The 69,663-nt window shown below is 36.3% G+C and overlaps 10 protein-coding genes, 1 long non-coding RNA gene and 1 other non-coding gene across 19 annotated transcripts; 5 read left to right on the top strand and 7 right to left on the bottom strand.

The window, feature by feature from the left end:
- Positions 1–13,845: 13,845 nt before the first annotated feature.
- On the bottom strand, positions 13,846–14,825 carry LOC142548047 (uncharacterized). 2 transcript variants are annotated; one of them, XR_012820849.1, is made up of 3 exons: positions 14,622–14,825; positions 14,255–14,572; positions 13,846–14,165 (listed from the first exon to the last, which is right to left on the bottom strand). It is a non-coding gene; the product is annotated as an uncharacterized LOC142548047 (long non-coding RNA). The 2 variants fall into 2 exon arrangements; XR_012820850.1 differs by having other exon boundaries at positions 13,847–14,165; positions 14,255–14,494.
- Positions 14,826–19,405: 4,580 nt separating this feature from the next.
- Positions 19,406–22,980, bottom strand: LOC142549064 (uncharacterized). Of its 2 annotated transcripts, XR_012821050.1 has the most exons (7): positions 22,466–22,980; positions 21,368–21,445; positions 20,598–20,632; positions 20,453–20,508; positions 20,145–20,243; positions 19,852–20,017; positions 19,406–19,650 (listed from the first exon to the last, which is right to left on the bottom strand). XR_012821050.1 is itself a non-coding variant. In XM_075657814.1 (6 exons), exons 1-6 carry the CDS (start codon positions 22,895–22,897, stop codon positions 19,959–19,961), a joined length of 759 nt encoding a protein of 252 aa, XP_075513929.1. In that variant the 5' UTR covers positions 22,898–22,979; the 3' UTR covers positions 19,406–19,958. The 2 variants fall into 2 exon arrangements, 1 of the variants encoding a protein (XP_075513929.1); XM_075657814.1 differs by having other exon boundaries at positions 19,406–20,017; positions 22,466–22,979.
- A 1,217-nt stretch (positions 22,981–24,197) lies between these two features.
- Positions 24,198–28,756, bottom strand: LOC142549063 (uncharacterized). 6 transcript variants are annotated; one of them, XR_012821047.1, is made up of 12 exons: positions 28,528–28,755; positions 28,319–28,432; positions 27,385–27,495; positions 27,242–27,304; positions 27,029–27,142; positions 26,787–26,936; positions 26,490–26,567; positions 26,163–26,384; positions 25,988–26,074; positions 25,431–25,597; positions 24,752–24,844; positions 24,198–24,624 (listed from the first exon to the last, which is right to left on the bottom strand). XR_012821047.1 is itself a non-coding variant. In XM_075657810.1 (12 exons), exons 1-12 carry the CDS (start codon positions 28,702–28,704, stop codon positions 24,565–24,567), a joined length of 1,389 nt encoding a protein of 462 aa, XP_075513925.1. In that variant the 5' UTR covers positions 28,705–28,754; the 3' UTR covers positions 24,198–24,564. The 6 variants fall into 6 exon arrangements, 3 of the variants coding, with proteins under 3 accessions (XP_075513925.1, XP_075513928.1, XP_075513927.1); XR_012821048.1 differs by having other exon boundaries at positions 25,431–25,550; positions 25,988–26,058; XR_012821049.1 differs by having other exon boundaries at positions 25,431–25,550; positions 25,988–26,043.
- A 733-nt stretch (positions 28,757–29,489) lies between these two features.
- On the bottom strand, positions 29,490–32,671 carry LOC142549062 (receptor-like protein kinase THESEUS 1). The gene has a single exon (XM_075657809.1). The coding sequence runs from the start codon at positions 32,149–32,151 to the stop codon at positions 29,614–29,616; it is 2,538 nt and encodes an 845-aa protein (XP_075513924.1). The 5' UTR covers positions 32,152–32,671; the 3' UTR covers positions 29,490–29,613.
- A 456-nt stretch (positions 32,672–33,127) lies between these two features.
- On the top strand, positions 33,128–33,199 carry TRNAQ-CUG (transfer RNA glutamine (anticodon CUG)). The gene has a single exon. It is a non-coding gene; the product is annotated as a tRNA-Gln (tRNA).
- Positions 33,200–35,013: 1,814 nt separating this feature from the next.
- On the bottom strand, positions 35,014–36,259 carry LOC142549061 (NAC domain-containing protein 72-like). The gene is given in 4 exon segments (XM_075657808.1): positions 35,014–35,497; positions 35,587–35,707; positions 35,709–35,850; positions 35,942–36,259. Coding segments are annotated over 4 exon segments (531 nt in total). The 5' UTR covers positions 36,123–36,259; the 3' UTR covers positions 35,014–35,410.
- A 126-nt stretch (positions 36,260–36,385) lies between these two features.
- On the top strand, positions 36,386–48,150 carry LOC142549060 (uncharacterized). Its single transcript, XM_075657805.1, has 12 exons — positions 36,386–36,578; positions 36,742–36,816; positions 36,979–37,029; positions 40,420–40,518; positions 45,485–45,629; positions 45,704–46,151; positions 46,291–46,415; positions 46,555–46,633; positions 47,339–47,471; positions 47,556–47,716; positions 47,789–47,909; positions 47,986–48,150. Exons 7-12 carry the CDS (start codon positions 46,388–46,390, stop codon positions 48,049–48,051), a joined length of 588 nt encoding a protein of 195 aa, XP_075513920.1. The 5' UTR covers positions 36,386–36,578; positions 36,742–36,816; positions 36,979–37,029; positions 40,420–40,518; positions 45,485–45,629; positions 45,704–46,151; positions 46,291–46,387; the 3' UTR covers positions 48,052–48,150.
- Positions 37,790–38,364, bottom strand: LOC142549982 (putative methyltransferase PMT14). Its single transcript, XM_075659227.1, has 2 exons — positions 37,988–38,364; positions 37,790–37,871 (listed from the first exon to the last, which is right to left on the bottom strand). Exons 1-2 carry the CDS (start codon positions 38,362–38,364, stop codon positions 37,790–37,792), a joined length of 459 nt encoding a protein of 152 aa, XP_075515342.1.
- On the top strand, positions 40,824–43,042 carry LOC142549981 (uncharacterized). The gene is made up of 2 exons (XM_075659226.1): positions 40,824–41,709; positions 41,922–43,042. The coding sequence occupies exons 1-2, from the start codon at positions 40,824–40,826 to the stop codon at positions 43,040–43,042; spliced, it is 2,007 nt and encodes a 668-aa protein (XP_075515341.1).
- Positions 43,184–46,033, top strand: LOC142549980 (ATP-dependent DNA helicase PIF1-like). The gene is made up of 4 exons (XM_075659225.1): positions 43,184–45,148; positions 45,250–45,320; positions 45,485–45,629; positions 45,704–46,033. Exons 1-4 carry the CDS (start codon positions 43,184–43,186, stop codon positions 46,031–46,033), a joined length of 2,511 nt encoding a protein of 836 aa, XP_075515340.1.
- Positions 48,151–58,684: 10,534 nt separating the features above from the next.
- On the top strand, positions 58,685–59,191 carry LOC142549979 (secreted RxLR effector protein 161-like). The gene has a single exon (XM_075659224.1). It carries the CDS (start codon positions 58,685–58,687, stop codon positions 59,189–59,191), a length of 507 nt encoding a protein of 168 aa, XP_075515339.1.
- A 4,867-nt stretch (positions 59,192–64,058) lies between these two features.
- LOC142548046 (ABC transporter G family member 9) lies at positions 64,059–67,709 on the bottom strand. The gene is made up of 6 exons (XM_075656411.1): positions 67,626–67,709; positions 67,272–67,425; positions 66,135–66,497; positions 65,495–65,921; positions 65,045–65,364; positions 64,059–64,949 (listed from the first exon to the last, which is right to left on the bottom strand). The coding sequence occupies exons 2-6, from the start codon at positions 67,362–67,364 to the stop codon at positions 64,293–64,295; spliced, it is 1,860 nt and encodes a 619-aa protein (XP_075512526.1). The 5' UTR covers positions 67,365–67,425; positions 67,626–67,709; the 3' UTR covers positions 64,059–64,292.
- Between the last annotated feature and the right edge of the window lie 1,954 nt (positions 67,710–69,663).

The raw sequence follows: 69,663 nt of genomic DNA, 5'->3' as shown, positions 1-69,663 counted from the left end.
TCTCACAGATAAAGATTCGTGAAACCGTTTCACAAAAGAGATACTCTTATTTTAAATCAATTTGATTATTTGGATGAATTTATGTAATGATGGATTTCAAATACTTTGTTAATTTAAGTGATTCACAGGGTAACTGCAATCAAATTTGTCTATTCAAATCAGTCCTTCGTCCAAGTACAATATTAGACGATTATTATTATTATTTACTAAAAATTTAGAAAGAAAATAAATAAAGAAATGGGTTGTTTTTAAACTTTCCGAGTAACAATCAGTTATTTGTTAAAATAGTTTACAATCATCAAAGTGAATGTTGCAATTGAGTTGAAGACGCCACCACATGATCAGGGTTGTTCGAATATGTCTTTTGTGAGACGATTTTATGAATTTTATTTCATGAGATGGTTGACCCGATCCATAGTTATCATGAAAAGCAATACTTTTTAGCATAAAAAATGATATATATTTTCATGATATTAGTAATTAATCCATGAGACAGTCTCACAAGAGTTTTTGTGTTTTTTTTAAAACATTATTTCATTTGATCATTCTTGTACTAATCGGATTGTTTGAGGTTATGGAATCTAATGTAGATTTTAACATTGACTTTTTGCTTCTAACAAAATTAAGGAGGCAAATTGTCAACAAAGCCTGACTATTTCATCTGTTAAGATATAAAAAAAATTCAGTATTCAAATATATTGAGAAAAAGTGAAGTAAGTCCAAATATATATGCATCATAATTCATATCATCAAATAGAGGAAATATAGGCTGTCATGTTATGTTCGTATTGCGGCAATTAATTGAGAGTGCTCCTGTTTGGACTGTGCTTGATTGCTTCGAATACACACACACACTAAAATTAATATGGGATAATCAAGTTTACATTCCGATTTACATCTAATGATTATTAGAATTAATTAATTAAAAATAGACAGTCATTAAATACAGGTTGTTCCCAGGACATGATAATAATTAGGCCCTAAGGTGTAGTTTGATACATGATAGGATAAACATGTGATATATAATATAAAAATAAGTTAAGGATAAATAAGATGTAGGATATTATATTTAATTTTTGGTATGATTTTAATAAGATTTATTAAATTTATATATTAGATTATAATGACAAAATTAACCTTATCACAATAAATTTTATAATTTCAAAGTTGTTGCTTGAGTTCATATTTTTTATCTGTTCATGCGCCGATAGTGCTTGCATGATTTATTTATTTTTATCTAATTTTATATATTATATAATGTGATAATTGAGCCCTTGATTATGTGAGTCAAGTCAAATATCAATTTTTAAGGTTAATCGAGTGATACTAATAATTTTATTGATATTTATAAAAATTATTTATATAATTATCTTGAATTCATTTATATAATTATCATATTATATAATATATAAAAATAAATAAAAATATTTATTTGTTTTTAATTTCTACCTACTAGCATATATTTATAAAAATCATTTATAAATTGAGGGTAATTAAGTTATTTGTAGTGTATTTTATCATTAAATTAAAATTATCATACATAATAGAAGGGACATTTTATCATTCTAAAAAATTATTTATCAAGGGCCCATGATATTATCATGAGCTTTTTAAAAAGGTACCAAACATGGGATAAGGAGGATTATTTATCAATCACTCCCTTATCCCGTGTACCAAACTATACCTAAATATTTTATAATATACTACAAATAATATGAACATATTAGAATTTTTTCATAACATTTTCACCAACAATCTGTGTACCACCAATGAAGATTTGTCACTTGTATTGATTATTGGAAGTTCAAAGAAATTATAATTTATTTAATTTGATATAACATATATATATATATATATAATTTATTTATATATAATTAGAAATGTTACACAAATGATAAAAGAATAGCGCAGAAGATTTGAACTCACACACAAGAAAATTAAGTGTCGCAGGGTACTCAGAATGTAGTGGCACATTCCAGCATACCCACGCAAAATTTGTGAACAATGTAATGTTGCAGAGTGCAAATCGTGCATCGAGCAGGGCAAAACACTTGGCAAAAATTCAGATTACAATAAAAATCTTAAACATAAATAAATGTATAAAAAATTAAAATATTTATATTGAAAAAATGAATGATTATACAATTCGGGACCTCATTAGTAGGGGTATCTAAATGCAACACGACCCGTCAACCCGACACGAAAAAATCAGGTTCGGATTGGTATTTTTCGGGTTCGGGTTGGGTGGGTTCGGGTTAATACCAGATTAAACGGGTTTCGAGTTGGGTCACGGGTTGACCCGAAAAGTTTGTTTTTTTGAAAATATTACCTATATTTTTATATATTGTATGTTTGAACAAAATTTATTGTATATTTATATGATAAATTTTCATCATTTAATATTTATTTTGTATATTTTTTTAATAATTGTTTATTTGATTTAGTAAATATACTTTAATTTTCTACGATTAAACTTTCAAATTTAAATCGGGAATTTTGTTATTATGTTTTTAAATTAAAATATTATTATTATTTTTTATTTTTTCGAATTTTTTTCATTAATTTTTTTAAAAAATAAATAAAAATTCGGGTTAGGTGGGTTAGACGGGTTCGTGTTCAAGTTGGGGATTTTCGGGTTACTTCGGGTTCGGGTTGAAAAAAAATAAAAAAATTTCGCAGGTTGACTCGAAACCCCGACCCGATTGACACCCCTACTCATTAGGGACATAAGAGTGAAATTTTAAATAGTATCATCAAGATTTTTTTTAAAAAAAATGGAAATCAAGAAAAACCCAAAAAACATGGTCCAATTTCAAGTAGTATTTACTATTTAGACATCCAATTTGACTTGCAATTTCAAATTTCTGATCATAAAATGAAATCGAAACCAAACAATATTATTAGAATTAAAAAAAAAAAAACTAGGCCATCAACTCTTTCCCACTACAATCCGTCGTTTATCTAAATAAAATAGAATATTCACATTCAACCCCTAAGGGCAAATAATCTTAAATGAAATGAGGGATTTAAATAATCTTAAATGAAATGAGGGATTTAAAGACAAATAAAATTTTCAATAAGCAACACTACACATGCAATGTTTTGCCTCTAAATTAGCGATGTGCACAGTGCGATGGATTCACTCTAATCGCTATTGAAGTATCCTGAGAATTGAGAAAATAAAAAGTATATGATATAACATCAAACTACTGTGTAGCTGATTATACAACAGGAAACACTCGGACTCTATACTGATTCTCACCAAAAAAAAAACACAGCAAAGTGCAATATATCGAAACCGAAGTATATGACTTGTTCTACATGAATCCAAATCAATTATAACACATACTGCAAATATAATATGGTTTAAACAAACAGGTAACCAGAGAGATGCCAATAAATAATGTTCAAGCTAATCGTATTTATTACTGGCATACACTACAAAGGAAATGCTCGAACTGCTCCCTACAGTATTGTACAATCTCCAAATGGATGAGAAAATTAATTCTCAGCACCATGTAGTTTGCTCGTGTAGTATAATATGACGAAATCAGATTTAACAAGGCCGTTCAAGGTTTTGAGAAATACCCTTGAAAAATCTCATGATTGTAGACGAATTTTGTGTGTGATACCCCGTAAGGATCCGGATCATCATTAACCCGGTTTGTTACTTGGATAGCCCAGATCATAGCCAATGTGCCAGTTACTTTCTTGAAGACCCGGGCAAATCTTCTCTTCCCGGGCACTACGGCTCTTCCCGCGCAAACATCTTAAGCCCGGGCTCTCCACCAACCACCCGGGTACCCTACTACCCGGGCCACCTCGAGAATTGCACCACACTCGAGTATGATTGATACATGCCGTCTAATATGTCAGAACTACTTGCACTTGGAGTGTCCTAGAAGTCATCAGAAGCTAGTATGGGCAACCGACTTACCATACTTAGTAGGTGGCACGAGAATCGAGGTACCAACCCCATTTTCTACTATAAATAGCATGTATTAATGTCATTTAATGATTCTGAAATCTTTGAACTCTAAAGTACTTACATATTTTCTCTCAAAATATTGCTTGTGTTCATCTGAAAACCTGCTGACTTTAGCATTTGAGTGGCCACGCCGGACACCCCTCCAGCGCCCATTCACGAGTTATTTTCATTGTTTGCAGGTGCTATCACAGCCATTATCTTCACTCAAAATTCCCAAACACTATAAATTGTTGATTTGATCCGTTGGAGCTCCTAACTCGGCTCACCCATTTCAGCGAGATTACATCATTGGCGCCGTCTGTGGGAAATCGAGATTAAGACGACGATATGGCTCGCACCAGAAAAACTAACCAGGATAATTTTCGGGCTCCTGAAGACGGGGGACAGACTTCGAGACAGGGTGGTGTTAATAACACCGGACCAAATCTCATTACCATGACCCCGGAAGAGCTAAAGAAAATTATATCCGATGCGGTAAAGCAAGCTATGACCAGGAAAGAAGTTTCTCAGCATGTTACACCACCCGGAGATAGACAAGAGCGTGAGCAGGAGTTGAGGGAGGAGGAGGAGGTAAGAGGAGAAGACGAGGAGTCCAGCGCCGGGTCCAAATCTCCTACTATGGCGGAAGAGTTGTTGGAGCTGAGGCAGAAGATGAAGGTCCTGGAAGGGCAGTTGGAGAGCCGAAGTACTTCCCGGGCAGTCACCAAAGGATGCCCGTTTGCTGAGATAATTGTTCGGGAACCTCTTCCCAGGAATTTCAAATCTGCCAAAGTAAAGGATTACGATGGCAACGCAGACCCTGAGGAACACCTGGTCAGATTTGAAAATATGGCCATGCTGCACTGTTACACTGATCGAATAAAGTGTAAGGTGTTCCTGACGACATTGGTAGATTCAGTCCAGAGATGGTTCGAGGGATTAGCCTCTCAAAGCATACATTCCTTCAAAGACTTTCAAAAGGTGTTCTCACACCATTTCAGCAGCAGCAAAAAGTACAAGAAGACTGCTTTTAGTCTTTTCGAGGTCAAGCAGAGCCCGGAGGAGAGTTTAAGGGCTTATATCAGAAGATTCAACAGAGTTGCTCTGGATGTCCCCAGTTGTGCCACTGAAACAAAGACTACTGCATTCACCCAAGGCTTGAGGGAGGGTGAATTTTTCAAATCATTAACTAAGAAGGTGCCTGGGGATTTCGAGGACTTATTGTCTCGGGCAGAGAAGTATATCAATATGGAAGAAGCTCAGAAGCAGAAGAGGGAGACTGTAAAGAAGGAGAGAGGGGACCGGGTGTCTAAGCCCGAGGAGAGAGGACATAAGAGGGGTAATCCAGGGTACTTTTCTCATCACGTGCCTCTGAAGATTGCCCGGGAAAGGAAAGTACAAGAGTGTAGTAGAAATCTGGCCCTGGACCATCAATTATCCCGACCAGAGAGGAGAGGATTTTGCACTTTCCACAAAGTGTGTTATCATAACACCGAGGACTGTAAAATATTGAAGGGAGATTATGTCTTACCTTTCGCCCCGGGACCAGTCACGACAACAAGAGACCGAGATTGCCACCTTGGACATCTCGACAGCCAGGATCCAGTGCCCGAGGAGGAGGTATGAGGAGTAGTCCGAGGAGTGAGCCCGGGAGAAGAAGAGAGCCCGAGCCCGAAAGAAAAAAGAATTCGCCCCCTGCTACGGGGTTGATTAAAATGATATCAGGAGGCTCCACTGATGGAGACTCCAATCGGGCGAGGAAATTGATAAGTAGGAGGGAGTGTATGGAGGTAGAGGGGACGAGGAGGATCGAGGCGGTCATCAGCTTTGGCCCGGAGGAATTGAAGGGGGTGAATCTGCCCCACAATGATGCCCTGGTTATCCAAGCCCGGGTGGCAAATTATGACATTTTGAGAGTCTTTATTGACTCAGGCAGCTCTGTAAATGTAATCTTTAAAGATGCTTTCGTGCAGATGAATTTGCAGGGTTACCATTTGGAAGCTGTGGAAATTGCACTCTTTGGCTTTGCTGGCCATGTGGTTTACCCTGAAGGGGAGATTGTCTTACCACTAACTCTGGGCTCCCAAGACCTCAAAAAGACGGTGATGACTTCTTTCACTGTGGTGGACTCCCCATCCTTATATAACATCATTCTTGGGAGGCCGAATATGAATGAGTTGAGGGCTATGGCATCTACTTACCATCAAAAGATAAAGTTTCCTGTGGGAGTCCGGGTAGGAGAAGTCTGGGGAGATCAACCTTCTTCCCGGAAATGCTATGTGGAGGCAGTCCGGGCTGATCAGAGCAAAACCAGGAGGGAGGGAAAGAAAGCAAAGGTTGAAGAGGTGTGAGGGAGAATAGTTGAGAAAGGAGAAGTACATTTTGTAGTGGAGGAGGAGCAGGAGGTGATAGAAGTCGGATCAGGCCAGCAAATCCGGGTGGCTCGAGACCTCAGTGCATCCACCCGGGTTAGTTTGAATAACTGTTTGAAAGCTAATATTCCTGTGTTTGCCTGGTCCCAACAGGAGTTGACAGGGATTTCTCCCCTGATATCGGAGCACCAACTGAACATTCTCCCGGGATCTCACCCGGTGAAGCAAAAGAAGAGACACTTTGGTCCTGAAAAGGACAAAGTTATTAATGAGCAAGTGAAAGAACTTTTGAAGGCCGGCCACATTCGGGAAATTCAATTTCCTACTTGGCTCTCGAATGTGGTGTTGGTGCCTAAATCCACCGGGAAGTGGCGGATGTGTGTAGATTTCCGCGATCTTAATAAAGCTTGTCCCAAGAATCATTATCCCCTGCCCAGGATTGATCAGCTGGTGGATTCTACCTCAGGTTTTGAACTGCTGAGTTTCATAGAGGCATACCAGGTATATCATCAAATCCCACTGGCCAAGAGTGATCAAGATAAAGCCAGCTTCATCACATCGGGAGGTACATTTTATTATATTATAATGCCTTTCGGGTTGAAGAATGCACGGGCTACTTACCAGCGTCTAATGAACAAAGTCTTTGAGAAGCAGCTGGGATGAAATGTGAAAGTTTATGTGGATGATATTCTGGGCAAGTCCAAGGAGGTTGCGGACTTTATTGTTGATCTAGAAGAAACTTTTGCCACTCTGATGCATTACGGGATCAAGCTTAACCCTGCCAAGTGTATTTTTGGCGTAAAGAGTGGCAAGTTCTTGGGATTCATAGTGACCGATCGTGGGATCGAGGTAAATCAGGAGAAAGTCAAATCTGTGCAGTGCATGCCATCTCCTCGATCTGTCAAAGAAATACAGAAGCTGACCGGGAGGACTGCTTCCCTTTCTCGATTTATCTCCCGGTTAGCACACATGAGTTATCCTTTCTTTCAATTCTTGAGGAAGGCCCAATAATTCGGATGGGATGAGAAATGTGAACATGCTTTCCAGGACTTGAAGATTCATCTTGCATAGCTCCTTGTATTGGTGAAGCCGGAGCCCGGGGAGAAGCTATTCGTTTATCTATCTACTACGGAGTATGATGTCAGCTCAGTTCTAATAAAAGAAGAAGGCTCTGATCAAAAGCCTGTCTACTATGTCAGTCATGCTCTAAGAGGCCCCGAGCTCCGTTACAGCGAAATAGAGAAGATTGCTTTGGCCTTGATCATGACCGCTCGGAAGCTACGACCTTACTTCCTGTCACATCAAATCATTGTTCTTACCAATAGTTCTCTTGGCAGGATCATGACTGATTCAGAAGTATCCGGGCGAATGATCAAGTGGACAGTAGAGTTGGGAGAATATGACATTGAATACAAGCCTCGGGTTGCCATCAAAGCGCAAGCCTTATCAGATTTCTTATCCGAAATGGTTCAACCCAAGGATGAAGAAGTATGGAGAGTGTTTGTGGATGGGGCATCTAGCCTTGTTGGATGTGGAGTAGGGGTTGTAATATTATCTCCCCCGGGAGAAAAGATTAAATTGGCACTAAGGATTGACTCCCGGGTAACCAATAATGAGGTCGAGTATGAGGCTGTTTTTGCTGGTATCCGAGCTGCCCGAGAAGTTGGAGCTTCCCGGATTATCCTATATTCTGATTCACAGCTCATCACTCAACAGATAAAAGGTGTTTATGAAGCTAAGGATGACAGGATGCTCAAATATTTACAGCTCATTCGAGCCCAAGCAGACATCTTTGCTGATTGGAGTATTGAACTAATACCCCGGGAGGAGAATGGCGAGGCAGATGCTCTGGCAAAAATGGCTGATTCTTTGTCAGAAGTTAGCACCCGGGAGGTCTTGCATGTTTCTCGGCTGATCCTCTCCACCGAGGAAGAAATATTACCAGTAACAGGAGATAATTCCAGGGACCTCTTTTGAAAGGCTTATCGGAGAAAGAGGTGGATTATGTCCTCCGAGAGATTCATGAAGGATGTTGTGCTGAGCATCTCGGAGGAATATCTTTGGCCCGGAAGACAATGATTGCCGGGTTCTGGTGGCCAAATCTTAGTCAAGATTCTGCTCGGGTGGTCCAGGCTTGTGAGGACTGTCAACATCATTCAAATTTTCGACACAGCCCGGCCACTCTCATGAAGCCTATTTGGGCATCTTGCCCCTTTGATCAGTGGGCATGGATATTGTAGGCCCTTTGCCAATTGCTCGGCTCAGAAGAAATTCTTGCTAGTAGCTGTTAATTATTTTTCCAAGTGGGTAGAAGCTGAGCCTTTGGCTAAAATCACTGAGCAGGAAGTTTTAAAATTTCTGTGGAAGAACATTGTGTGCCAGTTGGGAGTGCCCAGAAGACTGATCTCGGACAATGGAAGACAGTTTCAGGGCAAAAAAATTATGTCATGGTGCCTGGAAATGAAGATTACTCAATCTTTCACCTCTATTGCCTATCCTCAAGCTAATGGCCAAACAGAAGTTGTCAATAGAATTATTGTACAAGCACTGAAAACAAGGCTACAAGGCAAAGGAAAAGATTGGGTGGAAGAATTGCCCAGTATTCTCTGGGCTTACAGAACTACTCCCCGGGCACCTACTCAAGAAACTCCTTTCAACTTGGTATATGGTTCTGAAGCAGTCCTTCCAGTTGAGATCGGGCAAACTTTTCCCGGGTAGAATCTTACCCGGATAATAATGACCAAAGCCGAGCCATGGAATTGGACTTGATAGAAGAAAAGAGAGACCGGGCATTCATTCGAATGGAGGCATACAGGAGCCGGGTTATGAAATCATATAACAGAAAGGTTCGGATCCGACACTTCCAAGTAGGGGATCTAGTCATGAAAAAGTCAACCCTGCTGGGGATGTTGGGAAGCTGGAAGCACGGTGGGAAGGACCTTATAAAATCACCCGGAGAGTCAGCTCGGGATCCTTTTATTTAGAAGATGCTCAAGGACATTCTCTCAAAAGACCTTGGAATGTATTTAATTTAAAGAAGTATTATGCCTAACAGATGTAATTGTTTGGTTGAAGATATAATGAAAGATCTATTTTTCTTAGAGAGAAGTGTTAAATATTGTATCTTAACTCGGGAAGTACCAAGCTCCGTTTATTTAAAAAGCCCAGGGCACTATACCCTGGCTCGGGGAACCGCACCTCGGCCATTCCCAAGTCCCGGGACATGCTCCCCGGCCCAAGGCTCCGTACCTTGGTTCTTAAAAAGCCCAGGGCACTACACCCTGGCTCGGGGAACCACACCTCGACCATTCCCAAGTCTCGGGACATGCTCCCCGGCCCAAGGCTCCGTACCTTGGTTCTTAAAAAGCCCAGGGCACTACTACACCCTTGCTCGAGGAACCGCACCTCGACCATTCCCAAGTCCCGGGACATGCTCCCCGGCCCAAGGCTCTGTACCTTGGTTCTTAAAAAGCCCAGGGCACTACACCCTGGCTCGGGGAACCACACCTCGACCATTCCCAAGTCCCGAGACATGCTCCCCGACCCAAGGCTCCGTAAATTGGTTCTAAATAAGCCCGGGCCACTACAGCCTGGCTCGGGGCACTACACCTCGACCAATCTAAATCTTGAGATATGCTCTCTTGCCCGATTATCCCATGTTTGTTATACCCACTAGGGTTTTATATCCTGGTTTAAGGTTGCTTACATCTGGGTCAATTACTGAGTATAAGGCATTTTATTCATTATAAGGATCAAGATCCCGGGTACTTATTTGAAGTTACCGGTTAATTCGCAACACTTATAAAATTTTCTGGTTATTTGCATACAAGCAGTCGTATCATCCGAGTTTTCGAAGACTTATCAGGATATTATTATAAAGAAGAACAGTTGAAGAAATTGAGAATTTCATTAAAAAGCCCGAAGGCAGGGATTACATGAAAAAAGTAAAAAAGAAAAAGTACAGAAATTATAATCCTATTCTAAATCTACTGTGCATTAGATTGTTCCCCAGCCTCCTCGGGAGCCTTCTCAGCCTCCTTCTCAGTAGCATCGTCCTGGGGAAGGGAGTCAATGGCCTTGTCAATATCTGGGAAGCCCTCCCTACCTGCCGGGATAAGGCCATCTTCCTCAAACTGCCCACGGCACTTCTCAAAGCCGACTTTGAAGTAGTTATACAATCTATCTTCAACAGTCGCTTGGAATTCCGCAGATTGAAGGAAGATAGTCCTCCATTCCTCTTGGTTCGCTGTAGGAGTCTGAGCTTATCCTCGGCAGTCTCAGCCCGGTGTTGCTGAGCACTGGCTTCATCCTCGAGATAGCTAACTCGGGATGCCAGGAATTCAGTTTGCCTCTTAGAAGCCTCCTCCCGGGCTAGGCTGTCATCTCGGGCGAGTTGAGCCGAGGCCAGTTGTTGATTGGCCATTTCCAGGGAAGCTTGGAGACCAGCGGTTTTCTCCTCATGAAGCTTCTGAACCCGGGCAATCTCTCCTTGAAGATGGTCATGAATTTCTTGAGCCGCCCGGGCTTGCTGACCTTTCTTTGTGGCCACCGCTGCCACCTCTTCAAAGGCCGAGACTATCATCTGGGCAGCCTGAACAAAAAAGAGTTTTTAAAAAAAAAGAGAGAGAAGGGGAAAAGAGATAAAGCATCAAGCTTACAGACAAAATCCGGTTTGATCCCTCCAGGAACCTAACGCTGGCAAGAGTACTCTTCAAGATTACCGCCTCAGCAGGGCTGAGTATATGCTTGAGGCACTTAACACCAGTAGCAGTAGCCCATTCAAAAAAAATGTTAGCCTGGGTAGGCTGATCTGTTTGAGGGAGCTCTTGGCCGGGTTCACCTGAGGGTTGTTGGTGACGGGGGGTTGATTGACCTGACCGGGAAGTGCCCTGGCCGCCTTCAAGAACGATCAGCTCGGGGGAGGTGACAGCTCTTCTTTTCCTTTGAATAAGAGAAAAGAGATCCTCGGCCTCCTCCAGCGTCTCGGTCACCACCCGAGGCCCGAGCCTTTCTTGATCCCGGGGAGTGTTGTCCCGGGAAACTTCCACTCTCGAGGTCGCCTCCTTCTCGGCCTGCCTCCTCTCTTCTTCAGTAGCTGCTCGGCGAGCTGCCATTTTCTTCTCCTGAGCCGCCTTTTCAGCTGCCCGCTTTCTGGCAAAAGCTGCATGCATCTCGGAGTTATCTGCATAAAGAAGAGACATGGTTATGACAAATTAAAATGAGCAAGATAAGGGAATAAAGAGACAGAGTAGAGAAAGGATGTACCAGGTTGAGGGCCCGAGCCCGCCACCTCGTCAATCACCCGGTCCAAGGGGTCCTCAGCCCGGGAACTCCACCCATAAGCCACTAAATTTTCGTCCGAGATGAGGGCTGAAGAGGAGTACTTACGCCCCTCCACCAATGTTTGACTCACCAGAAAATGCTCATCAAATTTGTAGGATTGGGGAAGGGCAGGTTGTTGGGGAAGGGAAGGGAGAAACCCGGTTAGACAGGGAAGAGGACCCGGGAGTTGGATATAAAAAAATCTTCCTTTCTATCCCTTTTGAGATGAAGGGATGTCATCAAGGAATCGGGAGTTTAGCCGGGCAGTCGGGGAAAATGCATTATCCCCGAGCCGGCAAGAGAAGTAATAATGAAGAATGAGGGGGGTGATGAGAAGATTGTTCATTTTGAAAGGGACATAGGCCGAGGCCATGATCCTGAAAGAATTGGGGTGAAGTTGATTGACAGGCACGCCAAAAAACTTGGCAACATCGATATAAAAAGAAGGGAGGGGAAATCGGATACCATTTCTAACCTGGTCCCGGAAGAAGGTGGTGTATCCGGGGGAAGGGTGATATGCCCGATCAGAGGGACCGGGAATTAGAATGGAAAGATTAGAAAGGATAGACCCCAGAACCCGGAGCTCCTCGTCTGCCCCAGAGCGCAAAGTGCTGCTCAAAGAGGAAAACTAAGGAACACCCGGGGTCTCGATTGGAGGAGGGCTCAAGGCCCGAGCTTTGCCTTTACCCTTGCACTTTGCAGGAGCTCGGGGATGGCTAGAAGAAGAAAGTTTTGAAAAAGTTAGTTTGGTTTGGTGGGCTGAGGGTTTTTTAGAAGGCTTGGTAATAGAGCGACGAGGGGGAGACGGAGTGGAATCAGAGCGCAGCGCGGTGGACTCGTCACTAGGCGAGCCTCGCGCATTGGCTCCTTAGGTTGAAGAAGTAGAATTAGACATAATTCGAAGGAGAAAAACTTACAAGTTTTTGAGAAAAGACGGTGGAAGATCTTCGGAGTTGAGTGTTTCGCGCAGAAGAGCTTCGAGGAAAAATTTTGCAAGGGCTTCGCCGAGAGTTTGAATTTGAAAATGATTTTTGAAAAATAGGAGGGTTACTATATATAAGGGGAAGGAATCAATCTCTACCGTTGATCTAAACCAGATCGAACGATCAGGATTGTTTCTAGAAATTTGTGCAGGAAGATGAAAGGACGTGTACGGATATCGAGGAGACAAGCTCATTATTGCCTTGGAATATGAAATGATTTTTCGACGGTATAAATGTTAAAGCATGAGTTATAATGACATCCTTTGGACTACCCGAGAATACTAAACGACATTACATTCAAAGCCCGAGAGATATGAGGCCTCGGCACTATTTATTAAGCCCGAAAGATATGAGGTCCCGGCGTCTTATTCAAAACCCGGGTTGTATCAGACCCCAGTATCCTATTTCATCTATGGGATATTTGAAGCCCCCGATGCTCTTACACATGCTGAAATTATGTTTCAACAAAAGTACAAGTATGACTGATCGGGACAGCGAGTCAAGCTCTAGCCCGACTATTTTAGGGATGGGTGGTGATACCCCCGTAAGGATCCGGGTCATCATTAACCCAGTTTGTTACTTGGATAGCCTAGATCATAGCCAATGTGCCAGTTATTTTCCTGAAGACCCGGGCAAATCTTCTATTCCCGAGCACTACGGCTCTTCCCGGGCAAACATCATAAGCCCGGGCTCTCCACCAACCACCCAGGCCACCTCGAGAATTGCACCACACTCGAGTATGATTGATACAGGTCGTCTAATCTGTCAGAACTACTTGCACTTGGAGTGTCCTAGAAGTCATCAGAAGCTAGTATGGGCAACCGATTTACCATACTTAGTAGGTGGCACGAGAATCGAGATACCTATTCCATTTTCTACTATAAATAGCAGGTATTAATGTCATTTAATGATTCTGAAATCTTTGAACTCTAAAGCACTTACATATTTTCTCTCAAAATATTGTTTGTTTTCATCTGAAAACCTGCTGACTTTAGCATCGGAGTGGCCACACCGGACACCCATCCGACGCCCATTCACGAGTTCTTTTCATTGTTTGCAGGTGCTATCACAGCCATTATCTTCACTCAAAATTCCCAAACACTATAATTTGTTGATTTGATCTGTTGGAACTCCTAACCCGGCTCACCCATTTCAGCGAGATTACATCAGTGTGTCTTTCACATCTATCAAAATACTAAAAGAACATGTTTATTGTTTTTATTTCTGGTAAAAGTCTCTGACAAATGTCAAAGGTTGGAGTAAAATTCTTTATTAGGATGTTGTTTCTTGATTAAAGAAATGAGATGATGAAGCATATCTAACGCCTATCGCAATAATCAGCAACTTATATCAAACAAAATGAAAGAAAAAAAGTGTCGGGAGTTTCTCCATTAGCACATAGATCCACATGCCAAGAAGTTCAAAATAACATCAACTACATCAAACACTTAAACATGCATACCTAGACATTGACAGAGCAAAAGAGTTCCCAACTGGATGAGTTGCCCCCATGTTCCCAATCTGTCCAAGGAGCAAAATACAAGAAACTAAGAACAAATATTCTTTCAGATTTTCTTCCATGAACAGAACTACATAAAGCATTATTCCACATGCATGTGTCTCTCTAAATCAACTTTTCCAGACGCAGACATCACCATTCCAGGGAACTGGTAGCCAATGTTTGGCCAACCTTGATTAGACAAGGTGGTGCCATTTGGCCTTTGTTGTGCATTGGCAGGAACTTTCTGCATTCCACCTGAACCATTCACTGCGGCAGCCATTAGAAGAGACTGTTGTTGAGCTAGCAAGGAGAGTTGGTGGTGGACACAAAATGGTGAAACCATATTAGACTGCATAAGAGAAAATGGTATTGACTTGGATTCTGAATCATGGGACAAGCAGCAATTGAAATACAGTCACCATGAAACCTAAAAAAAAAATCATGGGACAGCAGACACTCTTTTACTCAAAACATACCTTATCAAAGAGAGAGAAAATATCACATTTTGCATCTTTTTCCAGGTGTTTCCATGGAAGTTGATGTGATTGAAGGTGAATCTTTGAAAAGATCTCCAATGTAAGAAGTGGATTGGGTCTTAGTATCAACGAGTGTTGCTGGGCCAATATTCTCTTTCAAAGATGACATATCAGCTGCTGCAATTTCCAAAGGTTACTTTTAGTCTTTAGAATACATTAATGTTTAATTGGGCTAATGTATTAACGTAAAAATCATTCTGTAAATCACATTAAAAAATCATGTATAATCGGATATTGCGATAAATTGTTTGTAAAGTAAATAAAATATATAACGTTGGTCAAAGTTATGAAAAAGGAAGAAGATGAGTTGTGGGAAATATTAAATCTTCCGTATATTTCCTTGAATGAATACAAGAGTCTTTTATATGTACAATTGATGTTAATAAAAGAATTAAGAAAATAGAAGATAAAACTAATCTGTTACAACAGAAGAGTATTCTCCTAACTTCCAGAAGCATCCAAGTGATATCCTCTACAACCATGTGCAACATATGGTGCATGATGCATGACATCACTTGACTTCCCCCCGCAAGCTCAGCTGGGGATTTAAACCAAGGCAGAGCTTGAGTCTTAATCGATGAAAGGCAGCGGAGGATAACGGTTTAGTTAAAATATCGGCTGCTTGATCAATCGAGGGAACATGTTGGACACATAGAGTTTTAGAGAGAACATTTTCTCTTACAAAATAAAGATCCAGCTCGATATGTTTAGATTTGGAGTGTAACACTGGATTTGCACTCAAAGAGATGGTGCTGAGGTTGTCACACCATAAGACAGGAGATTGAAATGGTGGAATACGTAACTCAGTGAGCAAAGACTGAAGCCAGACCAATTCTGAAGTGGCATTTGCTAAGCTACGATATTCAGCTTGAGTTTTTATTTTAAAAACCCACTTGCAGCCAATAATTGAGGCATCGACAGGAGCAGGAACCAAAGTCCATGTTTGATTTTGGATCAAGGCATCATACTCAGACTGCATAGCCCGACGCCACTCAGAATGTGAAAGAGCTTCCTTCAGAGAGGTAGGCTCATGAACATGAAGAAGCTGTGAAGCATAAACTTTGGGCTTATATATACCATCTTTAGATCGAGTAAGCATGGGATGGACATTCACAGGAGTTGGTTCAGGTTGCCGAGAAGCAACAAAGTCAGAGGATGTAGGAGCAGGAGTAGGAGGTGACTCCGAGGCTACAATATCATGATGTATAGGCTCAACAGAAGATTGAGAGAGGGATGGTAAACATGGTTGGGAGATAGAAGGAATGAATAAAATAGGAGAAGAGGGATTGGTATTGGTAGTGGGGAAAGATTTATTTTGTGCAAAAGGAAACGAAAATTCATCAAATTTGACATGTCGGGAGATGTATATACGACCATCATCACTTAAACACTTATATCCCTTATGATGAATACTATATCCCAAAAACGTGCATGATTGAGATCTAAATTCTAGTTTATGAGAGTTGTATGGCCGAAGATATAGGAAACATTGACACCCAAAAATTCGAAGAAGAGAATAGTCTGGAGCAGTGTTTGTTAGTCTTGTAAGAGGGACTGCCCCATGCGTGGCAGTGGTAGGAAGACGATTAATAAGGTAAACGGCAGTTGCGAAGGCATCATCCCAAAATTTGATAGGCATGTGAGCATGGGCAAGAAGAGAAAGACCCATGTCAACAATGTGCCAGTGTTTTCGTTCAACGAATCCATTTTGTTCGGAGGTGTGAGGACAAGTACGACGATGAACAATGCCACATTGTTGAAAGAAGGAAACTAGAGGTCTAAACTCCCCTCCCCAGTCAGTTTGTAGTGCTTTGATTTTTGTGTCAAATTGAAGTTCAACTTGAGTTTTGAATTGATGAAAAATTTGGAATACTTTAGACTTTGCTTTGAGGAAAAAGATCCATGTAAATCTACTATATGCATCAACAAAGCTGAGATAGTATCGATAGCCATTGGTAGACATAGTGTGGGCCGGTCCCCATACATCAGAGTAAATCAATTGTAATGGTTTGGTGTAACTTGTATGAGAGGAATGAAATAATAGCCGATGATTTTTACCAAGTTCACATGAGGAACAGAAACTAAAATTGTCATTTCTTGAAAGAGAAACATTACAATAATGTAAGATGTTCTTGACAGTAGCTAAGTTAGCGTGTCCTAGTATATTGTGCCAGTGGTTAAGAGTGGACGATGCCACTTTAGGAAGAGCCTGGAGCACTTGACTGGAGGAGGAGTGTGTTGAAAGAGGTTGGGCTGTTAAGCAAACAGTTGTAGGAGATGAGGGAGGAACTGATTTTCCCATCGAGAATCGATATAGTCCCTCATGCAACATGCCTTTGAGGATGATTTGCCTGGTTGATCGATCCTTCACAGTACAAAAGGTTGGGTGAAATTCAAAAAAGACATCATTGTCTGTAGCAAATTTACTAACACTAGGTAAATTTTTGGTAATGTGTGGGACATGAAGAAGTTGATTTAAACGAAGAACACGAGATGATGAAGTAGATAAGAATTGAGAGTTTCCAATGTGAGTGATAGGCAAACCTGTTCCATCGCCCATGTGAACTTTACCTCCTCCATTATAAGCATCTCCAAGAGATAAATTAGAGAGATCATTTGTGACATGATGCGAGGCACCGGAGTCTAGGAACCACCGTTCATCAGGAACTATCTCTGATTGTGTCATTATCCCTGCAGTAGTAGCTCTTTGATCGGACATATTACGAGCATGAGAGAAATTGATAGAGCCAGATCCTTGCTTCCGCTGTGATGGAACAAAGTCTTTGTCGAACCGGTAGTAGCATTTTTCAGCTACATGACCAGTGTAGCCACATATTTGACAGGTAGGACGGTTGTTGGTATTTCCAGACCAGCCCTTCCTTTCACCACGATAAGGTCGACCATAACCACGACCTCTTCGATTAGTTTGTCCTTGTGGATTATTGTGATCCTTTGATTGAGTTGCAGTAGTGTAATTGACTGTGGGTGCCGTACCTTCCACATTGACTGTGTAAGACTCAATGTGGCCTTCATGTGAGAGTAGCAGAGCTCCCACTTCGGAGGATGATAGTGTATCAATCCTAGAGGTCACATGTACGACAACAGAGTCGTATTCCATCCCTACTCCACCAAGAATGTAGAGAATATGATCATCTTCAGATATTGAATGACCACATGCTGCCAAAGTATCCACAACGCCCTTCATTTTGCCAAGGTAATCCTTCATGCTTAGATTACCCTTCTTTAGAGTCTGCAATTGAAGCTTATATTGCATTATACGGGCTTTGGATCTGGTGGCAATAATGTGGAAATTCTTTTCCAGATCTGAGCTGATGTATGGCAGCCCCAATCATTTGACATTGGATTCCTTCAGTCATGGATGCCAATAGAAAAGAAAATAGAAGTTGATCCTGTCGATTCCAGGAAACATATAATGGATTCAAACCTTCCACAAATTCTTCACTGAGAATCGTTTTGGGTGGGACAGATGACGATTCATCAATAAAAAGCTCGAGACCCAGACCTCGGATACCAGCTAGAACTTGAAGATTCCAGAGCAGATAATTCTCGTCATTGAGCTTGACGGAATTAATCTGATTAGCTGGGTTTATCATCGTAAAGTTAGCTGATAAATTGGCAAATGTGGTGGTGCTAGACCCAGGAGTCGAAGTAGTTTCCGCCATTGATATGGTTCTGATACCAAGTTATGAAAAGGGAAGAAGATGAGTTGTGGGAAATATTAAATCTTCCGTATATTTCCTTGAATGAATACAAGAGTCTTTTATATGTACAATTGATGTTAATAAAAGAGTTAAGAAAATAGAAGATAAAACTAATCTGTTACAACAGAAGATTATTCTCGTAACTTCCAGAAGCATCCAAGTGAGATCCTCTACAACCATGTGCAGCATATGGTGCATGATACATGACATCACTTGACTGTCAAACATTCACGTAATCCACCAACTCAAACATTTATAAAGACATTTGAATTTATATTTTATCTCTACTATTTTATTACCACTAAATAGGGTATAATAACTGTTTTTGATTTAAATGTGAATTTTTTCATTTTTCATTTTTTTTATCCTGATCATATGTCCCACATTTAATATGTTCATTAAAAAAATAGTTCTCTCGATTTTTATTTATTTATTTTTTTTAAAAAAAGAGATAAGTTGGGTGTCATAATTGTCCTTATTTGATATAACGATCGAATCGTGGTGCTTGAGCTGTTGTATGATTAAAAGATTTGAGTTGCACCATTACTACTAGCTATAGTTTTTGATAAAATGACAAGCGATCGGTCTTATAATTGATATCAGAATTCTAATAAAAAAACGTGAATATTAGTTGGTGCAATAATGAAGATTATCTAGCGGCGAGAGTCCGTAGTCGTGGATAGGTAGCCTTTTTGTTGCTGTCAAGAGGATACCATTTCAACCACACATAAATTATTTAATTTACATAATCGGATATCTTGATTTTTTTATATTAAAATTTATTTATGAGAAAAAAGAAATTAATCTTCCAGTGATTACCTCACTTATTGAGCTACTCTTTTGAATTGGATACATTGGGTGGCATCACTTAATTTATCCTTTACACAAAAACTGTGATAATGACACAAATCTCCAACACAACTGAAAAAAAATTATTTTTTTATGTCAAAAATATTATTTTTCATTATAATTATAGATTTAAATCGACTCGTCTCAAAAATATAAATCCGTGAGACCATTTAACGACAGATTTACTCATTCCATATGTATTTCAACAGAATTTCTAACCATACAAACACTCAATCTTACAAAATTCATTTTTGTTTTCCCATATACCAGTACATAATATTTGAAATACCTTCCATGTTGATTAAAGGCCTTCTAAGTTTGCTGCACCTCACGGCCTTTATCTCCTTGCAGAACTTTGGGTTCGACTTCTTGGGGTATTATCAAATTCCAACATGATTCTGTGAGTTGACAACAATGTACGGTGACAAAATAAAGTAACAATGGAGTCCAACTGCAGAATAATTTACACCAATACTGTGAAATAGAATATATGACATGAGATAAAACTGCACAACATCATTCCACAACCTCTAAACCGGATCAACGAAACACATCGGAAAAGTCTATCAAACAAATCACGAGGGCGATTGATTACCAACCTTGGGCATCATTATGCTTTCACCTTTCTGTTTACTAACAAAAATACTAGCCGTTATGGGTAAGAGATCGTTTCATTTACAATAGTCTTCCTGTGCAGAAGCTTGGCTCAATCAGCGTCTCTTATTTCGGCTTCCACATCCACAACAGCAACAGACGATTTCTTACCTATACAGAAGATTAAGATATATCAACACAAAAGCGTGTAAAAAGTCCAAATTATAGTAGCATAGTGACATTGCAAAGAAAATGAAATCCTTGATAAATTGCTGTTATAGAGTTGAGATGACCAAACCTTTTTCTTTACGAGGAGAAAAGTCGCCGAATGCTTGATCAAACGGTGTCGATTGGTTCGAGAACTTCACGGCTTCCTTCACAAATTCATTGTCCACCACTGAAAAACAAATAAGCAAGAAGCCATCTTAGCACAAAAGAGATGGGGGGCTTTTCAAACCTATCCTGCTAGATCCACCTTATGCCCCACAAATTTTACCTTTGAAAGATATTTATAGGGTAGCGTGTAGAAATATTACTTTTGAGACAGATAATTTCGATGGTTTGATTTCGTTCCGAATCTTAGGATACATTAGAACTTAGCTTTACCTGAGAATGGCTGACTACAAAACGGGCACAGCTGCAAATCATCTTTCAGAGTAGATCTGCAACAGATAAATTGTAAATCAGCCATTGAAATGGTGGAAATTATACTTAATTTTTTGATAATATCACGAGTTTAAGCATATCTTACTTGAAAACTTGAAATTCATTTCCACAGTTTGGGCACTGCATGTAAAACGGTTTCGTAAATTGATACAGTTTTAAAAACACAAGTGGACGTAATATATTACAAGCCTGGTAGCACATGCAATGCTTGACTATTAGCATTTGTTTAGACAATATTGTTGTTGTTTCTATAAGTAAACTAATCACATTCAATATGGAAAAAGTAGGTGCATTTTAATAAATTCAATTGATGACACACCAAAGAAACAATTGCAAGGTAATCTTACTATTTATTTTGGAAAGGTAATATGATACACAAGCAGGAAAATAAAAATCCAAATGAAGCAAAAAATGTATTTCCTTGTCTGATAAAAGTTAACTTTAAAACAGTTCAGAAAGTTCATTGGCAATCACAACCTCTCTGGCACCCTTTGTTCAGTTCAGATCTCTTGTCCAAAATGGTGTTCCAATTCTTATTCCTATATAGAAATGAATAATACTTGTCCTTGAAAAAAATGTGAGAATATTTTAACACGTGCTCCGTTAATCTTACATTGGAACACAAAGTGGAACTGCTATCCACAACTGAGAAAGAGATAGCGTGATCTTTAACTGAAACTAATCAAGTCGAGGATCTTGTTTTTTCTCTTAATATTCAGGAGACAACTCGTTTGATCCAAATCTCCTCAGGCAAACATGTACAATTGGTTCATGAGACAATGTGGACATATCAAGTTTCCTAACATAGGAAATAAGTGAAACACTGAGCATCAATGAAAGTTAAGGATATCTTACGCTTCCTTGAACTATATCTTGTCCAGCCCACCAAAGAAAGGCTCCGATGCCCACAATTGGTACAAGCACTGCAATAAGCTGAATCTAAGGAATCAGTAATGTCAACATAAAGAGCTCAAAGGGAGAGTATATTATTATTATTTTTTTAATTAAAAAATAAGAAAAAGAAAAGGAAAATTCACATTCATGGACACGATTTGACTCGAAATCAGAATTTATATCCTAAGAAACTAACATATTCACACTTGAGCTGTTTGGTTGGCCATAGAGGATATTATTGTTTGGTAGTAATATAATAATGAATATCATAACATCTAAAAAGTAATTTTGCAAAGCATAAACGAAAAATTAAGTACTTGAATTAAGAATAATTAATCCAAATTGTTGAAAAAATCCATGGGCATGGCAAGATGCATCTAGATGTTGAGAAATGCTAACTGGAAACCAAATTCAAGGCCTCCATGACATGAAATATATCCCGTTTGCTTGACTGATATCACTAGCTAGATTGCCATGGAACTATTACATAAACAAGTTGATTGCTTAATACATTTGCAGAGGATAATTAACGCATCGCATTTGCATGGGAAAAAAAAATTAAAGATTGCAAATGGATCAATCTGCCTTTCTGAGTTGTGTCTGCTGGCTAGCACGCTAATTAGCACTCATCTGCCAATTACCTCATCATTTTTTTCCCAAATGGATACTTACAAAAACAATACATTAAGGTGAACTCAAAACTGACAACAGCCACGAAGCCAAACATTGGAGCACACAACCCCCACCCCCACTCCACACCACCCTACCCCACCCGATAACAAGAGAGTTCACGATCAAAGAATTGTGCCAATACGATCACACTAACGTTGACCACTTATAAGCATAAAAAACTCATGAATTTTACAATCCCATGATATTATGTTACTATTTTAGGACACGGTGCAACACTGGAGTCTGGTAGCTAATAACAACCAGATATATACTTGCAAAGATTGACAATGAACACTTCTGAAATCGTGACAAAAGTAAAGATACATCTAACAATTCAAAACAGTACAAAAAAATCATCATCACATATAAAAGAAAACAGAGAGATACCCAGAGGGAAACAATAGCGTCCAGAAGCCACCCCAGCTGCCCAGTCATAGAAAGATAAGTCAGGAGAATTGCCAAAGCAAGATTCCCCAAAACCCTTGCAGTCTCACTATTAACCCCTCCACCCCTTCCGCCGCCGCCGCCAATCCCATCAAACCTTTTTTTGAAATTCACCAAGACAACCCTTCTCCCCCTCCTCACCAAAATCCCATCTTTGTTCCAGCTCGATCCAAAATATGACAACCTATTCCTCAAAGCTCCGGTCTTGAACCCGTCTTTGGTTACAAACTCAATCTTTACTCTTGAACCAGTGTAGTAACTAACGGGCTGTAAAAATCTCAACTTGTAGCTATGTTTCTTGTTTGGATAGCCATTTTGTTTGTGTAGAGCCTTTAAAGCCGGGAAATTGATGGAAATTTGTAAGAGTGCTTGCATGGCAAAGTCAGTCCTCTGTCGAGCGTGGCTATGGAGGTTGAACAGTTAAACTTCAAGATTTGATAAATGGATAAAATTGAATGGATTTTATAGACGTGGTCCACTGGACAAGATTTTTATGCAAAACCACTGAAATTAATTGTTGTTTTATATACAATTACATTACTTTGCATAATCACCTTGTTGGCAAGAAAATTTTTTTTTTCTCCTCAAGAAAAAAAGTCATTTTCTTAATGAATATATAACTCATCTCGTGTCGATTTTTAACTTATTTTATCAAAATATATTTGATCAACATCTACTACATTCCCTGCCAAACTTAATACAGAATATCTCTAAATTTATAACATCCACATATTATTTTAAAATTGATCAACCAAACAAATTTTGTATGGTTTAATATCTATAATAAAAAAATATTGAAAAAAAATAACATCAACAATCACATTTAGCAAAATCTTCGAAATCCCGAACTATCTCGAATCTCAATATCTATAATAAAAAAAATATTGAAAAAAAATTACATCAACAATCACATTTAGCAAAATCTTCAAAAGTATCTCTATATGTTGAGAGAGGGATCTGACATGTAGTCTCCATTCGATAGGATTCTCATCCCGACCTGAATTATATTAATAATATTGTTTCAAATATTTTTTATACTTTTCTATCTCCACGAGTTTTCAATTAGTAAAAACCTAACCGATTATTTCTCTGTTGAGCAATATCTTTCGATCAGTTTGATTTGATTATGCTATTAATAATAGTTTCTTGAATCTTTCTACTTAGTATTTAGTACTCATCTCGCATGTTTTTGTTGAATTTTGATTATATGGAACACGTATTGTTTAATTTTGGTATTGATATTAGCCAAAATCTGTTTCCAACCCTTGAAATTTTCCCACATGGGTCTGCCATTATTCTTCATAATTTGTTGATTTTGGTTGTCCATGAATAATATAACAAGAATTATGTTTCAATATCAAAAGTATAAGATTATCATATGCAACGTTTAATCATCACTCCGTCATCCCATAATTTGAGGCTTCAGAGAAAATTGGGAAATGTTGGATTGATTTCCAAATATGAATGGATTTGATAGAGGCAAAGTTTTATCCACACCTGCTTGCTATTCTGCATTCTTTGAATTTATGATCTTTTAGAACAAAATTTTGGCGATTCTGTCTATTTTTACCCCCTTATATTTTTAGAAAAAAACACTCACAATTCTTGTTAGGAGATGATGGAGTAAAAGTGTCGGTCCTTATCCGATGCGGCAATTAAAGAATAACATTCATAATATATCATATAGAAATTAAAATCAAATAACGTTGTGGCTGCCTGCATTACTGCGTGTTTTTTCTCATAAAAGACGCATACACAGCAGCACAGTAGAACCTTACATCAACCAAGAACAGGGGGATAAAACCAAAAAGGGGAAATCAATAACCAGAACCATGTAAGACGAGCCTCGTATACCGTGAGCTTTTTCTCCCAGTCGATCAGTTCATTTCCCTTGATAGACATGCTATATCCCTGAAACCATGTCGAAGCCAAGCTCCCAAGCAACCCCGCAAGGGGTAAAAAAACCCTCATAATGGTCATTTTCCGAATAGCACCGTTGAAGTCATTAAAGAACCATGACTTTGTCCTGGAAGATGATTATTTTATAAGGATTTTAGTACCTCCCCTAGAACTAGTCCCCACTGAGTCCAATGGCTGCCACCCTATTTAAGAAATTTAGACAGCATCGTCAGCTGATAACCTGTAAAATGATCTCTCTCCGACATATGCTTTTGACAATAACATGGTTATTACATTCATAAAAGGTGAAGCGAGACATGGGTTGCCCACCTGACAAAAAACAGTGAAAGGTTCCCTGAGTGGTCCATCGCATGAAAGTTCACTTGTACTTCCATCAATAAAAGTTCCATCCGCAAATATTACCTTCATAACGCAAGAACAAACTGAAAAGAATGATAACTAAACAACTTAACATGAGAGGGTTTAACTTACATACTAACACATCTCGCTGATGAACTTTTAAAAAATATAAATGCATACATTATAAAACAGAAAATTCATAACATGACAAAGCATCGCTGTGCGAATCAATGAGAATTTGATTTATCTATAAAACCAAGGAAAAAACAGACACCGGAAACTTGGTTAAATTAAAATGAGTATCCCTAAGAGACCAAGATTACAAATTAAACAACCAGTCATATGGCCCAGATCACCAAAATGCCATAGGGGAATTGAACGGGGGATCAGAGAGAGTGAGACAAGGAGTTTCCGTCATTAGTACTTGCGCACAATATGCCATGAATATAGTGTAATTGAACGGGGGATCAGAGAGAGTGAGACAAGGAGTTTCCGTCATTAGTACTTGCGCACAATATGCCATGAATATAGTGTAAACAAATATCCAAGGGCTGATTTGAAATAAAGCTTCAAAGATCAACTATCACAGATAATTTTCCCACTTTATCGCAGTGAGGCAGTTGTATTCATCAGTTCAGTTAAAGCATACCTCAGATGCATAGCCAGGAGTTGCACCTGCTATGGGCTTGGTAAATGAACTAACTGGAGAACTTCTCTGCACAGCCTCACAGAAGGCAAGCAGGCGTTTACGGCTTCCAAGTTGTACTGCCTAAAAGCAGAACGGGGAAAATGTGTTCCATCAGTGTCAGCTACTAGCTGTACAGATCAAACTTAATTTTAAACGAAACGATCCCAATATATTTCTCCAAAGCAGCAATTTACAAGTACAGGCAATAGGGCTTGACAAAGAAAACAGTGTAGTGACATATAATTTTATTTTTTAAGATATTTCTGCCACAGCTAGCAGAATAACAGGTTACAATATGATGGAGATGTAGATGAAGTTCACACAAGCCCTGGATCTCTGCCAAGTGAATCGGAGATGACACAGCGTACCCCTCCCAATAAAATTCATAATGCTGAGAAGGAAATATCATTCATCCGAATTCCAAAGTAGTTGTCCTAAGAGAAAATATGTCCAAAACATTTTATGAAAATATAGTGGTACACATTTGGGAGGTAAAATTTACTGTATAGTGTATAGACCTGTACGACATCATGGCGTGGTACCCGACACCTTGGTTGCACCTTGAATCCTCGAGCTGCCATGACTTCAGCTATTAGAAAACTTCCCTAATATGAGGTATATCATATCATTGCAGGGTAGATATGACAGAAGAAAAGGATGAAAAACAAGGCGAATAGGATGGTAAATGGTTACCTTAATAGCTTCCCCAACCATTTGTGGTGCAAGGAATAAACCCTGGAAAAATAGACGCATAATATCACCAGGAGCAGAGCCACAATCAACTCCAAGACCTGGTGCAGAGAGACGAGCAGCTGCTGCAGCTACCCATTTTTCCCTTCCAGCAACATACCCTCCGCATGGTACAATTGTTCCTCCAGGGTTTTTGATAAAACTTCCAGCAATTAGATCTGCGCCCTGCCAGCCATGAATAGCATAACACAAATTTCACAATTCAAAAGTCGAGACTCAAGAGTGTTTGGGAGGAGAAGGAATCTCAAAAGCACAGACCATGTGGCATACCACTATAGGAGGCTCACAGCTCTCCACAAATTCACCATAACAATTATCCACCATGACAAAGCAATTGGGGTTCTGCAACTGCACATAAACATGTAAAGTATTTGAACGCAGGTCAACTAGCATCACATAAATAAGATGAACTGGAAACTGAGAAACCGAAAAGAAGAAAAAGCATTCGAAGATTTAGTTGCCCAAATATGATGAAATTTCACTGGTCTCCTGTTCCTCGTTCATCTCATCAATATTGAACATTGTCTCCGACACCAATGACATGAACTCAGTTCTTGAGATGTTTACCTTAATAATCTTTATCGCCCTTCCTATATCATCTATACTCAAGCTTCGACGCCATGAATAACCGCATGACCTCTGTATGAGCGCGCATTTTGTATGAGATTTCAATGCAATTTTTAGGGCATCCCAGTCAAGCCCTCCATCCTCAGCAAGCTGATTAAAAATTTAGAAAGATTTATAACATATAGGCAAAATAAATGTCAACATATTCGCGAGAAAGAAAAGTATATGGTTAAATAACTCACTGGCACTTCTCTGTATTCAATTCCAAAATCTTTTAAAGAACCTAAGCAGTTGGAGTCCCTGATTCCGATAACTTCCTCCAATGTATCATAAGGAGCACCAGCAACTGCCAGAAGCTGACAAAGTATCAGTCAACATGTATCAATAACTAAATTTGACGCACAACATGGCATGGACAAAGAGCTGAGAAGAACAAGAACAAAACATAAAATTACCTCATCTCCTGGCCTTAGAAAAGCAAACAAAGCACAGGTAATAGCATGTGTGCCTGAAAAAAACTGGTTATAAAGGACGGAAATAAGAAACCATATTATAGTCAGAGACAAACAGAGATAAAGCAAGCAACAACTGAAAAAACCTGTGCTCGAACAATGGCAGATTCAGCACAAAAAATTTCTGCAAAAGCTCGATCTAGAGCTTCTCGTCCTCCAGCTTCTTCATGACCATAACCTGTGCTACCACCAAAATGCTGGCATAGACACAAATATGAATGAAAATTCATAACATTTATTTGGATCCACGACAATGCTGCATTTAGTAGAAGCCAAGGTAACAAAAGTATAGTTATGTCTTTGCTACGGCTATCCCAACATGACATTCATGTGCTGTAATAGGTTACTCCTGTTTGATAGTCCGGTAATTTACTGAAGTCACTTGTTTGAACTGGAGCATAAAGTGATCGCCAATATGACATTCTAGGGATGCAATTCATGGTGTTCAGTTTTCTTATATACGACAAGGAATTTTTATTGGTCGAATAGGAACTAGAACAAGTGAATAATCAAAATCAGAACTACAACCGGGACCTTAAGTTCCGGGAACCAGCCCGTGAGCATCCGTGCTTAAGATTAAAGGTAGGAAAATCATGACCCTCGACCTGCCGGTTGGAGTGGATCATGACTTGTGGCCAAGTCTAAAATTTCATTAGACAGAAAGTAGCTCTGAAATAAGTGTGGATCCAAAGTTTCTTAATTCGAATTATTTAACCAACCTAGCCACGACATACTTACACTCCATTACACAATCAACGGTGCAAGTAAAAGTAATCAGCTGCTGGACACAAGGAGTAAGGTACTAAGGCCACTCCCTTCACTAACTAGACCTCTAGAAAATCAGCGCACATTTCGCGCAGGAAAAGTACATTTACCAACAAAACTTCTGCCCTTTGTTCGAGTATCACAAAGAGGGTAGTCAAATCATTCTTACAGAGTTCCAAAAACTCTCTTGAAGTAAACTAGCATAAGCAAATGAACACAACCGCACCAACCAAACAAATAAGCACAAATTCTCACATGTGATCCAACTCGTGCATTCTGAAAAGCCTTAAGAACACGCGCAGTATTACGCGCCACCAAATTATCCACTGCCCGAAACTCCGAGTACAATGACTCCACGGCTTTCTCAACCTACATGATAAACCATTCAATTTCTTTCAGAAGAATAATCAATTTTCTAAGAACCACATGCAGAAAGGTGAGAAAAATGTAAGGATTTCTCCTACCTCAGGGACGAAGGGTAGTTCCTGTTGATGTCTAAAATCGAGCGCAGCAGATGATCTTGTGCTCACAGAAACTGAGGCTCCGAGGTTCCGTGTAGCTCGGGTTGAATAAGCGGCGTTGATGGGCCGTGTCAAGGGGAAAACATGCGTCAGATAAGCGGAGGATAAGACCGCAGACATTTTTCTGGCGCCCTGGAGAATGAAGCAACTGGAGAACGGGAACGGGTGCTCTATCGGTTAATATTGGGCTTCTGGGCCCATTTGTGAGCCTTGGCCCGCCAGAAGAATTTACATGTAACCTCTAAAAAATATTAAAAAACGCATCCTTTTTATAAAAAAAATCAAAGACATTTTATTTTTATGTTATAAGAACTCACACATTTACCGTATTTGGTAAAAGATTTTTTTGTCTCATCGGATCTTAAATGCTATTAATTTTACATAAGGTGTTTTACGATTTTTTTTAAATTTTTGCGAACATATTGAATAACCATAGACAAAAATTTTTGTGAGATGGTCTAACGCATCGTATTTTGTGAGACAAATATCTTATTTGAGTCATGCATGAAAAATATTACTTTTTATTGTGAATATCGGTAGAGTTGATCCGTACCAACTAAGCTTTTTGTCATGGTTCGATATACCAACTTTATTCATAATTCTTTATAATGTTTACTATTTGAAAAGAAAACTCTAAGAGCACTCACATTGCATTAATGAGTAATTATTAACACCAATTAATATTCATGCACTAATGTGGAGATATACATTATTAATTTTGGTTGTCATATCAGCATAAAAATTCATCAGAATTAATCTCATTAATTCACATAAACCAAAAAAGTCAAACGGCTCTTTTGACTATATATATATGTGGCTAAATCTGGACCATGGATCTATACATGGGACACTGCTCCCACATGGTGAAATATTCCACTATTTGGAGCCCTCTAAATCTCAAGCATGAATCAATTTATATTATATTATATTATATTACACCATAAAAAAGTGTGGAAATTTTCCAGGATAAAAGAATTACACAATCACTTCATGCTGTATGGAAGGGTACATTATCGAAAATTGTTTCTCTCACCTTCCACGCGGATTCACAAGCTGGGAGAAAACTGCAGTTGTTGCACCATCTTCGGTGTCATCATCGGTTCCAAAAGGCGCTCCTTCGATCATACTCATGCTATTATCAAATGGCTCCAGTGGGGTCATTGGGAATCCCGGGATATGGTTCGTACTGTTGTCGTCAGGTTCCGTGAGAGCTGAAGCCGTCTCCTCGAGCTGAAGTGCGTATTCGAGGTTCCACAGAACGTCACCCATCGAGGGCCTGTCGACACCATGTTCAGCCAAACATTTTTCTGCCGTCTCCCCAAATTTCTTCAGAGAAGCAGGATTAACCTTTCCTACGAGGTTTTTGTCCATGATTTGGTCCAACATTCCTTTCTTTTGGCAAGCCATTGCCCATTCCGCAATGTTAACTTGCTCCCTGGGAAGCACGGGATTCAAAGCCGGCCTTGTACAAAGCACCTCCATAAGAACGACGCCAAACGAGTACACATCAGATTTTTCTGTGAGTTGTTGCCGCCTGAAATATTCAGGATCTAGGTATCCGAAGCTGCCCTTTACGGCTGTACTGACATGAGTTTGATCGAGAGAAGGTCCAGTTTTGGACAGACCAAAATCAGCTACCTTCGCTACAAAAGCTTCATCCAAGAGAATATTGGTTGTTTTCACATCACGGTGAATAATACTTTGAGCTGCTCCAGTATGGAGATAATGAATTCCTCTAGCTGCACCGATACATATTTCGATACGCTGCTTCCAGGAAAGAGGTGGAAAATCAGTTCCGTACAGATGGCTTCGTAGAGGCCCATTTGCCATGTATTCATACACAAGAATCATCTCTGACCTTTCGTCACAATAGCCAATCAGAGACACCAAGTGGCGATGACGAAGTTTGGATAACATTTCAATCTCAGTGCGGAATTCAGCAAGGCCTTGCTCGGATCTTGGATTTCCTCGTTTGATGGCAACTCTAGTTCCATCTTCCAGTGTTCCTTTGTACACCCTACCAAAGCCACCAACACCAAGAAGCAAGTTTTCATCAAATTTCTTTGTGGCATCCATTATTTCTTGAAACATGAAGATTCGACCTAGGTCGGAAGAAGCTAATGATATGCAGCTAGCCGTACCACTCTTTCGAGAAGTTGTGGACATTTTTGACACAGTCAAAGAGTTTACATACAACGGTAGTCTGAGCCATGAATTTCCTTCGTGGGAAGACTTTGGTCGACGAGCCACGAAGTAGAAGAAACACAATCCTATTATTGCCAATGCAGCTACAGAACCAACCACAGAGCCAATTATAATGCTCATCTTGTTCCTTTTGGGAGGTGACACAATGAGAGTCTCAACCGACAGAAGTCCACTCAAGCTTCTGGCCTCATTGCTAATCTTCATGATTTCTAAACCATTCATTATAGCATTTAACACATCAACACTTGTATCTGGACCGACACTAACAGTCAATGTATCTGAATCAGCTGGAATTTTATATACAAAATCTCTGTAATAAGGCACGTCCAAGTTTCCGGCTTGATTTGACAGGTCCAGACTCTCAAGAGCAATATCAGAATTGATAAACAGGTTGAATATGAGGCTATTCATAGATTTGCTCACGATATCACAGAAATGAACTCGTATGAAATATGAGAAACTCGGATCAGCTAAAAAGACCCAAGTGATATTGAAGTTCACATTGGCTACATCTGCATCTCCCATTGTTTCAGCAGTAGCATAAACATAGTTCGGTGCAATTTCAGGTGAAACAGAAGTACTGTATTTAATGTTCGAAGGGTCGACAGAAACATTCATCGCAGAGCTATTCACATGAAGGTACTTCTCGTCATTCTCCCAAGTTCTTCCCAGGGTGTCATTCTGAGCTGTGATAAGAGGGCCTCCCATGTTTACACGATAAACAGTTTCGAGAGCAAGTCCAGAAAGCCCTTCAGAATGACCGGAGGGGGATACCGCATATGCCTGTTCCGGAATCAGGTTGTCGGGGATGGATACAACTTCAATGGCATTAACAAATGCAACAGAACCATTCACGGGAACAAAAGTGATCGACAAGCTATCTGTAGTGACATTGATTGCATATTCTTTAAAGAGGTAAGAACCACTGTAACTCTTAAAAGTCACGTCGTTCAAGAGCACAAAATCGTCAGTCACCACAGTGATTGCCGCAGAAGTCAAATCATTGCCCGGGATTGGGTAAAAATAAAGACGAACCCAATGCCGGCCTTCTTGTTTGATATCAAACTTGTATGATGCTACTCTAGTAAAGATTCTAGCAGACTGATAGATAGGAAACGGGGCAGTGGAATTCGAGGTGGCAACAAAAGAATTCTCTTGGCTCTTCAGGGAGACCGAAGCATAACCCGAATCAGGACTATAGTTCTTACCAAGAAATGCCACATTTTGCAAAGATCCACAAGCAAGCAAGTAATTATCAATGGGAGTAAATTCAGCATAAGATTTGAACATATCAACAAGCCCAAGCACAAACACAGCAACAAAAATAGGAACCCACTTCACTAAAGTCATAGCTAATGACATCTTAAGCAACAAACCTCCAATTTAAGCAGCTTCCTCGGATAAACAAAGATTTTATACTTCTCCAATCCCTATGAACCAATATTATATAACAAGAAAATAAACCGCTTCCCAAGAAAAATGCCAAGAATCATAACCTCAAAAATTCCCAGATCTAAATGCAAAGCAACTCAACAGTACAGCCAACCACTACAACTCAAGGTGCAGCAGTTTTGGCTCAAAAAAAGGAAAATGGTACGAGAGAAATGGAAGTTTGGTATCACACAAGAGACAAAAATCAAAGCTTTTTCAAGATCATTTACCTTTACTCGGCACACAGCTTAAAGGCCTGTAATAATGTGACGCAGATTGAACTGTTTTTGCACCACCATGAAAGCTCAAAACACTTACCAATAGTCCAATATTAAATAGAAAAGACCCTTTACAGGCTGTTGATCAGGCTGTCAATTTACAAGCAAGGGCCCATTGGAAGCGGAACTGAAGAAACTCAACCCCTCATTTCCATTTCAAACAACTCTTTCTTTTCCCTTTTTTCTTTTGAAATGAAATAATAAATCATGCAAAATTAGAAAATTAATTTGGATAATACCCACGTTGATATTTTTGTACTATATAAACTGAAATTTGCAAACTTATTTTTTTTAAAAAAACTCTCTTGTTTTTTTTTTAAATAAATTTACGTATTGAATAATGCTGAAACATTTATGTAATTAATTCGATTTAATCCTATGATTAATTTATTTTTTATTTTAACTAAACGTTTTAAAAAAATCGTAGATTCTTTTATATTCTAATTTAATTATTCATAACTAACATAATTAATTATCATTTTTTGGTTGGGAAAAGAAGGTTTCTCACAATCGGATAGTCGCAAACTTAGCACACTTAACTAATAATAAATAATAATAATGGTATGTATTTGTAGTTGAAATACATAAAGATTAAAATATATAATTTATCGAAAATTGATTGGGAAAATGGTCCCATGGTCTAGTGGTGAGGACATTGGACTCTGAATCCAGTAACCCGAGTTCAAATCTCGGTGGGACCTGACCGTTTATTTTTATATATTTTTTTTGTGAATAACCGATTTATTCAATTTTTAACCACTTTATTATAATTTTTGTGGGTGGCTGGTATCTCATTTATTTATTTATATATTATTAAGAATTATGAAAAGTTACCCATCAAACTCACATTTTTCTGGCACACGATTCAGAGTTTTGAGAAATTATTGTGATAAATTTGAGTGTCGATTTCGAGTTTGTTCTGTTTTATCTAGACCGAGTCGAGTGTTCGTTTTAAATTCAAACAAAAAACATCTTTTCATTTATTCATATTTTATCGACTTATCAAAATCTTCTACTAATTAAAAATATTTTTATATTTATCTATATTTTTAAAATTTTAAATTATCATATCACTTTAAATAAAAATATCTTATTTGAATCATTATAATTATTATAATGTTGCACGCAGTAGAACACTATTATCTATATGCTCTTCTAATGAATTACATGTTCATATCAACTATGGTTTTTTTAATTAACTTAATTGTTATTTATTGTATCATAAACAATTTTATGAGGCGATAAGAAAAGTATTACTTTCATGCCAAAAATATTACTTTTATTGTAAATATAGACAGAGTGACTCATCTCACGAATAAAAATTCATAAACTCTTTTAACAAAAGATTTACTTTTATTTTATTGTATTAAAATATTTTATTAGGAAAAATACATTAGCAGACAAAATTAAACTTCAAAGTGGAAGAGGACAGGACTGGACAATCCACCGCATCCAGCGTTGCAAACATTTGCATCTGGACACGAACCCGTGGCTCAAACAGATACAATTAATTTCTTTAAGTAATCCAAGTTCATTGAACTGAACTAATTATGAAAATCTTCGTATTAGGTTTTACTCATACAGCTTCACATATCTATTTTCTCAAGATCGATTTATTCGTTCCATATATTTAAAATAAAAAATAATATTTTTGACATAAAAAATTTCACTAATCGAGTCAGGTCAGAGATATGTTTCATAGAATTGATCTGTGAGACTATCTCATCGTAGTTTTTGTGAAATTCACGTGTGCCTTCATTTTTGTTAGGGCTCGGATTCCTTTTATTTATTATTTGATTTGAATTTGAGTCGAAGACAACTAATCGTTCTTGCGGTGCCTACCACCCATATGTAGGTGTCGAACATGCTGTAATTCCGTCACCCAAAGAATATGATATATTTACATAAATGCCCCCAACAATCTTATTTAAAATTTCTCTATAAAATTATATAAAAAAAAATTGGATTACTGATCTATACTATGGTAAAATTATATAAAAAAAAATTGGATTACTGATCTATACTATGGTTGTCAAAGGATCAATCCGCCCCGCCATCAAATCCGGTGGGGTGGGTCGGCCCGTCAATATGAAAGGTTGAAAAAACCTTAACCCCCGCCCGTCCGTCATGGGTCGCATGTTGGGTTGTACTAAAAGTTGACAATTAAAAACATACGAACTAAAAATCTTTATTTTAAACATTCATATTATTCCTAAAATGCTCTTTTTTCCTTTGCTTGATAACAATAAACCTATTTTTTGGGAAATTCCCTTTGGAGTTTTGGCTATAGCTATAGTAGTCGTATATTACATGTTTTGATACAATAATAAAAATATGTTCACAAAATATATATCCAAATTCAAAAATCGAAATAAAAAAATTACTTATGATATGTCATCTTCATTATCGCATAAAACTGAATTTAAGAATAAAATATTATTCTCAATCGATTTTTATTGATATAAATAAACTTTAAACGAAAATTTTATAAACAGATGAATGAATTTTGATATCTGGGATATAACAATACCAAATTCTCCTCACTTAATCCTACTCGTAAAAATCAATACAAATATAACACATTTTGTCACCACATAGTACAAATCTTTATCTATCATTTTTCTTATCAATCATTTAATAATCATATAATTCCGCCAACATCCTGGAAGGTAAGGGGTATAAGTGTCATTTCAAAATTTTCTATTCCCCTGGTGCTGTTGGGCTTGCATAAGTTCGGGTAGGGGGTTAAGCCCAGCTAATGTGGCCCAATCGAAATTTCCGGAGCTCAAATTCTGAAGGTTCAGTTTCAGAGAATCCATTCTCGGCAAACTGGCGAAGCGGTCGTCCATCTGTTCCAAGGACTCCAAAACGCCGTCGTACTGAGACGAGAAAGACGGGGAAGAACCGTGGCCTTACTCTCTGCTCTCAACTTCAGAAGTGTCGAGGCCACGTTTTCTTGAAATCTTCTTGTAAATTCGGCAAAGCACCCCATCATCCAACTAAAATCAATCAATTAAAAAAAAAGACCCATCAACGAAAAAAACACAAAAACGAAAACAAGAAATTTCGCAAGATTCGATCATTTTACCTTTGAGCTGCCATGCCTTCTTGAAGGTTCAGAGATCCGATATTCATGCATGATCCAATCGGTTTTCGATCCTTTCGGCGCTTTCCCTTTGTAGAAAACAAGGGACTTCTTGATACCGACTTTTCTTCGCGGTGATGATCTTATCAGTCCCGGTGGCTTTCCAGTATCCAGATCCGGCGACCCTGTTAGGCCTGGAACCGTTGGGGTACTTTCTGTCTCTTGGGCTGAAGAAATACCATTCCTTTTCTCCAAACATGGCCTTGCCTTCACCACACCAAAATAAAAAACCAAAGACCCATTCAGAATATTGAATCAACTTTGAGAAATGAGGAATTTGATTCGAGTTTGTACTTACAGGGAAGAACCCATGGATCGAATTTGTACAAATCGATCTCTCCGATGATCTGCAAGGGGAAATGGTGGCCTGCAACTTTCCTGCTGAGGTACTGCACCAAGAGCTCCTCGTCTGTGGGGAAGAAACGAAACCCAGGTGGCAAATTCAGCTGCGAGACTGTATCAGGTCGTGGAAAAACCATTGTTACTTCAGATTTTAATTTCTTGTGCAACTCGTAATTTGTTTCTTCTTTTATTTTGTTATTTTGCGGGCGGTATATATCTACATATATACGAAAGCCTGAATAAGTTGTAATGGGCCTGTTTTTGCCCGGTTGCCAGTCACTAAAAGTCCACGCGTTCCATTCTTGTTTCTCTCAAATACACGTGTTTTACGTTGGGCTCTCCACTAAGCAAAGAGGGTGTGCTGTCAAGGGAATAGTTCTTGCCTCAGAGGTGTGGTGTCCGGTGCTCTCTCCCCTTCGTTCTTTTCCCCACCTCTTTCCAACCATTCTTCTCACACTCCTTTCGTTGCCCGGCTTGTACGCTGTTAAGCTTCTTCCCAGCTAGCATCCATCTTACCCACACCTTTTTTTGCTGCCTTGCGCGCGTCTTCAACTCTTCTTCTACTTTCCCTCGCCTCGGAAAGCCATATTTCGGTTCGTATTTCCCTTGGCTTTGTTTGATTCGGGTTTTTCGCTCGTGGTTTCCCCCTACCGGATGCGTTTTCTTTTTCGCTTTTTTATGTCTTCGCGTTGTGTAAATTCGAGCGTTCATACTTACATGCCTTCTTCTGCTCTAATCACGGTTTTTTATGGCTAGGGTTTTAAAACAGCGGTCTCCATTCTGCTTATTCACTCCCGTTTGCTCTTCTTCGCTGCGTAAAACGATATTTGGGTATGTGCTTTCTTTGGATTTGCTTGAATATGTTTCTTTCCTTGCGGTTCATTCCCTATTCGACGCGTTCTTCCCCTTGTTTTTTTTACCTTAGTTTTGTGCAAGGTGGAGCTACTGTGTTTATATGTTTTCTTCTGCGCTAATAATTTTTTTTACTTTTAGGCTCCCGAAGCACCGACTGTCACTTTGCCAGGAAGAACACGCGAGAAATAGGTGAGCTATTCCTGCTGTTGTCTTGTTCCTAAAATGGGCTTCTTTCGTATATGGTTTGGTTTGGCAGCCTGCTTGTGTTACTTCCTTTACGTACCATACGTTTTCCTTAAAAAATTTTGCCTTCATTGTTGTATTTATTTGAGATTTTATGCCTATATGCTCTCCTCTGTTTTGTTTAAGGGTTTTAACTTTTACATGTTTTCGCCTTATTGCTCTCCTTTCTGTTCATGAGTGGCTAAAAAAATAACTGAGCTAATTATGTTGTTGGCTTTCTCCTGCAATGAACCGATTGTGTCAATGAGTTTGCTTCGAGATTAGCTTCCCAATGACAGGGGCACAATACGAGGGAACAGGGTTTTTTTCCCCTTGTTTTTCGCTTGCTGTCAGTGGCTTGCGTTTTCCCCCCTCTTTGTCGTTCATATATTAGTTTTAGGCCGCCTATTTTGTCTTTTAGCTTGATCTACTGTTTTTGGTTTTCGGCTTTCCTGATGTTTCACGAACAATATGAGTTGCATGTCAATGTAATAGCTGGATAAATTCTTCGCTGTATTTCCCCTTTTTTTGGTTAAAAAATATGTATTGAGAGGCAATAGCAAATTCATCTGTTATCTTCCACTTTTTAAAACCAGATATTCAAGAAATTAATAGCAATAACAATAATAATTCTGAACATTCCAGTAGAAAAAATTTCAGAGACTACAAACTTCTAAACAATAAAACAAATGTCCATTGTCAAGTAGTTGGGCCAAGTAATTGTTGCTTACTTGTCCAGATATAACTTGAATATGCCATTAGCATGAATGATATCGTAGGTCCTTGGGTAAGTGGAGAACCCTTCACACCTTAAATAATCAACAACAATACAACTTAGCTCCAAATCTAGGAGTTTCCAAACATTTACTGGTTGGATATGCATGTTAAGGTCCGTTTGTTGAATGTGGAAAAGTAGGCAGTGTACCAATCTTGAGATATGTCCATCAAACCTCGCTCGTATATGACACCTAGAGTATTCTTAGCAACATTAGGCACAACATTCATCATCCATAGTTTCAGAGATTCCAATGATGCTACAAATCCTCCAAGACCTGCATTCATATCCATGATGTTCCAATATCTTGCGGTGCCAAGTAACCTATCAATCCTTTTGCACTCGTTTACATGTTTTTCCCAAAGCTTATTATCTTCTTTATACAATTCGGATGTGACTCCAGGAACATCCCCATTTTTTATTCGAGGTGGCACATCAAAAAGCCTGGCCGGAAACCGCTTCAACTCCCCTCCAGTAACTTGATTGTCTCTTTTGACCTCTGGGAAGGGAGTTATGCAAGTTTCCATTTTCTTGTACTTTCCAACACATCATGAAATCTACTATTAAGATTAAATATCTTCGGAGGAAAAATGGTTTCAACATACATAAAGAAATTAGGTAATCCTCTTGACTTCAAGAACACTCAACTCGGCATCACACATGTGTCTCGGTGTCTTCATGTTTATTGATTTTCTTTGAAATTTTTTATTTTTTATGTTGTATAATGCTTATAAAGATGCTCAAATGAACTTACATTTCAGTAAAAAAAACGATAAACTATACCATAAAATCATTTCTAAAATTTTCATATGCACATTGAGGGTGGGAAATTAAAGAAAAAACATATAAATCTCACAATATATTAGAATTGGAATAAATTAACTTAATCATCAAAATAAAACTACTTACATTTATATAAAACGAATAAGCCCTCATTCACCACCATTAAACCCCAAGTGATATGGGTTCAAAACACGAAATTTATAAATTCAGCCAATGAAAACAAAAATATCGTCAAATTCTATTTTTTGCGGTTCATCAAAGCATTCATTCTCGGATAAAGCTTTGGTAACAAACATGCTAACACTTGCTTCTCCAACTGTCATAACAATAGACACTAAAGCAAAATAACAGATGTTGCAAAACAGATTTATAGTGCAAAACGTTCATGATATTTGAGTATTTGTTATTTAGAACCATTTACTTAGTATGCTGAAAAAATAAAAAATAATAAAAAGATATCCCATGAAAGTTTAAACTTTTGAACATATTCAAACTTTTGGACATGTTCATTCCTATCAAGTTATTAGAAAAGAATCATGTCCTGATATTTACCTCTACGGTTTTACCTTTGTGCGACAACTTGTTCTTTTGATTTTGTTGTTTCTGTTCTTTGTTCAATCTCGATAGCTCCCTCTAACTTCTCAGAAGCATCACCAATGTCCTTGTATTCTCCTTATGACTGCTTAAATCTTTTTCCGATCGCTGTCCTACCAGTTTAAAAGCCTATATTTTGCCTTCGAGTGTTTATTTTTTAACCTTGTGAGGTGCCGGTTTTCTTTCTGCTGGGAAGTCGGGCATAGAAATGAGTGAGGTTTTCTTCCTGCTTTCTTGCTCTTGAAAGGAACCTACTTCGTACATTATTTTGTTTTCATATGAATTTTTGGGTTACAGAAATACAAGGGAATTGTTCGTTCTTGTTTGTTTTTGTTTGTCCTCAGTGTTCTGTGTTTAATTTGTCTTGATGTCGCTGTGGCAGTGGTTTGTGATATTTCGTTCTTTTCCAAATTTTGCTTTCATGTTCTGCATGTTTCTGTTTTCTTATGGTTAGCGATTTTTTTGGGTTTCCTGTTTATTTTTTACTACTTCGCTCAACCAGAGACTAATTTGGATTTTATAGAAAGTGTTCAGAGTTTTAGTTTTGCCTGCGAAAGGTTTTTGCGCTAATTGTTTTTTATCTGCAAAATTTGCTTCCGTTGCCTTTGAGGAAATATACCATTTAGGTTATTTTATGGGTTTTTTATTTTTTGGCAAGAAAATGTATACTATTTCCCCTTTTTTGTGGATTTAAAAAAACTGTGAAGCCAGGAGAAAATGTCTTACCGGCCAAAAAAAGGCTAAATGTCGAAATTCAGTGGGACTTTAGAAGTGTAGTTTCTTCGAATATTTAGCCCCTTCAAATCTTTGTTAATTTCTGTTTTGGTGATAGTTATTACATTCGTGTTCTTGCTAATCTCGCTGGTTATAACTTTGTTCCCCAAAAACTTGCTCAGAAACAGCCTCTCTCTAGGCAATCTCACTGCTACAGACACTGTCAGCCAACTTAAGAATTTATGTTTAATTTGTAATTAACATGACTTGTATGCCTGTTGTTTGAACGAATGTCTAAGTAACAGTGGCATAGTGTAGCGCTCCCATCATTTATTGCCAAAAACGAGCTGTTGTTATAATAAATCGGCAACCTATATACTCAGGCTCTCTTTACTATATAGCTTATGACTATAACTCTTTTTGTATGCTTGTGAACTATTTTTTTGTTATTTTACTGCAATCAAACACTTTTTCCTTGTGCGAATATATAGATTTACTTTGGAATTGCTACATTGACCTAGCTGTGTCATCATTGAGAGGCTTCAACAAATAAAACCTATGGCTATTTCTTCCACTCACACTACGTACATGTTTGTTATTTTATTACAAAGTTTTTAGTTCATATTTCAGCGCTTGTGGCCTTTTGCTATATATGTCGGTTTTCCTGTTTATGTTTATTAGCATGCATAGATTTTGATAGTTAGCTTTTGTGCTGCCAAATCATATGCTATATTTCTCTTTTGTTTTTTATTTCCTTTTGTCATAGACAGCTATATCTCACATTTTCTTATATCGGTGTATTGATAGGCTGAAGTTTAGAAGATTTTGATTCTCTTGATACTATAAATTAGCTATAATTCCGCGACAAGAAAAAGAAAAATCAGTAGATATAAACATGACTAAGAACTCTCATAAACGAAAATATGCTTGTCTCAATGATCGTAAGCTAGAAAAAAATATGCAGCGGCGCAAACAAAACAAATCACAAGGTGTGCATGAGCTGGACGTAGAAAATTCTAAGGTTGACCTACTATTATGTATAGCAAGTACTCCAGATGTGCTACCTAATGTGCCGGATTGTAAATATTGTGGTGCTCGGCCCATATATGGCGAATCACCAACATTTTGTTGTTCATCGGGAGAAATAAATCTTTTAAGTTCAGAAATGCCTTCTGATTTGATTCAATTGTATATTGGTAATGACGACGATGCAAAAGAGTTTAATACGTGCGTTCGTAGTTACAATAACATGTTTGCTTTCACGTCAATGGGAGTACATTGTGACGAGAATTTGGCTAGAAGAAATGCTGGAATTTATACATTTCGTGTACAAGGCCAGCTTTATCATTTTATAGACCAATTAATACCGCCAGACAACAAAAACCCAAAAAACCTACAGCTGTATTTCTTTGATACTGAACACGAAACATCAAATCGGGTGTCTGTTAATTCGAAATTTAAGGCAAGCCTTACAGGAAAATTAATTCAAATCTTAACAAAAAATCCGTACGGAAAATTTTTCCGTAGTTTAAATTGTATTGAAAATTTGGACGATTATAAGATTGCTTTGCTTGCTGACCCTGCAACTGATCAAAGGGTTTTTAATAGGCCCATTGTGCCACAAGTTGCTGGAATATGGCTAGAATCTAACGAGGACAATCAACAGATAAGTCAACATATACAAGTGTATCCAAAAAACAATTGCCCCCAAATAATTAAACATTACTTTGGTTGTTATGATCCTTTGCAATACCCTCTTATATTCCCAAACGAAGAATCTGGTTGACATCGAGACATTAAAAGATTAGACCAAACACAGATGAAAATGCATCCTAGGCCAACTTGTAATGGTCAAACCACCAATTGCATAGAAAACGCAACCAGCACAGAATTTTTTATAAACACTGAAGTACAAGGTACCTTTGGTATAAAATTTAAGATCCATTACACATTTTTTATGGCATTTTGGCCTTAGCAATTTTTTTTTTTGTAGCTTCAAAAAAACCCAAGACCCAACGTTCGAAGGTGTCATGCCGTGAATATTATTGTTACAAGTTGCAAATAAGAAATAATGATATGTCCTTCATACTGCATATTGGTAGGCTTTTACAGCAGTACATAGTTGACATGTATATTAAAATAGAAACATCAAGGTTAGAATTTTTTAGAACTTCAGACATGCAAAATCGCTTACGCAATGAGGCCTACAATGGGGTATTGGATGGTATTGCGCAAGGCTGTGAAATAGGTTCTGACATTGGAAAACGTGTAATATTGCCCACTTCCTTCATTGGAGGCCCTAGAGATATGCGTAAAAGATATATGGATGCTATCGCTTTAGTTCAGCGTTTTGGTAAACCTGATATTTTTTTAACAATAACTTCAAATCCAAATTGGCCTGAAATAAAAGCTCTTTGCCTTCCATCTGATGAAATTCACAATAGACCTGATTTAATATCTAGGATTTTTCATGCAAAACTTCGAGTTTTAACAGATGAGCTATTTAAAAAAGATATCTTTGGCCATGTTACTGCGTACACAAGCGTAATAGAATTTCAAAAAAGAGGCTTACCTCATGCCCATTTTCTGCTCATTTTAAATCAGGCGGCAAAAATGTTTCATCCTGAAGCTTTTGATAGAATTGTTTGTGCAGAGTTGCCTGATCCACACTCTAACCCATATTTGTTCTCATTAGTAGTGAAACATATGATTCACGGGCCATGTGGTTTGCTTAATCCAGCATGTCCTTGTATGAAAAAATGTTGTTGCAAATATAGTTACCCTAAAGAATTCTCAGAAAATACTAGATACGGAACGAATTCATACCCGATATATCGTCGTCGAGATAACAAAAAAGTTGTGACTATAAGGGGTGCATCACTTGATAGCCGTTGGGTCGTTCCTTACAGCCCATATTTGCTTGCTAAATTTAATTGCCACATTAATGTCGAAATATGCTCGACAATCCAAGCTATAAAATATATCTACAAGTATATATACAAAGGACATGACAAAATTTTATATAGCTTACATGAAAATGAACAAGAACCCATTGTTGATGAGGCAAAGAATTTCCAATCTGCTAGATGGATTTCACCTCCTGAATCTGCATGACGAATTTTCAGTTTTGATCTTAACCATGTACATCCATCTGTTATATGTTTACCGATTCATTTAGAAAACGAACAAGTTGTGACATTTGCTGCTAATCAATCATTGTTTAGCATTGCTAATAATCCAACAAATAAAAAGACTATGTTAACACAATTTTTCCACATGAACAAATATAATATTTACGCTCAAAAGCTAAATTGCTTGTATGTCGAATTCCCTGAATATTTTACCTGGCACAGTGATTCCAAAGAATGGGAACCTCGTAAAAAGCAGGAGGTCATAGGTCGAATTTTTAGTTGTCGTCCTTCTGACAATGAAAAGTTTTATTTAAAACTGATGTTAATGCATGTCAGAAAGCCAATTTCTTTTAAAGATTTAAGGACAGTCAATGAGGTAATATTCACAACCTTTAGAGAAGCTGCACAAATGTTAGGCCTGATAGAAAATGACAACACTGCTGATATGTGTATCGCAGAGGCTGCTGCTTATCTAATGCCTCATGCTTTGCGCCAATTGTTTGCTACTGTTCTCGTTTTCTGCTACCCAAAAAATCCTATTCAATTATGGTTAAAATACCAGCATTTTCTTTCAGAAGATTTTGCTCAAAACAATTCTTTAACGTCCACTGTAATTAGTCACAGAGTTCTGGACATAATTGACAATTACCTTTACTCCATGGGGAAAAAATTGGACGATTTTTTCCATGTAGACAAAGATGTAAGCCAAAATTTTGATGATAGCTTAGCAAAAGAATTGAAATCTGAACGCGCCATGGAAGATCTATTAGCTATTGATCAATTAAATTTAGAACAAAAAAATGCTTACGATCAAATCTTACATCATGTGCATAATGATCTACCAAATTCTTTCTTCATTGATGGCCCTGGTGGTACTGGAAAAACTTTCCTATATAGAGCTTTGCTTGCTACAATTCGTTCTGCTGGTGACATAGCAATTGCTACAGCAACTTCAGGTGTTGCAGCATCTTTGCTTCCAGGAGGCCGAACTTCTCATTTAAGATTTAAAATTCCTTTAGAAGACAACAATATCAAATCCTGTAGTATTAGTAAACAAAGTGCATTAGCACATTTAATAAAACTAGCAAAACTCATTATTTGGGATGAAGCTACAATGGCTAAGCGGAGTATTATTGAAAAATTCAATGAAATGTTACAAGACATTATGGATTCGAAATTATTATTCGGCGGTAAACTTGTTGTATTTGGTGGAGATTTTCGTCAAACACTGCCCGTTATTCTTAAAAGTACAAAGAGTGATATTATAGATGCTTCCATTGTTATGTCACCATTATGGAATCAGTTAACTAAAATAAAACTCCAAATAAATATGTGTGCCTTGTTTGATCCTCACTTCTCATCTTGGTTGTTGAAAATTGGTAATGGAATTGAAGCTACTAACAAAGACAATGAAATCCAAATCCCATCTCACATAAACATCCCATTCACAGATGACATTACGTCTTTGAATACATTAATAAACATGGTGTTTCCAAACATTACTGATTCTAATGTAGATATCTCTTTATTTGTAAAACGCGCAATACTTACAACAAGAAATGACTTTGTTCACGAAATCAATGATGTTCTTATAAATCTATTTCCTGGCGAAGAAACTACCTACTACAGCTGCGATGAGAACACAAGCAGTTGTGTAATACCAGATCAGGAAGATTTATTCCACTGTTTAACTCCTCAAGGACTTCCTCCACACAAATTAACTGTTAAAATAAATTCACCAATCATGTTGTTACGAAATATTAACCCAACTGAAGGGCTTTGCAATGGTACACGTTTACTTTGCAAGGGTTTTAGTAAAAATGTAATCTATGCGGAAATTTCAGTAGGCACACATGCAGGAAAACCAGCCTTCATTCCTCGGATAACATTACAATCTCCACATGATGATTTTTCATCTATTCCGTTTAAAAGAAAACAATTTCCAGTACGTTTATGCTACACAATGACTATCAACAAAGCACAAAGGCAAACTCTAGATTTTGTTGGCATTTATCTAAAAGAACCAGTTTTCTCACATGGGCAACTATATGTTGCATTATCAAGAGCTAAAAATATGGATCAAGTAAAGGTACTTATTAGACCACCAACGGCATTAGTTCAAAGCGTTAAATGCACTAAAAATGTAGTATACAATGAAGTTTTGGATGTTGCACATGCTTATTGATGCAGGTTAGTTTTTACCTTTCTTATCTTTTCATTAACAAAAGCATTGCGTACAAAAAATTATTGAACATCTATGTGTATCCTTTCAGTCTTTTTAAATGACATTGTTAGCTCTGCAAAAAAAAAAGAAGCCATGTCATAGTCAGCATAATTCGAAAATGGAGGTTTTCCCAAATAAATGTTGCATACTTGCATTATATTTATCCATGAACATTAATTTCTCTAATTTTTTTATATGCAGGCCATTAGAAGAGAAATGTACCACTTTGGCAAATTTGAAGCCAGATATCCGCAACTGGTTTGTTAGAGTATTTGTTTCTGAAAAAACTCCAATTCGTTTCTTAAAATGGGGAAGGCAACAAAAACTTGTTTTCATTGACAAAGAGGTAAGCTACATTTTATTCGTCAGACTAAAAATTACATTGAACATGTTCTTGATGTTATCTATTTACGCCTACAGAATGGAACCATGCAAGGAATTATATATGACCAAGATGTTGAGCAGCTGGACAAATTACTTCAATTATACAAAACATACTACATCGGAAATGCTAAAGTTAAAGAAATAACTAGCAACGCACCATTTTTTGCATCTGCAAAATATCAAATGTTGCTTGGTAGGAGTACATACATAAGGCTTGCAGATGAGGAAGAACAGCTGCCTACTGATAATGCTTATCAATTAACGACATTTGCACAATGTCCTGAACTAGCAGATGTGTCCAACAAACAAATCAGTTACGTTATTCTGCCGATTTTCTTCTTCATCATACAAATACATTATATATAAATTTATTCATGTGGTTCACCATTCCAGACTTATTATGCAGCGTAATCCATGTTTTTCCTCCACGATTCGTTGAGAAGACAAAAAGAAATTGACAAGAATTTGTAGTCGTAAATGAAGAGTAAGTTCCTTCGGTTAGAAAAACTGAATATTACTTGTTCCATTGGAAATTGTTTTTAGGAAAAAGAACATCTACTGCTCTCTTTCATTTTGTTATTGATTATCTAAAACAAAAACTAATTGTTTTCTCTACTTGATAGGCGTAGACCCTTAATTCTCACCTTATGGGAAGAATTCCTCCAGACTGAAGCACTTTTTCTCACGCAGAATGTTCATACTCTTCCTGTAATTTTAGGAATGCGCCTTTCTGTCAACACATTTTACGGTACAATTTAATTAATTTACTTTCACCATATAAAAAGGAAGAATGCTTTTTCCAGAGCTATACATATTGTGCCGTATATTTTTCACTTTTGTACTAAATAGCATTTGCTTTAGCTCGTTTAAATATAATATTGCTGCAGGATTATCCATTGGAACAGTACCAAACAGCACAATCTTATTTGATCCTCCAATACACCAAGCTGACCTACTAAGACAATGGTAATTACTAGCCTCATTAATAACCATGTTTTTTTGTCCATTCAGATTTATTTTCATTAAATTGTGATATATTTGCTATATGACATGAATTTTAAGCTTTAGTTTCCTTGCGATGTACTGTAGATACACTCACAAAATGATTATGTTATCTTTGCACTAAAATAAAGCACAATATCAACAAAAAATTTCAATATGGTACATCAATTTATAACAAGAAAATCCTGAACAAAAATCCATGCTGAATGAACAGTTGACTTGTTGTTTTTGCTTATGTTTTCCTCTGATACAACAATTTATAGCAAACAAATCCTAAGCAATGCTATATGACATGAATTTTAAGCTTTACTTTCCTTGCGATGTACTGTAGATACACTCACAAAATGATGATGTTATATTTGCACTATGATAAAGCACAATATCAACAAAAAATTGCAATATAGTACATCAATTTATAACTAGAAAACCCTGAACAAAAAGCCCGGCTGAATGAATAGTTGACTTGTTGTTTTTGCTTATGTTTTCCTCTGATACATCAATTTATAACAAGGAATTCCTGAGCAAAAAGGCCTGCTGAATCTACAGTTGTCTTGTTGTCTTCACTTGTGTTTTCCTCAAATTTCTGTTTTCGTCTTTTCCCTCATATTTCTTCCTCACATTTACGTTCTTCCATAGCTCTTATAACTAACATAAATTCAATTTTTATAGGTTGCACATCAATAAAGAATATATTGAAAGTGTTGTGTCCCAGAAATTGTATGATAAAGCCAACCAAGAAATAGACCAACCATTTGACTCCCAAATCCGCAAAATCAGTCAAATCCTTAGCCTAAATGAAGTTGTAAGTCTGTATTTATTTATTTATTTATTTATCTAGCTTTGAGGCCAATAAGTAGTTCGATCATATCCACACTTTGTTTTGTAGGTAAAATCCTTTTGGATCAAAGCTAGGATAACAATAAAAAACTCAGAGAATTGTGTTTACTTCCTGGCTTGCCCAGCTTGCTTTAAAGCTTGTGGGGGTGCATACAGATATGAGTTTACATGTTTTTATTGCAATCATACTTTCCCAAGTCCAAAACCCCTGTAAGTAACTAATACACTCTGAAATCATCTACTCATTAAAAACATGGCATCTTTCTTATAATATACGTACAGGTTACGATTCCAGGCAGAATTGTTTGATGGTACTGGGAATTTACATGTTTATGTTGAGAACAAGGAAGCGAGCATGTTGCTATGTATGTCAGGAGAAGACGTAATCGAGGCAGAAGAAAAGGTATATTTTTTACGTATTTAATTCTTGCCACTATAAAATTTCTCATACTTAACAACATTTATCTTATCAACCATAGGAAATGCCTTTTTGTCCTAACTTTTTAATCAAAAGTTACGAGAGTCGCAATTCCTTTTCCAACTAAGAACGTCGTGGAACAAATCGAGAGGGAAAAGTTTCGTTCGAAACACAGTTATCGCGTGCCTACCAGCTTCAGATTCATCATCGGCATCAGCATCACAAAGCTATGAAGATAAAGGTTCAACTTTCAAAGGTGAGGGATTGTTACAGCAGCACGTAGCTTTAACTGAATCCCAAGAAAGCAGCTATGCAATGCAAGAAGAGCACTTCGAGATAGACCTTAAAACCCAGCATGCCAGCATAACAGGTAAGCGAAGATTAGAATCCAAAGAGAAAGTATTGAGTGAAAGCTTAAAACATGGTAAACAAGACTGAGACACAGGTGTAGATGTTAATGTCTAGCATGTATATTAGTATCTATGCTTTTTTGGGTTATCTCCAAAAAATTGCTGTTTTTTTACATAACATTTATAGTATGGTATTTCTTTTAAATCTCTGGCAAAAGCCAAATTCCCCCACCCAAATCGTTAAAAAATGTATACACATCGACATTTTCAAAATAATACAGCCACCTACAAAATAATTTAAAACCTACAAATCATTTAAATTAAATTTAATGATGCCATGTTATGCTGCATCATAGCCAAAACTTTCCAGCCTTATTATATATATAGCGTAGCTATTTTACTCTCAGCTGCAATTAAATAGTATTGTATTATTTTTGTAAAGCAAACAAAATACCAACCGCTTCAATGTTTAGTCAACTCAAACAAATCAAAAAAACAAAAACCAATTTACGATTACAAAAAAAAACATATCTTCGACACCACATTATACACACCTACCTCATCCCCTTACACTTGTCAATTGTTAAACATAGTTAATCTATTTTTATTGAGGTGGCTCAAAATAAGCACCACATGTGTCATAGTTTATCTATGACTCATCCTAACACATACACTTTATATAACATCATTTGCCTTCTTTTACATTACGGCTAACTATCCAAAAATCCCTACACTTTCTCCTCAAAGTTTAGAATTACTTTTTTAAATCCAACTCTAATGGAAAACAACCGCTACTGTGAATGTATCGACTGCAGCCAATGCTACTATAATTTTCTATTTGAAAAGGAAGTCGAGGAATTAATGAAAAGGCTTTTCTCGAACCCAGTATGGGCCATCATCTTCCGAAGAGCACTTAATATGGAGTCAAAGCTTTCTCTTCTAATAGACTATGCAGCCGATATCGAGACAGAACTGAATCTCAACATTATCCGTCAAGCACAGTATGTACATTGAGTAAATAGTTAACATTTATCTTATGTACTGATAATAGTTCATTTGCAAAAAAAAATTAATATGGGATTGCTACAAACTCTGAATAAAATTCAATAAAACATTTATTCATAATACTTATTTTTACCTCACTCTTTACATCGGTTTAAGTTATTTTTTTCAGTGCATAACTAGATTTTATTCATGTCACTAACATGTTGTATTTCCTCCCTGATATATCCATTCCCAACTATTTAAGTATGTAAATAAGTTACAATATTACTCACAATTACCTAATGCATGATATGTCTAGCTCGTTCTTAGTTTTGATCACATCCTACTATTTACAAGATTTGCTATATAGATATATTTAAAAAAACAATAAATAATATTAGTTTTCAAAATATATTAATATTTAGATTCAAATACATTCAAATAGTTATGTTTGCAACGATAGTAAAAATTTAAACAAGTTAAATGATTTGTTCTCCCAAATTATTTCATTCTCAATCTTTAACATGATATACTTAAAGTTTCTAAACAATATCGTTCGTATTTATTTAACTTTTTATAATTGGATCTCAACCAAAATGCTACAAATTAACTAACTTTATTAACGGGTTTTTTTTGCAGGTCCAGTGCAACAGCTGAAGACCAAGAATGAAACAAACGCGTGATACATCGAAAATAATTAAACTTTTAATGTTTTCTAAATACGTGCTACTCACGAAAAAAACATAATATATGTATAAATTATTATATTGTTATAATATCTACACTTTACTCCTACTCTGTACATATACTTTAGCTGACCAACATTTTCTTTTCAACCACAGTGTGTTAGTCAGTATGCAACAAAAAAAAATCATATATTGCACAACATATCTGGGCAAACACCTCAAATATTGAGGTTCGCCCACCTAGTACAAAGGAACGCAGCAATCCAGAGATGACTCGCCAATGGGAGATCGAAACATGGATAAAGAAAAAGTCAATTGCATTTATTGCAATTTTGTATGACGATCATATCAACTTCGAACATAATTATTGTTAGGATATTTTAAATTTAATATAAATGAAAATTAAAAAAACAAACGGGTAAAATATGGAAACAAAAAAATCGAAGAAAAAGTCGATCAATCCAAAAGAAGAACATTCAAATTCATTTTGAATTTTTTCTTTATTCTAAAAAACGAGCTTACAAAAATGAGCTTTAATTCATTTTATGGTTATGAAACTTGTGATGTGTAAAACTATTATCACAAACTGAAAGTCGTTATGAGACAATTGTCATATTTCGTGAACATCATGTGCGGGGCAAACTTATCTTATGGACAAATAATTTTTTCTTTTCTTCAAATATGGTCCTACGATGATTTAAATCGAGTTTATTTAAAAAATATCTAAAATATACATATTTATCAATACACATGAGATCGTTGATTCACTCGACCATTCATTCTGCATAATCATTCAAATCGTAACATATATTTAGTAGTCTATGATAAACGAAATAAGATAAAATCAGGGGAACCTAGAATGTATCCTAGAATTATGCTCACAAAATTCCAGCATAAAACACATATATTCTTGGCATTTAATTTTTTAAATAAATTAACTTTATTATTTAAAAATATGACAAAATTTTTAATTTATATATATTATTTTGGTATTTCGATATATACTGAGAATTTTAAACTTCGTACTGTTGCCGTACCGAATATTTCAGTATCGATATCATAGCGTGCCGAAAATTTCAATAAATTCGATATTTTTCGATACGACAACCTCAATATATCGAAAATCCAATGTTTTTTTAACGACCGTATGCATAAGAGATGAAAATATGCCAAATTTTGGGTATTTGACTGTAATAAGCATATGCACTATAATGAGACTGCGTGTATATCACCCAACCTATCACACTTTGATTAAAAGCACAAATTAGTGCGGTTAATCCGATTACGCAAATAAATCAATTTTTTTAAAAAAATATCTATATAATATTATATAATGTACCCCTCATTGATATTTTAACTGCTATGTGGAACAATAAATATTTTAAAAATTCTAAATTTTAGTCGCATTACTACTTAGGAGGTCACTTTCTCTGTCCCTGAACTTAATAATAATTAGCATTTTTTTTACTCGTTGTGTGTCTGTAAATTTTTTGTAATTATTTAATTTATATTGAAATGGGGATATCTTTTAACTTAATAATAATTAGCGTTCATTTGTATGTGTTACGTGCTTGTAAAGTTTTTTAATAATTAATTTAATTTATATTGAAATGAGGATCATATCATAATTGTGAAAAATATTGAAAGATTAAACCATGATTTTGAAATAATGAATTATATAAATATAGAAAAAATAAAATTAATAAAATGTGTTAATGAACTTTCAATCTATTGTTTAAGAAACAAGTGTTTTATCTACTAAGAAACAAGCATTTTGTATTTAAAAATTTACAATTTATTAATATGTTAGTTTTAGGGACATTTGGAAATATTTTAAAAAGTTTATTTAAATTATTCACTCATCTCCCTTTATTAATTGTATAGATAATAATAATAATAATAATAATAATTACAGAAGTAAGGGAAATTTTTTTGGTTAATTAATTTGTGTAATTTTGAGTTTTGTTTCAAGTTTTGGTTTTTGTACACTAACTTCTTTTTCTTTTGTTTTATATCTGTTTTGGGTTCAATTGTTGACGTGACATTAGATAATTGACTAAATCAAACAAATTTTAAAGTTATTCTAGCATTTTTCGATTCCATGCCACTTGTTACGTGGGATTTATCCAATATCACGTAAACAATTAAGTCAAAATAACTTAAAATTATTGTACCAAAACAAAATCTTGTAAATTTAATAAACAAAAACTCAAAATTAAACAAATTGATGAAGCGGCAAAACTATTTGCTCTAATAATAACATACGTTTTTTTTTATGGAAATGAGCTGCCCATGATATCCCTTTGGAATCTCATTGCGGTTAACGTTGTTGTTGTTTTTTTTTTCCCCTAAATATAAAAAAGTAGTTTAAAGTTGTTTTTTAATTAATATAGTAAGTAATAATGACAATTCGTTTGTGGGTTATTAATGTTATTACTATTTAATTAGTGCGATGCATAATATGATATTATTAAAAATTATGAAAAATAATAGATATTTAAATTAAAAAAATAATATAATTATAAAAAATAAAAATAAAAACTATTTTTTCGCTAAGTTTAAAAAAAATTCTTAAATACAACGCATGCCGATTAATTTTTTGACTAATAATCACTATCATATATCAAAATTTTAGAATGTGTTAGCCTAAGGCAATGACATGATGCTTATCGTGTTTAGTGTTTGGATGTCGACCACCAACCTTAATACATATTTAATTCTTTAATTTTCGAGAAGCTATAATTATTATTTTTTAACATGTGATAAAAAAATATTTTTAAATCACATTCAATAAAAATAATGAGAAATATTTTTTAAAAAATTCAGTAATTTCGTCTAAATCTACATTCACAAACAATTTTGTGACATGACACGTGTTTGACAGATTTGAATGACAACAATAATTATTTCATCAATATCTTTATTCAAACGGATTGTGATTTTATCTACAAAATCACTTCATAATATACATAACAATCTATTATTTCGAAACAAAAATGAAACATGTGAACATTAGTAAAATTATATATAAATCAGAAAAGTTATTTTATTAACCTTTACTATGTGTATTCCAAACAAATGTCAATAAATTTTTTAAGGTGTCTTCTAATAAGATGCGTGCTTTCTTTAGAATTGGTTTAATCATTTCAATTACGGGACATTTTATACTATAATATATCTGTGAACTTTGTAATATAGAAGAAAATTATCACATTAGTAATACGTAATAATTAAAATTTTGTACAAATAGAAGAATAATATTTTTTAATTCTCGATCATGAAAGACATATTTCAAACTCAATGTCTCGTTGTTTCCATACGTAGGTAGTTCATAACAACGAACAAATCTAAATCTAAACGAACATTACATCTTGAAAAGATTCAACTCATATATGGTGCTGAAAAGAATAGTCATTTCAGAATTAAATTTTGGAGTAGATAAATTTAGTTAGATAGATAGAATAAAATTGGTTTATAATATAATACACAATATTGCATTATTTATAATTTAAAATTCAAATAACACATCTAAGGGACAAAAATTATACATTGGATGCTTTTGACAGAATTATACCATACATTAACTATTTCAAATTATGGAAACCTTGAATTGCATGTATTGGGTGTTAAACATATCTGATTATTGAGGGTAATTTACATGTTTATTGAGAGTAATTTAATGTCCTTTTGAAACTCTTTTGAATCTATATCTTTTAATTTTCTTGTGCTCTTTTATTTGAATTTTTAAGAAGACTTATTTTAATTTTTAAGAAGACAATTCAAAATATACAATATACATATGGTTTTGGAATAAAACTATAATACTTTAATTCTTTCAAATTAAGGTAATTTTGAAATAATATGCATTTGAGATAAAAAATTTATGATTATTAAATGATAATTTAATGTTCATTGGAAAACCTTGTGATAACTTTGAACACTCAACCAATTTTATTTTTTAAAAAATTAAATAAAATAATTAAATATTATATTTCTTTTTTAGTAAATAATTTGGGCAGGAAATTATTGAAAATATCAAAATGTATTTTTTAATGATTTACCTCACGAATGATACTGAACATTGCAATAATTTGTATTTTAAATTTATTTATACAGTTTTTAATTAGATTGATTGATATAATCAATGCAAAAATTTTAATATAGTTTACGTTTTCAATAGAGTTTAATTTAAATAACATATAATACATAAATTACATTTGAATTAATATAAAAGTTAATTAAATTCAAAATTGAATTAAATGAATTAATATAAGCAATACAAACAATAATTGAAGTGAATATTTATTGCCGTACACACATGTCAATATTCATAATGTATCTTTTTTTAAAAAAAATTAAATATATCATAATAACACATATTATATCACAAATTAAATTGATTATCATTTATTGCAGTACATATATTTCAATATTAATGATATATCTTTTCGTTTTTAGAAATATCGTTTTTACGAAAAATTACTATATTTAATAAAAATTCTTTATATATATATATATATATATATAGATTTTCTTAGGCACGTGGGGACTTTCAAATGAAATGAGTCATATTAATACACGTGGAACAGGTGATTCATGCTTCTTTGACCTTTAAAGAACAAGTGGAACAGGCGATCCATGCCTCTTTGACTTTTAAAGCCACGGGTACAAAATTTTAGATCTGCGTCACTCGTCCTGTCACTCATATCACATTGTTTAACCAATTAATGATATTATTTTAATATATATATATATATATATATATTAAAATAATATATATTAGTTACGAAATATTAATAATATATATTCTTTTACTTTTTAAATTGCAATATAGTATTTAAGGATTCCAATGTTGTAAAGCTTGATTAAGTTCCCATTAATAGAATTACTTATATTTTTTTCTCAAAAAAAAAAAAGAGGAAAGAAGTAGAAGTGCAAAAATAATGGAGAATTGATTTCTAAATTCCAGTTGTTACCTAAATTTAATAATATATGTGTGGGACTCGCAAGACCGGTTTCAGTGCGGGTTCGGATCTATCCATATAACCAGCCCTCGACCCAACAGCGTAAGCTGTCTCCAAAATTGCTCAGTCCAAATATCCTATTTGGATCGATTGTAAACACAACCAGAGAATGTTGACATCTGCGACGAAGCCCTTGGTAAACAACCAAACTTCTCTGAATCATACATGATCTCTGTTAAATCAGTGGCTGAGATTTCATCTTGACAAGAGGGAATAAGAGGGAATATACTAGATATAGCAGTTATAATGTATTCTTCTTGTATATAAAAGTCTTCCCTTCAATAATTGAGGTGTACCAACTGTATTCTTGACTCAGAAAGTGAAATAAGAATTCTTTTTCTTCTACACTTCTTACTCTCATTCTCTCACGTAGCACACACGAAAGAGAAGACAAGTTCTTCTCGTGATCACCAGTGAATCACGCCTCAACTACAAGTTCAACAATTGGTATCAGAGCCAGGTTAGTTCCGACGTGTTCTTCATTAGGAATGGGGTCTTCGAAGTATGACATTGAGAAATTCACGGGAAAGAACGACTTCGGTCTATGGCGTCTCAAGATGCGAGCCCTACTGGTTTAACAAGGTCTCGAGGAAGCGCTGGAAGGAGAAAATAAATTCTCATCTACGCTATCGGCTGAAAACAAGAAAAATATTCTTGATAAAGTCCATAGCGCTCTGATTCTTTCTTTGGGAGACAAAGTGCTACGAGAAGTCTCTAAGCAGAAGACGGCAGCCGAAATTTGGCAGAAGCTTCAGCACTTGTACATGACAAAGTCATTGGCCAACAGATCTAAAGCAGAAATTGTATACATTCAAGATGACTGGAGGAAGATCTTTGGAAGATCATTTGGACGATTTCAATAAGATCATCTTGGATCTTGAAAATATTGAAATCAAAATTGAAGATGAAGATCAGGCACTCCTCCTCCTCCGATCACTGTCCAGTGAGTTTGATAATATATCAGACACATTGATGTATGGAAGGGATTCAATTACACTTGAAGAAGTATAGGCTGCCCTTTTTTCAAAGGAATTAAAGAAAAAATCAGAGGAAGTAGACGAGTCAAGAAGTGAGGGACTCAATGTCAGAGGAAGAAATAAGAAAAGGGATCAAAGATTTAGGAACACTTCAAGATCGAAATCTAAGGATAAAAGGAAGTGTTTCGTGTGCAAGAGAGAGGGTCATCTTAAAAAGGATTGCCCAGATCTAAAGCAATATAATCTGGTCAAGAAGGGTGATCGTGGAGATGCTGAAGTAGCCTCTGAAGGGTATGAAAGTGCTGAAGTCCTTTGTGTCTCAGATGACAGGATTACTCAAGAATGGGTATTGGATTCAGGCTGTTCCTTTCACATGTGCCCTCAGAAGAACTGGTTCACTTCGTATAAATCTTGTGATGGAGGACAAGTACTGCTGGGGAACAATGAGTCATGTAAAGTCACTGGCATCGGATCCATAAAACTCAAGCTTAGAGATGGGACAGATAGGGTTCTAACAGATGTGAGATATGTACCAAAACTAAAAAAGAACCTAGTGTCTTTGGGAATGTTGGATTCCCACGGCTTTTGCTGTAAAATTGAAGGTGGAGCCCTTAAAGTCTTGAAAGGTTAATTGATAATAATGAAAGGAAGACTCGAGAATGGGCTATACTTGCTGCAAGCCAAAGTGGTCACTGAAGAAGCAAGTGTTGCAACAGAAGCAAATTTCACTAAGGGACAGATTTGGCACATGAGACTTGGTCATATCAGTGAAGTAGGCCTCAAGGAATTGAGTAAACAGGGTCTTCTCGAAGGTGATCAAATATCAGAATTTGAGTTTTGTGAACATTGCATATATGGCAAAGCAAAGAGACTCAGATTCGCCACTGGAATTCACAGAACCAAGAGCATACTTGAATATGTTCATAGTGATTTGTGGGGAGCTACAAAGGTGCCCTCACAAAGTGGTGCTAGATACTTTTTATCACTCATTGACGATTACTCAAGAAGAGTTTGGGTTTATATACTAAAGCACAAAAGTGATACATTTGTGCATTTCAAAGATTGGAAGGTTTTAGTTGAAACCCAAACTGGAAAGAAAGTTAAGACACTTTGGACTGATAATGGCTTGGAGTTTTGTTCAGAAGAATTTAAGCAATTCTGCAAACTAAATGGCATCCAGAGGCATCTCACTGTAAGAGGAAACCCACAACAAAATGGTTTGGCAGAAAGGATGAACCGAATCATTATGGAAAAAGTGAGATGCATGTTGTCAAATGCATCCCTGCCACTAAGTTTTTGGGCAGAAGCTGTATCCACAGCTGTACACTTGATCAACAGGAGCCCATCTACTGCTACAGAGTTTAAAACTCCTATGGAAGTGTGGTCAGGACATGCACCAAATCTCAAATATATCAGAATTTTTGGTTGTGTTGCCTATGTGCATATGAACCAGGGAAAGTTGGAGCCAAGATCGATAAGATGTATGTTCCTCGGTTACCAAGAGGGAGTTAAAGGCTTCAGGTTATGGTGTAATGAGAAGGGTCAGTCCAAAATAATCATTAGTAGAGATGTCGTGTTCAGGGAAACTGAGATGTATCACTCACCTGCTCCTAAGATGAATGAAGAAGATTCTGGAAAAAATGAGGAAATTCATTTTGAGGTGGAGCAATCAGGATTATCCCAAGATGATGATAATGATCAACAAGGAGAAGCTCAAACTGATCACCAAGTCGAAAATGATTATTTGCTTGCAAGAGATAGGACCAGAAGAAATATTACATCACCTAAGAGGTTTGGATATGCTGACATGATTGCATTCGCTCTTATGGCAGCATCTGAAACTGAAGAAGAGCCAATGTCATTCAAAGAGGCAATGAGCAGCAGCAACTCTGATAAATGGCTAGATGCAATGAAAGATGAAATGAGGTCCTTAGAGAAAAACCAAACATGGGTTTTGGTTAAAAGACCTCTGGGACAGAAAATGATAGGTTGCAAGTGGGTGTTTAAGATCAAAGAAGCTATTCCAGAAGTTGAGAATGCAAGATTCAAAGCAAGGCTAGTGGCTAAGGGGTATTTACAAAGTGAAGGAGTGAATTACAATGAAGTGTTTTCCCCTGTGGTTAAACACAACTCAATCAGAATGATACTGTCCCTAGTAGCAAATGAGAACTTGGAGCTGGAACAGCTTGATGTAAGAACAGCCTTCTTGCATGGTGATTTAGAAGAAAATATTTTTATGAATTAACCTGAAGGCTTTACTAAAGCAGGGGAAGAAGGGAAGGTGTGTCATTTAAAGAGGTCCTTGTATGGACTTAAGCAATCCCCGCGCCAATGGTACAAAAGGTTTGACACTTATATGATCAAAGTTGATTTTCTCAGATGTGAATTTGACAATTGCGTTTATTTCAAGAGAAGTAAAAATGGAATTGACATTTATTTATTACTTTATGTAGATGATATATTAGTTGCATCTAAGTGTCAAACTGAAGTAGAGGTGACGAAACAACTATTTAAGAGTGAGTTTGAAATGAAAGAGATGGGGCCAGCTAGTAAGACCCTTGGTATGGAAATCAAGAGAAATAGAGATACAAGTAAACTCTTTATTTTACAAAGAACTTACATTGAGAAGGTGTTGAAGAGGTTTAGGATGGATAACTCCAAACCAGTCCAAACCCCTATGGCTCAACATTTTAAATTGTCACTTAAGGATTCTCCTGAAACTGAAAAGAGGTGCAGTACATGGAGAAAATCCCTTATGCTAACGCTGTGGGTAGTCTTATGTATGCCATGATTTGCACCCGTCCTGACCTTGCCTATGCAGTAAGTCTGGTCAGTAGGTATATAAGTAAACCAGGCAGGAATCACTGGGAGGCAATGAAGTGGATTTTTAGGTATCTCAGGGGAACACTTGGAGTGGGATTGCTGTATGGAAAAAGAAAGGAGAGTACAGAGGTTATTGAAGGTCATGTAGATGCAGATTATGCTGGTTGTTTGGACTCAAGGAGATTGTTGACATGCTATGTGTTTAAATATCATGGAAATGTGGTGAGTTGGAAGTGTAACTTACAGCAAGTAGTGACACTATCTACTACAGAGGTTGAGTTTATAGCTGTTACAGAGGTAATCAAGGAAGCTTTGTGGATAAGTGGGATGGTTGCAGAATTAAAGCCACAAGAGACTGCAATAGCTAAGGTGTATTGTGACAGTCAGTGGGACTCACCTAGCCAAGAACCAAGTTTATCATGAAAGAACTAAGCACATTGATGTCAAGCTCTATTTCGTAAGAGAGGTAATCTCAAAAGGGAAGGTGAAGCTGGAGAAGATTTCTACGAGTGAGAATTCAGCGGATATGTTAACTAAATCCTTACCTGGTTCAAAGTTCAGATATTGCACAAGGTCACTGCATCTGGAGGAAGATGAAGATCTAGCCAAGGTGGAGAATTGTTAAATCAGTGGCTGAGATTTCATCTTGACAAGAGGGAATAAGAGGGAATATACTAGATATAGCAGTTATGATATATTCTTCTGGTATATAAAAGTCTTCCCTTCAATAATTGAGGTGTACCAACTGTATTCTTGACTCAGAAAGTGAAATAAGAATTCTTTTTCTTCTACACTTCTTACTCTCATTCTCTCACGTAGCACACACGAAAGAGAAGACAAGTTCTTCTCGTGATTACCAGTGAATCACGCCTCAACTACACGTTCAACAATCTCATTAAAGTCTCTTACTACTAACCATGACAACATTTTAAGCTCTGTATACCTGGTATTCATTTAAGTATTTTCCATGTTATGAAATCCAACTTTATGCAGGGGCAGAGCCAAAGGCTCTTATACCCGAGCTTTAGCCCGGGTGACCCAATTTTTTTTTTAAAATTATATGTAAATTTTATATAATTTTGGAATAATATAATATTAATCCGGGTAGATTAATTTAATATATTAAAAAATTATAGAGTTTAAAATTTTAGCTATGGCTCCGCCACTGACTTCATGTACACCTGGTATTCATAGAACCGTTGTCATTGACCCTAAAAAAACGTTCAAAGACAACGGTTTTATCATTGACCCTAAAAATCGTTGTCGATTACCCTAAAAAGACGACGGTTCACAAAAATCGTTGTCGTATGTGCGTTGTTGTATGCAGAATTTCTTGTAGTGTCTCTTCAAACTTACATCCATATCTCTTTGGTAACTAAAATTTTGTTTAGCAGAAGTTATTGGAGAAGTTTTATATGGACTTCCAGAATTACTCTTGAATATCTCCTTTACCATTATCTTCTAATTTTTTTTATGAATGTTAGGAGCTACATTCATGACTGAATTAATAACAATACCCTATGTCGAACCTATCTTCTTCAAAGAAAGAACTTGCTCTTTCTCTGGAGAAGAAATTATCTGCTGATTGGAAACAAGCACTAATAATGCATCATCTTATGTATAGCTTTTATCTCGGGAAGACATTGTTCCGATTGGATTCATATTGGATCGAACCTTACCCATATTGCCATTTAAGCCAACCTCTTCTTGAGAGAGCCCGTCTGAATCACTATTGTGAGTAGAATTAGACTTTGAGGAATGTATTGCCCGCTCCCCTGAGACAGACAAGGCTCTAAGAAAATTACCAAACTTAAGTTCAGAACCTTACCTCTCAAGAAAAGCACAACCTCGATTTAAAACATAAATTAGGTAGCATCTCATATACAACAATAATCCAAATACCTTGCCTCAGAGGCTTAGTATTTTTCATAGAAATTCATATCCTCGCGTACATTCCCGTACATTGCCAATTGTCTTCCTCATCTACTTCATGAACACTTCCAATTTTTGAACCAACGGTATGAAGAATGATCGAATGCATGAATGCTAATGTAACCATCCTTAACATTTAATAGCATTTAACTTGTGTAAACTGATTAATTGATATAAGAAGAATCAATTCTTGCATATATCAGTTCAATTATGATAAGAACTGAACTGATAACAGCTCGAACTGATCAAATCAGTTTGAAACAAATGTTAAACAGTTAAGTACAAAAGATATATTTATGGATGTTCGGAGACTTCAACTGCTCCTATGTCACCCCTTCTACCACCTCGGGTAGGTTCCACTAGAAGACTTTGATTTATACAACACCTTGTATAAACCCACTCAACTTAGGACTTACCCTACTGGCTAACTGAACTCCTAGCCTAGACTGAAGGCAGCATCTTTCAGCAAACACTTGTTTAATGTCTATGTGTTAAAGACTACATACACAAGTTTATTGTCTTTGTGCAAGACTCACTCAGCTAGTCAATAAGCTCAACTCTCTGTAAATGTGAGTGATGGTGTGTGTGCGTGTGTGAGAACTAAACTATGAAACACGACACACCGAGAATTTTGCTTCTATACTAAGCAATTGGCATGCCCTGTTTCTCTTTTGAACTTCACACACTTCTTGTTCTTGTTTTCACTGATCTTCATCTTTTATTTATAGGCACAAAGCTTGATCATACAATGAGACTCAATTATTGTATTCGTTGCATTTTGAATCCATTATTCGAAATTTGTCTTGTACTTTCCGACATCCATTATAGAACATTTTGGCTTTAAGCACTATTGCAACGTCTATTATTGTCCTTTGATTGAACAAAAGATTTTTCTTAGTGCGCACAGTTGGATTCCATTGAGCAAACTTGTCGTGTTCTGCAAACTGATTGATTCCTAACTGATGTTCTGAACTGGTCAGTTGAACTGATTCAGTGAAATCAGTTGACTCGTCAGTTGAACTGATTTCATTACTTCAGTTGAACTGGTCAGCTGAACTCTTCATCAGTTGAGCTCTTAATCAGCTGGTGGGGCTTTTGAAGGTCTTCTACTGAACTACCTATCAGCTGGACAATCAGTTGAACTGGTATTTTGGTATTTCAGTTGAACTGGCTAAGTTTGGGCTAGACTTGTCAAATTGGGTCGGGCCCGTCGGGCTGACCCACCCCTCTATAAAAATTGAGCGGATTGAGTTGATAAAATAGCTGTCCGTTTGGAGGCGGGCCAAATGGGCTGAGCCCGTTTGGGTTGCGGGCCAAGATGGGTCGGGTCTAAATGGGGCGGGTTGGCCCGTTAAATTAGGATAGAATTTTATATTTTTAAGTTTTAATATTAAAATTCCGCTATTTATATGCTAGTATTTTTTTATGTCTTTTTATATCAATTTAAATCAGTCTAAAAATTAGTTAAATGCTAGTTAAGTACCAGTCATGTTCCCTTTATATACACATGCATCGGCACTCTATTCCAGATTTTTTTTAAGAATTATGTTATTTAAATATGTTTATAATCAATCATATTACTTAATTTATTAGTTTCATGTGTATCTGTGCATCTTTACACATGATTTATTTTTCTATAATAAAAAATAATAACTAAATCAATATGATATATTTTTCAAGTAATTTTTTGCAAATTGCGATTGCACATTAATTTTTTAAAACATTAATCAATTGTTTCATGAAATATAATTTAATTGTTATATTAATAATAGTTATTATTAATTTAGAGTTAAAAAATCATTTATTAAGATGTTATGTATATTTCAACAGAACTTACGTGTTTTTTCTCATAAAATATACTTCTTTTATATATTTTAAATGTAATGATATACTAAATTTATTAGTATTTTTTTCTTAAAAAATAAGCGGGTCGGTCCGTCTAACCCCCGACCCAAAATGGTTTGGGCTGGGTTGGTCATTTAGAGGCCTGCCCCGCCTAATGTCGGATTGCGGCATGTGGTGGGTTGGCCCGCCCCGCCAGCCGTTTTGACATGTCTAGTTTGGGCGATCAATTGAAGCTTTCAGTTTGCGTCTCGATAGCTTCAGTTTTGGCTCGATAACTGATCAGTTCGAATCCTGATCAGTTCCAGTTTCTGGCACTTAGATAAAATTATTAGAAACAAAATAACAAGTTTTGTTAACATCAAAATCAAGATTGCGAATATGAAATGTTCCAACAATACTTAAGTAAAATGTCAATTAGATACTCTATCTTATCTTAGTTTGGCTAGCAATTACTTTTCATTTAATGATTGTGCTTAATGACTAATAAATGACACTTTCAATATTTATGAATATTAAAATTGGTAAACATGCCTTCATTTTGTGTTGGTTAAAATTTATGAGTTTGACTTACTTATTCTTGTTGAAGCTAGATACTTGATTCATGTATTCACTTGTTGACCTCTTTTTTTTTTACTATTATTTGTGCATTGCATTTTTGAAAATACCATCAATTTGAAAATATATTCATTGGTTAGTCTACTTTTATCAATTTCAAACTTAATTTAGGGGATAACTAATTAAGATTTTAAGGAGGAGATTGATTTTAAATATTGTGGGGAATAAAATTTAGTGTTTAACTTAATTTTAAAATCTATCTTTTTGATTCACACAAAAAAGAGGAGAAATATGTTAGTTGAAATAATTATTTATCCAAGTTTTGTGATCATTATAAATGAGAGATTGTTGGGTTGCGAAACACAAAAAGTTTTGATTTTGATGATAACAAAACGTGTTATAGTGTTTATAACGTATTTAATCAAGTGTGTGGTTACTAGCACAAGTTGAAAGCTGTAACTCGACAAACGTACCTACTCAACAAATATAAAAATGACCCTACGCTGCTCCCTTAATTTTCTTACAAACTCACGTTTCCCTGTCCTAAGATTAAAACTATATCTAAAAAACAAAACCCATAAAAGGGTGAGCTAACGCTCAATACATTCACAAACATTCGAATACAAAAATTTAATCAACTACAATTAATATTATTGAGAATTTCCAACCATCCAATCTCAAAGAAGTCAAGATCAATTAATTTTTGAAACAAAATAACTCGTAATATTACAAATTTCCTTCAATCAGTAGTCATAAACACTGGTCATCAGAAGCTACAGAACTTATAAATTTTGACCAGATACATCATCCATTGGCTAACTCATCAAATAATAAGTCCAACCATATACATCATTTATTGACTGCTGTAAAATATTAATAAAATACATTACCCATTAATCACCAATCATCATATAATCAATCATCTCATAGATTCAGAAATAATAAAAATATCCCATAATCATTCATCAAATTCCCATAAAAATATCCCTATAATTTCTCCACCTTCTTAGTGAATGAAAAAAGGATAATGAAAATTAAAGTAAACAATCAACGTTCAACCATATCCACCAAATTTGGTGGGGTATACAACATTGTGTATATATGTATTGTAATTGAAGTGCAACAACTACCCACTTAGTAAAAAATTGCACCACAAAAAGAGAACACCTAAAGAACAACACACTCATTTAGTCTACCTCTTTGGCACACCAATTCTCATGAGTGCAACATATGCTATAACCCTGTAACCCACAAGCATCACTGCCAGGGCCAGAAAGGCAGCGGCTTGTCCGTCGAGCCCAACCGGCTTCACCGACGGGAAGTCTTCAACCAAACAAGTCTTACCAGAGCCACAGGGATATGTTTCCCCAGGCTTATATTGTGATACCAACAAGAGCTTAAATGTATACTGACTAATCGATATATACTTGATCCACGCGATGAATTTAGGCACGTTTTGGACGTAGTATCCGCTTGCCAGAAGGAACACTAGCATGACGACTGAACCAAGGACGGTGGCGGATTTTTGACGCATAACGATGGCGCCTATGGCTAACCCGAGACCTTGAGAACATAGAACGCTATAGAGGAGAGTGAATAGGCCCGAAAAGAAACATTGAGGGGTTGGTCTCAGGCCGGCCATCCAGTAAGTTATGATGACGAAAACCGTTGGAAGGACTAGCTCCATTGGTAAGTCCCCTAAGGTTTGAGCCATGAAGTATGAGGAGAGGCGGTACATGCCTGAAGCTCGTTCTTTAGCTAGCATCATACGTTCTTGAGGGAAGGTGAAAATAGCTTGGAAGAGCGGGTAGAAACCCCAAAAGCCTGCGTAAAAGAAGAAAAGTCCCACCTGTACGCGTTTGACAAAAATAAGAATGACATGGAAAATGCCCCTCTTGGAAAAGGGGAAATTTTGTATGTTAATAATGCAAGTTTTGCTATGACCTGATCCTGTAAGTGACTGATATCAGATTGCCACCACAATAGCCCACATAGGATTGAGATGACTAGCACTTGTCCTATCTTGAGGCCCGAGAAAGAGTCGTGCTTCCTTTCTTTTATGCCTCGTCTCAGTAAAACCAAAAATTGTTCCCACCAAGTGGTCGGCCACCGGAGAAACTGCTTATCATCCTTCGCGGATTCTTGGCGTTGATAGTCGACGTTAAGTTCCGACTTCACGTTGTCTAATAGATCAGTCTTGTATGCCGACACCAATTTTTGCTTGATAGCTGTTTGGTCTTCATTTGAATCAGCAGTTGAAACTCCTGCAAAAATCAAAAGCAATGTCATTGTATAAGGTGAAGTATTGAATTTGCAACAAAAAAAAAGAGACATGCATGAAAGCACCTCCTTCAAAATCATGGCCATACATATATATATATTTATTCAGCATACCGTTGGCAAGATCTAACAAGAAGTCTGCAGGATTCATAGCAACTGAAGGAGCGAACCCGACGGAGGCGAAATAGTCTAACGCTCCGGATCCCTTCCCAAAATACAAAGGATTACCTTCAGACAGCAATAAAACCTTATGAAACATATAATACAGCCTGCTAGAAGGCTGATGAATCGTCATCACAATGGTTCGACCTCCATTACTAAGCTCCCAAAGCTTGGAAACGATTCTCTGAGCAGTGGTCGAATCGAGCCCGGAAGTTGGCTCATCAAGAAAAATAAGGCTAGGATTGATCAGTAGTTCTTGTCCAATACTGACCCTTTTTCGTTCACCCCCAGAAACTCCCCTCATCAGGGGTCCTCCTATGATACTATCCTTGCATCTTGATAATCCAAGCTGAGTTATTACAGCTTCAGCCTGTTGTACCTGTTGTGTAATCGGATAACAAATTGATAAAAGACTGAAGTTGGAGGCTTTCATTTGAATCTATACAACTGAGTTTGGAAGGTAATGACAACCAATTATAACCTAGAGCTTAGTTAAACTAGATGGGATAATACAGATTTGATCTCAGTTTTTTTTCCTTTCAAACTTTTTAGTTGACTAATATATCTATATTCTATATATGTACAAAAGTACCTTCTCTTGCTTAGTTAAAGTTCTAGGCAGGCGGAGGAGTGCGGTGTACACTAATGTCTCGGTCACGGTGAGGTGTGGATAGAGGGCGTCGTCCTGTGAAACAAATCCGGTACTGCGCTTCATAGCGTTTGAGAATGGCATGCCATTGTAGGTAATGTTCCCAGCCAAACGCCCGCCTAGTCGGCCACCAAGAGCGGTTAACAACGTAGTTTTACCGCTGCCGGATGGCCCGAGCATGGCTAACATTTCGCCAGGAAGCACAACTCCGGAGATTCCTTTCAAGATTTGTTTGTCTTCAGCTTTTGTATTTCTCTTGAGGATTCCACCTTGGTTGATTTTGATATAGTAGATCACTTCCTCAAACTGCATCAAAGTTTGATCATGAAAGGGAGATATCGCTATCCAGATAGCGAAATGCATGCCTTTGTAAAAAATAAAATAAATTTACATACTAAATTTTAAATCTTTTTTCCTTCACAGGGATTAGCAGGAGAAGTCAACCAAAAAAGAGGTGACAAATTATCGTCTTTATTTGCAAAAAAGTCTAATTTTACAAAAAATGTTTTTTTTTCCCAAATTGTTCACGGTTCCTATTTAATTAATAATTTGAGCTTTCCATAGGTTGTTATCGAATTTTACAATTTTCCAACAGAACCCATCAAAATCCTAGAGAGGTTTAAATTTTTTTTCCAACAAATTTGAAGAAATTGCTCAGTCAAGAATTGGTGAGAGTATAATATGGAACATAATAAATATGATCGTATCTTCAGTCTTCTTTATTATCAACAGAAAAGATAATGAAAATAAATTAAATTTTCTCGAAATGAAAACATTATTTTATTTATTTTTTGAAGAACAAAAAACCATTTGTTTCCCATGCAACTGGGATCGAACAAATTATCCAAAACCCTAACAGGCAGAATCGGTTGGTGGCAAAACCAAAGAAAATGGAGGTAAAACCAGCTACCATTTTATATATATTTTATGGATTTTTTTGTGGGATTTTTTTCGATGTATAATACTACTTTTGTTGACTAAATATAAATATATTATATAAAACTCTACACATTACCGATCCTCATCAAGTTCATGCATGCATATTTAACCATATATATATGTATGTGTGTATGTATACACCTTCAATGTGACTGGACGGTTGGCCTTCTCAAAGATGGACGGAGATTCTTCCCGATCATTTTGCGCCTCCACATCCACCGTCTCTGTGGTCATCTCGACCGGAAACCAAATAGCCTCTCCTCCGCCTTCGCCGCCGCCGAACTCACTAAGACACCTGCACAAAATCAAGAAAACACCCGTCCTTTATCTGTGTTCATATGATTACGCCATTCCTTGCATTTCGATATATTTTTCATACAGAAACTGACACGTGAAATATATGAAATTTTCTCGCAAAGGGTTTCAAATTTTTGCGTGGAACCGCGTATGGGGAATTATGATTATGCAACACAGCAGGAGAGATTAAAGGGGAACCTGAACGGTTGCAGAGATTCAACTATTTTATTTACGCCTTCTTTTATATATTTGTTTGAACCTTTTCTGTTCGTTAAATCTCCAATATCTTAGCTCTCCTCTTTTCTTGATAATTCTTTTATCATATCAAAATTTCCTTAAATCTTCGAATATTTCATTTATCTTCTTTTTTTCGTTAGTCAGATTTTGTTTCCATTGTTATCGGAAGAATTTTCGATTATTGTTGTCTTATTTCAAATTATTTTTGTTATATTTATGATATTATATTATATATATTGGTGTTGAACGCTGTTATACATGTAATTTAATCACTACGAGTTTGAATTTTTTTATGATTGTTTCAATGTTATTGAATGATTAGATATTTATAAATAGAATTAATGTTAATATAAAGTATAAAATTTTCAAATACTATAGTAATTGAAATCAATTAAATTAATTGTTTGCATGGTTGTTTTGTTATTGAGAATTTAATCTAATTTTCTCTCCATAATACAATATATCATGTGATTCATTTGGTAAAATTCGATTCTGAATCAGATAATAAAATATAAAATAGTTAAATAAAAATCAGACTATAGAATATTTAAATAATTGTAATTTAATATAATGCCGTTGACTACTTCCACATTCATGTATATTAATCTAGATCGGGAAAATATTAATTGGGATGATATTGTAATATGAAGACTCAAAATTCTAAGTATTATGTGAAAATGAGATAATTAAAGATTTCGATTATGATAACATGAATGCCTAGGAAAATAGGCAAAGGTTATTGTCAAATATTCTTCTAGTAGAGGAAAATATATACGTATACACACACACTAAAACTCTTTAACATCATTTTAAAAAAATATCTCTTTAAAATGCATGTGGAATATATATATATATATATATATATATATATATATATATATAAGGTTTAAATTACATTTGAATTTTGATTTAGTAGGAGTTGTATATTTTTATTTAGAGTGAGGTTTTCTATGAGATGGTCTCACGGATCTATTTCTGAGACGAGTCAAATCGAACCATTTTAAAGTGAAAAGTAACATTCTCAGCATAAAAATTAACGTTTTTTAATTAATCAAATCGGATCTTAAATCAGTCTCACAAAATTGACACTACAAAAAAGGCTAAGTTAGCTACAATTTTCAAACACTTGTCGCTAAATTGAATTTGCCGACGGTTTTCTTAAAACCGTGGGAAAATTACCACAGTTTTTAATAAAAAATCGTGGGCAAATTGGCTACGGTTTTAAAAAAAACCATAGCTAAATTAGTGATGTAATTCGAAATATCGTCGCTAAATTGAATTTGTCTACTATTTTAAGAAAACAATGGGCAAATTACGACGGTTGTGATATGCTGTCGTAATATTAGCGATGGAATATTAAATCTGTCGTATTAATCATCGCTAATTAATTCATACGGAAAAACCACTGGTTCAGAGAATTCCATTGCTAATTAATTACATAGTGACGGTTTTTCAAATAATTTCGTCGGAAAAACCGTCGCTAATTCCATCCAAAAACCGTCGCTAATCGCTTATATATACTTCCCTTACCCTTCATTTGTTTCAGCGGTTTTCATCATTTCTCTCTGGTATAGATGAGTTCTTGCCTTTTTCCCCAAAATTTCATGTTTTTTGATTACTATAACTTATGTATTTGTTTAATTTTGCAGATTTGGTTCTCGATTTCAACTTTCTAAGTACACCGTTCAAACAGGTTTTTTTCATATATTTTCATAAATATATATTTATATATATATGCATATGTTTTGAAAATATGTAGATAGATGCGTGTGTTAGATGCATATCTGTTGTATAAAATTTTTATAAGTGTGTTAGATGTATATATGTAGTATAAAACTTTCATGTCACATATATATATTTTATTGTTAATAGAAGGTGCATGCGAAATTATATTACTTTATGTTAGATTATTTAATTTATGTACTATTTAATTGTATGCTAGATCTAACTAATATATATTATCTGCATGTGTTGTCGTGTATTTTCTTATGTATGTTAA

Source organism: Primulina tabacum, chromosome 6 (genome assembly GCF_025594145.1).
Source record: "Primulina tabacum isolate GXHZ01 chromosome 6, ASM2559414v2, whole genome shotgun sequence".
Taxonomy (NCBI): domain Eukaryota; kingdom Viridiplantae; phylum Streptophyta; class Magnoliopsida; order Lamiales; family Gesneriaceae; genus Primulina; species Primulina tabacum.
The sequence above is the reverse complement of the archived record's forward strand: the minus strand, read 5'-3'. Positions and strand labels throughout refer to the sequence as shown.

Excerpts from the sequence above, each read along its gene's own strand:
- LOC142549064 (XM_075657814.1), bottom strand. The coding sequence starts at position 22,897 with ATGCAAGCACTCTTACAAATTTCCATCAATTTCCCGGCTTTAAAGGCT. Across the intron at positions 21,446-22,465 it reads ACGCTATTGTTTCCCTCTGG|CTTATTGCAGTGCTTGTACC; the intron begins GTATCTCTCTGT and ends CCTTAGATTCAG. Across the intron at positions 20,244-20,452 it reads TTGTAGTCAGCCATTCTCAG|TGGTGGACAATGAATTTGTG; the intron begins GTAAAGCTAAGT and ends TTTGTTTTTCAG.
- LOC142549063 (XM_075657810.1), bottom strand. The coding sequence starts at position 28,704 with ATGTCTGCGGTCTTATCCTCCGCTTATCTGACGCATGTTTTCCCCTTG. Across the intron at positions 27,496-28,318 it reads ATGCACGAGTTGGATCACAT|CATTTTGGTGGTAGCACAGG; the intron begins GTGAGAATTTGT and ends TGTCTATGCCAG. Across the intron at positions 27,143-27,241 it reads TTCTAAGGCCAGGAGATGAG|CTTCTGGCAGTTGCTGGTGC; the intron begins GTAATTTTATGT and ends ATACTTTGTCAG.
- LOC142549062 (XM_075657809.1), bottom strand. The coding sequence starts at position 32,151 with ATGTCATTAGCTATGACTTTAGTGAAGTGGGTTCCTATTTTTGTTGCT.
- LOC142549982 (XM_075659227.1), bottom strand. The coding sequence starts at position 38,364 with ATGGAAACTTGCATAACTCCCTTCCCAGAGGTCAAAAGAGACAATCAA. Across the intron at positions 37,872-37,987 it reads ATGGACATATCTCAAGATTG|GTGTGAAGGGTTCTCCACTT; the intron begins GTACACTGCCTA and ends TGATTATTTAAG.
- LOC142549981 (XM_075659226.1), top strand. The coding sequence starts at position 40,824 with ATGACTAAGAACTCTCATAAACGAAAATATGCTTGTCTCAATGATCGT. Across the intron at positions 41,710-41,921 it reads ATTCCCAAACGAAGAATCTG|CTTCAAAAAAACCCAAGACC; the intron begins GTTGACATCGAG and ends TTTTTTTTGTAG.
- LOC142549980 (XM_075659225.1), top strand. The coding sequence starts at position 43,184 with ATGTTAACACAATTTTTCCACATGAACAAATATAATATTTACGCTCAA. Across the intron at positions 45,149-45,249 it reads AAAATATGGATCAAGTAAAG|GTTAGTTTTTACCTTTCTTA; the intron begins GTACTTATTAGA and ends TTATTGATGCAG. Across the intron at positions 45,630-45,703 it reads TTGTTTTCATTGACAAAGAG|AATGGAACCATGCAAGGAAT; the intron begins GTAAGCTACATT and ends TTACGCCTACAG.
- LOC142549060 (XM_075657805.1), top strand. The coding sequence starts at position 46,388 with ATGCGCCTTTCTGTCAACACATTTTACG. Across the intron at positions 46,416-46,554 it reads TTCTGTCAACACATTTTACG|GATTATCCATTGGAACAGTA; the intron begins GTACAATTTAAT and ends ATATTGCTGCAG. Across the intron at positions 47,717-47,788 it reads TTCCCAAGTCCAAAACCCCT|GTTACGATTCCAGGCAGAAT; the intron begins GTAAGTAACTAA and ends ATATACGTACAG.
- LOC142549979 (XM_075659224.1), top strand. The coding sequence starts at position 58,685 with ATGGAGAAAATCCCTTATGCTAACGCTGTGGGTAGTCTTATGTATGCC.
- LOC142548046 (XM_075656411.1), bottom strand. The coding sequence starts at position 67,364 with ATGACCACAGAGACGGTGGATGTGGAGGCGCAAAATGATCGGGAAGAA. Across the intron at positions 65,365-65,494 it reads CTTGTTAGATCTTGCCAACG|GAGTTTCAACTGCTGATTCA; the intron begins GTATGCTGAATA and ends TGATTTTTGCAG. Across the intron at positions 64,950-65,044 it reads TCAGTCACTTACAGGATCAG|GTGGGACTTTTCTTCTTTTA; the intron begins GTCATAGCAAAA and ends AAACGCGTACAG.